Source organism: Musa acuminata, chromosome BXJ2-9 (assembly GCF_036884655.1).
Source record: "Musa acuminata AAA Group cultivar baxijiao chromosome BXJ2-9, Cavendish_Baxijiao_AAA, whole genome shotgun sequence".
NCBI lineage: Eukaryota > Viridiplantae > Streptophyta > Magnoliopsida > Zingiberales > Musaceae > Musa > Musa acuminata.
The window spans coordinates 45,395,444-45,465,861 of record NC_088346.1 but is presented as its reverse complement, the minus strand read 5'-3'; the positions used below and the strand labels follow the sequence as shown (position 1 = coordinate 45,465,861).

At 39.0% G+C, this 70,418-nt stretch overlaps 8 protein-coding genes across 10 annotated transcripts; all 8 read left to right on the top strand.

Moving 5' to 3' along the window:
* Positions 1–1,958: 1,958 nt before the first annotated feature.
* On the top strand, positions 1,959–6,336 carry LOC135623617 (reactive Intermediate Deaminase A, chloroplastic-like). The gene is made up of 6 exons (XM_065126773.1): positions 1,959–2,231; positions 3,305–3,420; positions 3,534–3,578; positions 5,162–5,235; positions 5,319–5,368; positions 6,051–6,336. The coding sequence occupies exons 1-6, from the start codon at positions 2,033–2,035 to the stop codon at positions 6,143–6,145; spliced, it is 579 nt and encodes a 192-aa protein (XP_064982845.1). The 5' UTR covers positions 1,959–2,032; the 3' UTR covers positions 6,146–6,336.
* A 3,734-nt stretch (positions 6,337–10,070) lies between these two features.
* LOC135623616 (RNA-binding protein L-like) lies at positions 10,071–18,025 on the top strand. Its single transcript, XM_065126772.1, has 7 exons — positions 10,071–10,664; positions 11,902–12,379; positions 16,237–16,292; positions 16,368–16,498; positions 16,595–16,691; positions 16,772–16,933; positions 17,731–18,025. Exons 1-7 carry the CDS (start codon positions 10,260–10,262, stop codon positions 17,731–17,733), a joined length of 1,332 nt encoding a protein of 443 aa, XP_064982844.1. The 5' UTR covers positions 10,071–10,259; the 3' UTR covers positions 17,734–18,025.
* Positions 18,026–18,538: 513 nt separating this feature from the next.
* LOC103998899 (purple acid phosphatase 18) lies at positions 18,539–31,654 on the top strand. The gene is given in 6 exon segments (XM_009420506.3): positions 18,539–18,751; positions 29,794–30,462; positions 30,739–30,927; positions 31,011–31,099; positions 31,200–31,374; positions 31,376–31,654. Coding segments are annotated over 6 exon segments (1,326 nt in total). The 5' UTR covers positions 18,539–18,592; the 3' UTR covers positions 31,421–31,654.
* A 4,590-nt stretch (positions 31,655–36,244) lies between these two features.
* Positions 36,245–38,480, top strand: LOC135623614 (probable serine/threonine-protein kinase PBL23). Its single transcript, XM_065126769.1, has 5 exons — positions 36,245–36,634; positions 36,881–37,062; positions 37,130–37,319; positions 37,394–37,785; positions 37,856–38,480. Exons 1-5 carry the CDS (start codon positions 36,382–36,384, stop codon positions 38,210–38,212), a joined length of 1,374 nt encoding a protein of 457 aa, XP_064982841.1. The 5' UTR covers positions 36,245–36,381; the 3' UTR covers positions 38,213–38,480.
* Positions 38,481–38,886: 406 nt separating this feature from the next.
* Positions 38,887–42,205, top strand: LOC135623615 (uncharacterized). Its single transcript, XM_065126770.1, has 2 exons — positions 38,887–39,530; positions 41,443–42,205. Exons 1-2 carry the CDS (start codon positions 38,925–38,927, stop codon positions 41,800–41,802), a joined length of 966 nt encoding a protein of 321 aa, XP_064982842.1. The 5' UTR covers positions 38,887–38,924; the 3' UTR covers positions 41,803–42,205.
* Positions 42,206–43,949: 1,744 nt separating this feature from the next.
* On the top strand, positions 43,950–47,617 carry LOC135623932 (uncharacterized). Of its 2 annotated transcripts, none has more exons than XM_065127396.1 (2): positions 43,950–44,026; positions 45,857–47,617. In XM_065127396.1, the coding sequence occupies exon 2, from the start codon at positions 45,966–45,968 to the stop codon at positions 46,431–46,433; it is 468 nt and encodes a 155-aa protein (XP_064983468.1). In that variant the 5' UTR covers positions 43,950–44,026; positions 45,857–45,965; the 3' UTR covers positions 46,434–47,617. The 2 variants fall into 2 exon arrangements, with proteins under 2 accessions (XP_064983468.1, XP_064983469.1); XM_065127397.1 differs by lacking the exon at positions 43,950–44,026 and adding an exon at positions 44,052–44,196.
* A 2,300-nt stretch (positions 47,618–49,917) lies between these two features.
* Positions 49,918–52,067, top strand: LOC135623612 (large ribosomal subunit protein eL42-like). 2 transcript variants are annotated; one of them, XM_065126767.1, is made up of 5 exons: positions 49,978–50,004; positions 51,038–51,119; positions 51,221–51,400; positions 51,682–51,756; positions 51,838–52,067. In XM_065126767.1, the coding sequence occupies exons 2-5, from the start codon at positions 51,093–51,095 to the stop codon at positions 51,895–51,897; spliced, it is 342 nt and encodes a 113-aa protein (XP_064982839.1). In that variant the 5' UTR covers positions 49,978–50,004; positions 51,038–51,092; the 3' UTR covers positions 51,898–52,067. The 2 variants fall into 2 exon arrangements, with proteins under 2 accessions (XP_064982840.1, XP_064982839.1); XM_065126768.1 differs by lacking the exon at positions 51,038–51,119 and having other exon boundaries at positions 49,918–50,004.
* A 4,465-nt stretch (positions 52,068–56,532) lies between these two features.
* LOC135622083 (disease resistance protein RPV1-like) lies at positions 56,533–58,791 on the top strand. Its single transcript, XM_065123722.1, has one exon. It carries the CDS (start codon positions 56,533–56,535, stop codon positions 58,789–58,791), a length of 2,259 nt encoding a protein of 752 aa, XP_064979794.1.
* Positions 58,792–70,418: the final 11,627 nt, after the last annotated feature.

The following is a 70,418-nucleotide window of genomic DNA, read 5'->3' as shown; positions in this document are numbered from 1 at the left end:
GTCCAGAGGATCATCGGAAGTTCATCGAAAGATCGTCGTAAGCTCGCTGAAAGATCATGTCAGAAGATTGGATGTCGAGTCGAAGGATCGATCGACGTATCGACAAAAGGCTTCATTCCATGTATTTAGGCATCAGACCAAAAAGAGCGGATATTATGCCATGGATATGGGAGTTGCAAAGTCAACTGGCCGATTGGGCAATAAGCCATAAGAGAGGACGATGCGCCGAAGAATCAGACGGAGTGTCGAGGGACCAATGATATGCCGGACAACATGATTAATGCTTAGTATTAATTATCTAGATCGAAGTATGTTTTATATGTGCATGATTAACTACGATAGCAAGGCATGAAGCAAAATGAAGTCACGGAGTTAAAGACGCGATTTCGTTGGGAGTTCGAGAGTTCGTCGGAAGTCCGAATGTTCGTCGGAAGTTTTGGCGGAACCAATCGAGAAGTCTCGGAGCTTGCTAGAGAAGCTCATCGAAACTCGCCAAGAAGATCATCATGTCCAAGAGCTTACCAGGAGTCCGCCGGAACATTACCGAGAACACTAGGGTTTATTAAAGTGACCCCCCTAATGAGAAGGGGCCAGGACCCCTTTTGCACCTAAACTATCGGAGGATAGGGTATAGACCTCGATCAACTAGTGACCAATGGATTGAGAAGAACTAAAGAGGAAGAGATATCCTAACCTAAGGTGCAATATCCAGACGATGGATGACCTAAGGATTGACTCATCTTTCAAAGTTAGAGTCAAGGAGGAAACTTCCAAAATGTTAGGGCTCAAGCAATGGAATGAGCCTCACTATACAAGCCAAGAGAGGTCTATAGACAAGGGATGACCTCTCTCCTCCCACGATTGGCACAAATCTCCCTCTCTCCCTCACTATTGAGGTGCTAATCGAGGAAGATATAAGGAATAAATGATCTTTCTCTTCTTCGGTGCTATGACACAAATCAAGAAGGATGTGAAGAAGAAACGCTCTCTCTCCTCCTATTACAAATACCAATTGAGGAAAGTAGACTCTCCCCTCCTACGATGGAACCATCCTCTGTGATTAAGTCAAGCGTCTCCTCAAGATTTCACCGAAGAGATGTATGAGTTGAGAAGACCTGACCCACACTAAAAGATCCACTATGATGGAGGTTTGGGCTGAATAGCACCCGAGGCATGTGAGTCGAGAAAAATCAAACATGTGCCAAGTGAAATCCATTATGACGAAGGTATAAGGCCAAATACGCCTAAGATACATGAGTCAGGAAGACCCAACTTATGTGAAGAGAAATCTGTTATAGTAGAGGCTCGGGTTAAATTGCGCTTAAGGTGCGTGAGTCGAGAAAAATCTACTATGATAGAAGCACAAGGTCATATACGCCTTAGATATGTCAGTCAAGAAAATCTGACCCATATAAAGAAAAATCTACTAGGCTCAAAGCCAAATATGTCTGAAATGTATATATCTTCTCGTATCTATAATTTCATTGTAAGTTCTTAAATTTTCATGAGAGTCCACGAGAGTACAAAAGTACAATAACTAAAATCTAATTTTCGATAAAGTCCACGGTATACCAAAAAATTCAAGTGTACAATTTATTTTAGGAGAAACGTATGACATCTATAATTATTTTAAGTGGATTTAAAATATTTATTGTTATTTATTATATTTATAATCGAGTTTCCTGTTTATATTTGCATATGAATTAAATTTGAAGCGATTATACGTTTTATTTTCTGACACATTAAATTTGTTCCATCATCTTTTTAGTTCTTAGTAACTTTTCATTCGTACCATAATTTTTTCTAACATTTTATTTTATTTTTTAATTTTAAGTTTTATAATTTTAATTTTATTTTTATTTATATGTGACGAGTGATACCGTTCGAATGTATTAATTGTGGGCCCCGGAAATGCAACCAATGTCAAACTCTCATCTTGAGTATGGTATCTCGGCTGAGACAGGTGAGCCGGACCCCGAGGCCGGACTAACCCTAGTTGTGTTGGAATGGTGCGGGATTGGAGAGGACGGAGATGGCGTTTAGCGTTGTAAGGTCCGCTGGATCGCCGGTGATCGACTTCCGGGGGCTGCGTGCCCGTGCGAGTACGCCGATCGCCGCAGGGCTATGCTGCGCCTCTGTCGCCGTCTCCCGCCTCTGGTCCTGTCCCCCGTCCAAGCCCTTCTTCGCCTCCATCTCCGCTTCTGCCTCCACCTCGCCCGCCGCTGCCGCCGGTTAGTGTCCTCTCCGTCTCTTCTTACCCCCATTTCATTTCTCTCGTAGTCTTTTCTTGCTATTTTTGCACATGCATTGATGTTTTTTAGCATACTTGGATCTCAGTCGCCCATTTTGACATAAAAAATGGTATCTTGATAGTAATAGTTCATATGGGATGATTGTATGTTTCGATTTGTGATCGTTCACTGACATCTCTAAATGGGGAAACGTACTAAGACCAACTCAAATATGTTAAAGTGGAAATATGGACCAGAGGTGCTTTATATGTTACTTTGAGTTGACATCCGACCTTAGACCATCTTCATGCACAACAATATATTTTCTAAAACCACTGTGGGCTCCAAATGTTAAATTTAGTTAATCTAGCTACTTCACCTGGTAAAAATAGGTTCTTGCTGGCTACTTTATCTAGTAAATTTGAGTTCTTGCCTTCATTACTAATCATAGTGAACTTAGTTTTTTTTTCTTTTTGTTCTTTCCCTTCTATTTCCTTTATGTGCTATTTTATCTTCTGGAGTAGTCTCATGACATTAGAAATTTGGTGGTATCTGTACATTCAGCTAAGAAAAGGTCTAATCCATAATTTTTTTCGTTAATTGAATATAAAAGTAAATATCATCATGGATGTAATGATTCTGAAATCTCATGTGGCAAAAATTGTTTTTGGAATCAAGATGTTCATTTTTTTTGTTTTCAACCAAATTTTTGACAAGAAATATCCAAGGAAACATATTTCAGTGCAACCTTCCAGTAATGTCAAATGAATCTGAAAATAATGCTATAAGTGAGAAAACAAGAATCAAATGTTGTGTTTTGTTTGTCATTTTGAACCTCGTCACATCACAAGTACTTATGTTCTAAAACCAAGAGAAATAATTCATATATTCTGCATGATTAGTTCATTGTTCCATTAATCATGCCAGATATTTTTCTTGCATGTTGTTGACATGAAATTTTCTATTACATTAGCAACATCTTTATTTTCTTTTCAGCACTCTGTAATTATTCATGTGAACTTGGTGTGATTAATTTTGGGAAGTACTAAAGATGATTTAATTCTTTATATTAGTTAAAAAGGAAGCTGTTCAGACAGAAAATGCACCTGCAGCATTGGGACCATATTCTCAAGCTATCAAAGCCAACAACCTTGTTTTTGTTTCTGGTGTTCTTGGTCTTGTTCCTGAGGTTTGCTATAATTACTATTTGTTAACCCTCAGTTCTTGTTCATATTGGCTCACATGCAACATTTCTTCCTTGGTACTTATTCCTGTCATAATCATTTGCCCCTCTTTTTGCAGACAGGAAAGTTTGTTTCTGAGCACATTGAGGAGCAAACAGAACAGGTAATTTAATTTATGATGAAGTAACAATTTGGTGTTTACTAGCAGCAACTTTTTGTTAAAATAGAGAAAGCTGTTGATATCTTTTGTGCAATGTTGGATACATTCTCCTATTATCATGCGACAGTAAATTGTGGTTTTGTATAAACTACACTTAGTTTTTTCATATCTGGTTGGGGGCATATTTCTAATTAAAATTTTTTTTTTGATTCTTTGGTTATGAATTTGATATGTATTTGGAATTTCTATCTGAGGATAGATGATATAAGCATCCTACATATGGTATATTAAGATGTGTCGACGGTAGAAGAGTCCTTATGTATTTTGACATACCTAAAATGTGTCGGAAAGTATCCTACAAATGTGAGAATCTGATACAGACACAAGCATTTTAAAGTGTCTGTGCTTCATTGCTTTATGATGAAACACTCAAGTATCAATCTATTTCATCTGAATTTTTCTTTCCATAATGGCATTTATTCCACTTGTTGACATCTTATAGTAGTTAAGTAATTTACTTAGCAGACTTTTGTCCGATTGAATCTTTCTTGTCATTATTGTAAAACAGATTTGTTTGTTTGATCCTCACATGCCCTTAGTTTGGCCTCCTTCAATTCATTTTTCTTTTTTTCTCAATTTTTTTTGGAGATCTTTATATCCTAAAAAAATATTTCTATTAGCTTAATCAAGTGGATAAGTTTTACGTTGGAGTTTTCTTAATTCGAATATGATTTACTGACATTCAATCCTGCTTATCACTTTATGAATATGGTAGACTGCTGAGCTATGCAGCTTATCTTTGTGTTCGTTGATCATATATCATCTTGGTCATATTATATAATTCTAAAATGGGGTGTTAAGTGCAGGTATTTTTATGTTAATTTTCAAGAGGAGAAAAAGCCTTTCACACTTGTCATTTGACAGATTGTTTTTCTCAGACTTCTATCATGTTTTAGAGTTAGACATGAATAGAAATATATAGATTGTCAATTATCATTTTCCAATTTCATTCTTAATAATGAGCAGATAAAGATGGTTAGATAATGAGAAGAAAATTTTAGTTGAGATTGCAGCTTAATTGAATTTTCACCTGAAAATTATTTCCTTTAGATGTTGATGTCTCTGCTTGATGGTTAGGGAGAAGAAAATTTTAGTTGAGATTGCTGCTTAATTGAATTTTCACCTGAAAATTATTTCCTTTAGATGTTGATGTCTCTGCTTAATGGATGGTGAAAATACTTTCTGATACTCTGAAGGCCTATGGCTGGTTACATAATCATTTATACCATTCATATATCATGATGTGACTTTTGCATTCTATACCTGGTATCTCAATTGTGGATCTTCTTTGTAAGCAAACTGTTCCATCTTTTCTTATTTTGGAAAAATATCTTTGGAACTTGACTGGCATTTTGGTTGATTGCTGTATATAAATGTACTGCATTCTACTAAACCTACTTTATCTGAATTCTGAAAAAAAAAATAAGACAAGTCATTTTCTGCAGATTATGGTATGCTTTTGTGGTTCCACTTAAAACAGTTTCATCTCCTATCTTCTGTGCTTTTAAATGTCTATCAAATTGCAGGTTCTAAAGAACATGGGGGAGATACTGAAAGCAAGCGGTGCCACCTATGCTTCTGTTGTCAAGACAACTATCATGTCTGAAATGGATTCTTTTTATCAACTTGATTGATGAAAGTTTGTGATATCATCTTTTGATCCTGTAATCTTTGTACTTGCAGGTTAGCAGACCTACAGGATTTCAAGAAAGTAAATGAGATATATGCAAAATGTGAGTTTCTGATGGCCTATAGCTGTCTTTTGCATGGATTATTTTTCATTAAATTCATGGGACTTTGTTCCAGATTTATTATTTTGTACTCCATTTCAATTTGTTCTGCATGATCTGTTATCCACAAATTATCATGATAAAATCACAATTTTCGGTTGGCATTGGATTAAGTAAAGAATCTCCTTTTTTGCTAAACCATCTGATTCCTTTCACAATAGTTATTCCTGTTTATGCTAGTGAAGTCTTGAAGTGGTTGCAATAGCATTTCTGCTAGTATCATGCTAACCATTATCACTTTACTTTTTTTTTTGACAATCATATATTACTTTGCCGGTTTAGCATGTTTCATCAATACATATGTATATTGGAAGATTATGATGCCATCACCAGTAAGTTATTGTACATCTTCCATGTTCTTGAACAAATCCTACACTAAGTTGTTTCAAGCTATTATGATGCCATCACCAGTAAATTATTGAACATCTGCTGAAAAAGGCAAATAAGGTTTAAAAATGTATTTCCCTGGTTATGATAAAAACACAGTAGATATTCTTCTCTATCTTTTCCTTTTCTTGCTTGTATAATGTCATGAGGCAACGATGTATTGCATATTTTGCTCTTATTCATATTCTTTCTTTTGGACAGAGAAACTTGTTCAATCTTATATTCCATTCTCTTGCAGATTTTCCATCTCCTGCACCGTCACGTTCCACTTACCAAGTAGCAGCATTGCCGATGAATGCTAGGATTGAGATCGAGTGTATTGCTGCCCTCTAATGCTGCCTGGAAATTATGTTTTCCTGATCCAACTCTAATACGGTCTAGGGAATCACGCCCAGTTTAAGTCCTTGTTATGATGTTTCAGAACAGTTTGCTGCTTCTAATTAGTGAGGATTGTTGGGACTGTTCTTTGATAAAGTCAAACTTTTACTTTCAAGCCAACCCAAAAACCTATCTCAATTTCAGTATCATCCTTTTCTGGATGCTTACATATTAAGTTGGTGTATCTTTTGAGAAGCATACAATATTTGTGGAAGTGATCATTTAGTTTGTTAAATCAGCCTGTTGGTGTTTTGTTTACTTTAGGCTGTTGAACTGACCATCATTAAGAAAGACACACTGGTGATTGTTTCAGCATGGAAGAAGATGTTAAGCCTGATTGCCAGGAGTAGTCAATCATGATGTGTTTGGCATGGAAGAATGCCCTTAAGGGACACCTCAATTGCACCAAGGAAATTGTCGTGTTCTTCTGTGAGCACCCTAGAATGTGCTCTAAAAGCTTATCCTTCAACATGTCATGTTAATTTGATTCATTTGTTTCTGTTGCCTCCAACATGCTGTGTTTCAACCATTATCACTCTCTGTGTGGCCATTTTTTAGGGCCATGGTGTAAACTTTAAAGAGATGTAGGTTTAGCTAGAATGGTTTAGGAGAGACACCCCAACAATGTCAAGAAAACAAGAGGAGGGTGTTTGGTGTGATGATGGTGTCAGAGTGGATTCAAAATTACTCAGATGCTGACTTGTGGTGTAAGTGGCGTAATCAGCATGCAATCTTACAACCTTCATCATTCAGACATGTAATAAAGATTATGACAGATTGGTGCTGCTTATTATACTGTATTCTCCCTTAGTCTTCTGCCGACCTTTGGTGGCCAAAATTTGGAAGCAAATGCTTGATGTTTCCATTTGCTAGAAGAACTATGCCTTCAGCCTCTCTCTCTCTCACATCCTTTGATACTTCCATTTACATACTTGCATGTCTCTAATAGCTGCAGCTGTATTTGAGATTTTGGTCTCCTGTGTGATGACTGTCATTTGCTTTGTTGCTGAACAATGCTTGGTTTCAGGCTTCCAAGACTCTTAACATATTGTCATTGATCCTTGAAAACGATGATTTAAACCCAAATCTCCAAATTAAGCACTGTGATTATGCTCCTTAATTTCACATGATCTTGCAGAAAATGCTTATCAGTCTTCTTATCCGTTAATCTTCTTCATATCCCCTCCCTTCTTGTGTAGTTATGATCATGAAATATGTTATCAAAGAATATCTTAGTACTCTTTCTTTTCTCTTCTTTCTCATGATTATTGATCTTTGTTTCTCGTTCTGCTGCATAATTTATCGGTTTTCCGTTGAAGTCCATGTAAAAATGACTTGTATACAGTTCGATATAATGGAAAAAAAAATCTGAAAAATATAACTTCATTGCTCAAATTTGTGGACCCATGAAAAGAAGTGGCTGAAAGTACATACACAAAAAAATAAAACAAAAAAAAAGACTAAATGGTTGAAAAGAAAGATTGTGCACCTGGAAATTAATGGTATCCTTCATGTCTTTGGCTTATATTATTTTTTTTAGAGATTTGTTCCATTTTGGATCCTCTAACTTTGCTTATTACTTCTATTTCTTACAATATATGTTCTGTTTTCCCTTCTATAATGTAGCTTGTGACTTCTCAGAGAAAGCTTAGTTCATAGTCTTCTTCACCATCAACTTGGACTACTGATTCATGAATCCTTATCAACCACATGAACTCTTCTATTATGAAAACTGCTACTTCAGTCACACACACCACATAAAACCTCTTCAGATAAGTGCTGCATGAATTATTATTCTTAGTTTCCTGTTGCAGATTCATGCATGAGAAAAAGCCAATCATCAAATAAACAACAACTTATCCCCAGTCACAGCCTCAACTCCTACAACTACCAAGAAATAAGTTGCCAACTGTGCTGCATCAGCCTGCTCCACTGAGTTACTACAAGAACACTAGTGGAAATAATGAACTATGCATTATTGAGTATATGTTAATGTATGTTATGACCTTCCCTAAGTTGGCATGCCAGTCTGTGAATAATTAGTATAATACTGAGCTGACTCTTTGACACTGTGAGGTTGTCAAAAACAATGTCATCCTCCCCTCGCAAACATGCATGCAGTGTAGGCATGTCTCAGGGAGTGTTGCGCCAACCCAAAAATCTATATCCTATTCAAAACTTGGTTGACTTCATGTAGATTAACTGACGCATACTTGCATGCCTTGTCCTTCACATCAATTTTCTTTTGGAAAATTGCATCACACCATTTACATTTTTCCCATCTCTATCTTTCTTGTCTTGGTTGGTTCATCATGTCTCAGCTACTTGAGCTGAAGATGACGAGCTTTGTGGTTGTCTATATATAACTCCATAAGTGCAGAAGCTTGTTCACAATTATAGTCCTCATAATCTTCCCTCTGCAGTTCTCTCCTCAAATGGGATTCCTGAGGACACTCCAGTCTTATTCGAGGATCGATAACGAAGACCCCGAAGAAAGGCGACACCTGAAAGCGAGGTTCCTGATATGCAAGGTATTGGAAGAAGCCGAGAGTGAACAGAGGAAGAGATCATCTTCTAAGCTCAAGGTGTGCAGATTGAAGCGAAGGATTGGACTCAGGCTGAAGAGGTTGAGAGTCTTCATCTCCAGAGCTAGGCTGTGTGTACACCGGCAGGTCATGAGGCAATTTAGGCTCTTCGTGTGACCAATTAGACACTCACTTGACAACTACTTCGTTGCTGTAATAAGGAAATGTTCTTTGATGCAATGAAATGCTACAAGAATCTCAGGTTTGCAGCTTCAATGTGCATTCGTCCTCTTCTTTGGAAATGATGTTCGAGAGTAACTTTAGAATCAGATCATAAGCTGCTTGAATCGATTCTGTCATAAAAAACTGAAATCATCAAATGAACTTACCACATCATCAAGCATGCTGCCTCTTGTTTTTCTGTGCTCTTGAAATCTGCCAAACCCTCCATCACCTTGGGATGTTTTCTCTTCCAGTGAAACTAAAAAGAGATGCACTGATAACCCAACAAAGCAGTACAAGAAACAGATGCATACTGCAATGGACATAAAACAGCATGCTATTCTCCATTGGAGCAGAAGGAACAAATTAGATTCCAAGTCTTATTAACAGTGCTTCTCTGAATTAAACTGAGAGACGACTGTTTCTCGAGGTTTGTAATTAAGACTGCATGTAATGCTTCTGTTCTGCTTGTATTTTGTGTTCTATGATGACAGCTTACTCTCAAGCCTCCATGTCAGTGTGCAAGCAGGAGCTCCAAACAAATCATGCAGGAGAAGAAACAAGAAGCAAGTTGTAGGTTAGAAGAAGATTCACAGGACTATCACTGAGTCATCTTGATGAAAATTAACATCAACCAACAAATCTGAAACATAATGCAAACTTAATTGAGACCTTATCAGCAGCAGAAACCCACTACAGCATGCTGTTTAAGAACTACTGTGATCACTTGCAAACTTGTAATAATTGATTCTTGACTGGAAGTTGACTTATTTGGAGATGGATTGGATTAGGATTTGAGATGAATTGGTCACAAGCTCGATTAAAGGATCTCTGAATGACATTGAAGTGGGTCAGATGAAACTCTATGCATCAATCTTCGAGCAAAGAGGCCCAGCCCATGATGACATGGAATGTAGCATACGGACCATTTATGCGGACACGCGCATGGGTGTACTTCTTCTCTTGGTCTCGGAAACGCTCTTCTTACCCGTCGTTTCTACCTTCTTTCGCGTGTCGTCACGGTTAGAAGTGGGCCCCAAATTTTGACCCAATCGTGAGACTGGTAATAGTCGCAGACAAGTATTCCTATCTTGTTTGTATGTATACATCTCACCTCGCCGCTTCTCACGGGCTCTCTTTTGGTCCTCTCTCCACTTCTCTCTTACCCCATCCCTCTCCTTTTTAGCCCCCAATCTCTCCCCTTTTCCTAGGGTTAGGGCTTATCCAAGTTGGTTCGATCGTCTTGGATCGCCACTTATCCTTGTATCTCTCGATCTCAGCGTCGGAGTTTGATTATTTTTGACGCTCTTTTTGCTTCCAAGATGATGCAGCCTGCCGGCGGGATGGTGCAACCCCCTCCGATGGTGCCGCCCCCCCAGATGGACCAGCAGCAGCAGCCGCAGCAGTGGATGATGATGCCGCCGCCTCCTCCCCCGCAGCAGCAGTACTACCAGGCCGCCCCGGCGCCGCCGATGTGGAACCAGCAGCCTTCCCAGGTGCCCCCGCCGGTCCCCCAGGCCGTGCCGCAGCCTCAGCCGCAGTACCAGGCTCCGGCGCAGGTGCCACCTCCCCAGATGCAGTACCAGGCGGCACCTGCGCCTGCCCCGGCCCAGGCTATGGTGCCACAGCCGGCGTCGGCTGATGAGATCCGCACGCTCTGGGTCGGTGACTTGCAGTACTGGATGGACGAGAACTATCTCTACAGCTGCTTTGTTCACACTGGAGAGGTCTATCTCTTTTCCTATTAAATAAGATTATGTTTTTTTCTTGATTCTGTGTTTCTATAGTTTCAGTTGGTAGCTCCTAATTTGGTATTCGGAGTTAGTCACCAGTTCGATGGCATGTTTGATTCATTGCCTGTACAAAAGGAAGGGTGAACAAGTTCCTTCCTGATGCTGATATAGCATCCATTATTCAATTTATGTTTGTTTCGAAGTAATAAAATTCTAAATTGTAGAAAACTAAGATCAGGTTTACAAAGGTTAAGAGCGGAAACTTACAAAGCGTGGGCTATGAATCAGAGTTCCTTATTCTGGTTGAAAATGGGATACCTGAGGCCAGTGACTAGATCATCATGTTGCTTGGGGTTTGCAAGACTTTTGATGGTTTACATATACAGTCAGGTTTAAGAAATAAAGGTTTTTTTTTCTTTAGCATGAGTAGTTTGTTAATTCGGCTATTGGTTTTCATGATCAGAACTTATTGTTTATTTCAAAGCCGCTTATGTTTCTTGAGTTGTCCATTCTTGAGAGCAAAATGTTCCAAATGTAATCGCTTGTTTATTCCTTTTGCAATGAGTAAATTGTTGATCTTGTAAATTATAGTTGCTTTCGACCAGTTACTAACTAGAGCACTAAGTGGATGCAAGTACTGGAATAGCTTTATATATTTACAAAACACTGACACCAGTGCCCCAAAGATGCATCAGTAGCTAGTTCAAATTTAAAGTATCAAAAGTAGAAAGAACATGGAAATCCAAATTATGAACTTAGGGATCTGTATAACATATCGTGAGTTTGCATTAGCCTCAAGCCTACATTCTAGAAGCTTAGGCTTCATATGTGACTCATGCTCATGTGCAGTAGCTATGAGCACAGTTAACCCTGTGCATAGTTTCTTTAGAGTAAGGTTTGATGTAATATATTCGAAGTGGTACCACAATCCACTTTAATTATCAGACTGTTTCCTTGTTAAATTTTAATATAAAATAATGTGATTAAATCAGCGACCCTTTCCATTCTCAGGCAGCTCATATATTTTTCCTCTGATACTTCTGGAAACATTAGAGCTCAACTATATAGTTGTTGTAATGTTTCGCTCCTTCAAGTTTGTAGTATTTTTGTTTACTTGCTGAGTTAGGTACTCTTACATGCCTCTAGATCTCATCTTTTCTGTATTGATGTGACACTGTTGGTACCTACTTAGTGTGTTGGTCTTTTCTCATTTATATAACTAATGATGCAGGTTCTTTCGGTTAAAATTATCCGCAATAAGCTGAATGGGCAATCGGAAGGTTATGGTTTTATTGAATTTGTATCTCGTGCCGCCGCAGATCGAGTTCTTCAAACTTTTAATGGTCAAGTGATGCCTAACACTGAACAAGCTTTCAGACTGAATTGGGCAAGTTGTGGAGCCGGTGAGAAACGTGGTGATGGTGCCGATTATACAATTTTTGTTGGGGATTTGGCTGCAGATGTCACTGACTATTTGTTGCAAGAGACATTCAAAAACCACTACCCATCAGTTAAGGGTGCCAAAGTTGTTACTGATAGATTGACTGGGCGTTCCAAAGGCTATGGCTTTGTTAAATTTGGGGATCTAAATGAACAAACAAGAGCCATGACTGAAATGAACGGACTTTACTGTTCAACGAGACCCATGCGGATTGGAGCAGCGGCCAATAAGAAGACTTTGGGTGCGCAACAGCAGTATCCTGCGAATGGTATGTGTCTTGATAATATTCCTGTAATTTTAATATTATGTTTGCTCATTTTATCAACTGTTTGTACGAAGTTCTGCAGGTATCATATTAACTAAATTGTCTGATGATTCATATTGTATTTTTAGTTATATCAGCTGATTGCTTAGTATTTTAGTGGAATCAGATAAATTTTATCCTCAGTTTTTCTAATTTCCCAGTTGTAGTCCTGGAGACAAGGGCATTGCTTTCCTTGATGTACAAAGTCATTTCCTTCCAGTACTTTCCTTTGTGAAATTGGCCTCATTTAAACATAGTTTTCAGTGAAGAACACTTATAAAAACTCGTGTTGTCTCAAAGCAGGATTCCATGCTATCTTCATTTAGGGCTTGGAATTGAATTCAGCAGAGATGCATATCACCTATAGTGGTGGCCCAATTTAGGTCAGTGTTTTGATTATGTAATAATTTGGTTAGTCCTTTTTCTGTGGCATTGTTTGCTACATTTTTCTTCCATTTAATTTACACAAGCTATCTTTAATCTCACTTTTCAATCTCCTAATTGCCTCTTTATTATAGTTCCTTCAGTTTCTTGCATCTGTCACCTTTCATTCAAGTCATATTACCATCAATTTTTTATTCTCTTTGTAATTTGGCTGGAGCCTTTATTCAGTTACTACAAGCATCTTGTAGATCAAGCTTTTTGTTTCAGTTTATATTCTTTCCGTTGAACCGTATACGAATCTATTCTGATACTATCTTCATGTTTTATTATAGATATTCATATTCCCTTCTATTTTTGTTGTAAGCAGAACAGCAGTCCTCTTTAATTTTTCCCTCTTCAAGGTGCCAAAATTTATGATTCTGGTCATCATTCAACTGCCCTGATGGTCTCCTTAGTTCTATCTGGGTTAGGCGACTCTAGTTTCTTTATCATGCTACTGGTTGTTATTTGTTGAGATCAATTCCTCTTTCAAAATGCCATATGTTGATGTTTTCAACTCAAGGTTAGCTTGGTGAATAATATTTATTTTGATAAATGTTTTATGGAGTTAATATCTTGAGTGGGCATTGCTGGTGTTCGTTGAAGCTATCTTGGATTCTTATCTTACTATTGGAGTTTGAGTTCTTAAGCAGCTGCCTTTCACTTTGTAGCGGTGGTTTGCATTGACAAAATGTTTACTATATTTGGTGAGAACTATTTCTTAATGTTGGTGGATTCCCAGAATAGTAGTTCGACAATGAGCTCAATACTGTTCTATTCCTCACTAAACTTCATTGTTCATATTTTCCATTGTCTGTCTTCTGTGTTTTTTCCACTGAAGTAACTAATATCCAATTATGTTATATGTTGTCTTCCCTTTTTCTTTTATATCTCATCAAGAAAATCCTCCTCTGGTTCTTTACGTTATCTCTTTTATATCTCAATCCATTTGCTTTGTGTACTTTAATAATGATTATTAATAATATATCTCAAGCATATCTCTTTGATTCCTTTTGACAAATGAGATCTTCTTGGTTTTCTCATCTGAAGCTTATCTTGCTGAAATTAGATCTTGAAGACTAAATAGATTTGTTTTCTTTAACATCTTATTTAACCTAGATCTTCACTGATGTCATGCTGCTTCTGGGGTATATGAATATAATGACATCAATTTACCCATGGAAATCATTTCCAGGATTGCCAGATCTTTATCAAACTAATGGTTAAGGATCCTATGTATGTGGCTCTCTCTCAAGATGTAGAAGAGAGAATTAGGATACTGCATGATATTAATTTGTGTGGAGACTATCCAAATTCCTTTTCTTGCAAAGGTAATGGGTTATTTAATTATGATATTCTTCCATACATAATGTAAAAGGGTGAATCCTGTTTGCTTAGTTCTTTCCTCATTTTATAGAAGAGAGAACTAGTGTATTGCTTGCTATTGATTTGCATGTGGCATTGAGACCAAATGCTTCTTTCTTTCTCCTCTCTTCCATTCCAATGGGACAAATACTAATGTATTTCTATGTAGGTTTTAATGTTAGCAGAATAAGCTCAAACTTTGATGTGATTGTCAAAAACACACAGAACTGCTAACATAAAATTCAATATTTCATCTGTGGGTGTAATAAAACTACAATTTTAACATATTCATTCTTTCGAATTAACCTTTGTACTTCTTTCAATCAGGTGCAAATTTTTGGTTTTTTAGTCTTAGTCTTAACTTATTTGTTTTAATTTTCACTTTGTTGCTTTTGCAGATATGCAACTTATAGTGCATGTATAAATGTGTTTTGGCCTTGGACGAATGCATGTATTTCAACAGCAACATCAAAACCATAATGTCCTAACTATTTGGAATCTACTACTTGATGTATCTTTATTTGTCCATTAGCCTTTTCATGCCCAAGTGTTTCTTTTGTTTACAGCATTTGATATATTTTAGTTGATTCTTATATGTACATGGTTCAAATAAGATTAATATGTTGCATTATCCTTTATTTTTGGGTTTTGTCAGTCCAATTCCTGGACAAGCTTGTTAGCTGGTTTGGATAACTTAAATTTTGTTTTTCGGTGGTCATTGATTTGAATTTCTTAAACTAGTTGCTTTAAGAAACATTTGGTCTCCCCACTGATAAAACCAGTGACAAATTTTGGTGTAAGCCAACAACAGAAAGTTGCACATATGCCTATGTTCTATTGATGTGTAGTCATGATATCTGAAAATAGATTCAGACATGTCTGTGCATGATTATATGATTACTGATATTCCATTGAGATTTAGTGGACACATTGGGATTGGTCAAGCTAGGTATTTGGAGGAAATATGGATTGGCTTGGTTTCTATGATAGGATTGCTCTATTCAACATGGTCCTTGATGTTTAAATCATGGAAATGATTTGCTCTGGAGCCATGATTAACTAGTGGACACATTGGGATTGGTCAAGCTAGGTATTTGGAGGAAATATGGATTGGCTTGGTTTCTATGATAGGATTGCTCTATTCAACATGGTCCTTGATGTTTAAATCATGGAAATGATTTGCTCTGGAGCCATGATTAACTCTGATTATGCACTAGGCTTCTCATATGTGGAATTGCATTTTGCTCATATGCAGTGGATAATGAAGTTGTGATAGGACATGTTAATGACTGTTCAAATGATTGCACATGCCAGTTAAGAAAGTTTTGTCTGACATTAAAGAGTGCTATTCAGTTTCTTTTGAATCATTTTCTTTTACTCTGTATTAGCAATGCCTGAGCTTTCAAATCAGTTCCAGCACTGTTTGCAATTTGGAGGTTGTGCTAATATTTGTATAGAAGTTTCTCCAAAATAGACCATGCAAGATAATTTATTGAAAAGTACTTGTCTTATGTTATTGCTTATTGGATTTTTAATTTATAAAATGGATTTCGGCCAATAATGCAAATTGCCTTTAAAAAACGACACTGAGGTTTAGGTGAACAGGGATTGAGCCAGAATTTGGGATGATTTAGATTGGATTAGATTAGTTGATTGTATCAGTTGTTGTCAGGCTGGCATTGACCAATTTTGTGATTCCTGATGTCCCATCTGATTCTGGCTTGACTGATCCTGTCTTTCAGGGTTTCTTTTTGTGATTTTCTTGGTTCAGATTAGCTGATCCAGATTAGTAGATGCTGAGTGCTGATCCTCAAGAGGATCATAAGAAGATCAATAAACAAGTTTTATAATGTGACAAACAAGACTTTCATATGGGATCACATATAAATTTCAAAAAAAGGATAAAATTGCTTGTGGCATATTGTAAGTCGTCTTTGATAGGTTAGCTTTGCATTAGTTTTTTGTGTTCATTCTTAATATAGTGCTTTTTAAGACTCGTCACTCCAAGAATTTATCTACGTTGTCATTTGCAGCTTCCTACCAGACTACACAGGGTGCTGAGTCTGAGAATGATCCAAATAATACCACTGTGGGTACTTTGTTAAGCTTTTTGTATAGGGGCAGTGATGCCACTACGATTCTGAAATATCCTGTCTGGTTGCAGATATTTGTTGGTGGGCTGGATCCAAATGTTACAGATGATAATTTGCGGCAAGTTTTTGGCCCATATGGAGAAATAGTTTATGTAAAGATACCTGTAGGCAAGCGTTGTGGGTTTGTGCAATTTGCTAACAGGTTAGCTCATAATTGGAAAATACCTCATCAAAGTGGCACTGTTAGATTGAAGAATTCTTTTACATTTATATATTCTTTTCAAATGATTTTTCTCAGGGCCAATGCCGAGGAGGCTTTAAGGACATTAAATGGGACCTCATTGGGTGGACAAAACATCCGGCTCTCATGGGGTCGCAGCCCTACAAATAAACAGGTTGAATATGCTCACCTTCTTAAAAGAAATTATTTCTCCTGTTTTATTGCTAAAGACAAAAATAAAATCTTTTTTATCAGCCACAGCAGGATCCCAACCAGTGGAACGGGGGCTACTATGGTTACACCCAAAGCTATGATGCCTATGGATATGCCCCTCCTCAAGATCCTAATATGTATGCTTATGCAGCATATCCAGGATATGGTAACTATCAGCAGCAGCAGCCACAGCAGCCACCCCAGGTAAGGGCTGTTGGTGATGTTAATTAAATTTGGTTTTTTTTTTCTTTATGATGCAATTTGACATCAGGAATGCCTTTTAGTACATCTTGTTGAATTATTTTGGAAATGTTTTATTGCACAATTTAGACAGTAGCTTGAACTTCAGTCTGGCAAGTCAACTTTGAATTTATTAGTTAGCTCATTCAGAAGTTTGTAACAATTACCTGTTTCCATTTTGCTTGTCAATTTTCAGGTGCATGGTATTTGATATATGGGACTCTGTAATTGTGGTTCTTGCATTGAAATTAAGTTTAGTGTCAGCTCTCTCTGTGGTTTATTCCTCAGATTCAAATTTCTGTGTGAATCTGTAAGCCAATTTGGATAATTTATTGTGGAAATGTGCTGTTTCTTAAGATTAAATCATAAACTGAGGACTAAAACTATCCAAAGAATTTAAGAAAATAGAAAACCGAGACAAACTTCTGGTACAGTTTTTATTGCAGTTTGACTAAACCAGTTTAAACTAAATTCTGTTCAACCATCGGATCTCATTAGATCAAAAATATCAAATTATCGTCTTAAAGTTGCCACAGGACAAAGTCCAGAGACTTGGCTTATGGGCTGTGACAGCACCCGGTGTCATTGGATGAAGGCCAACCGAAAAAAAGAAAACTATATTTAGATGGAATGTGGGCTTGACATATGCTCTTTTGTATATGATCACACCGTTCTAAATTTACTCTTTATCTTTTTATTTCGTATCTTTCCTCATTGTGTTTTCAAGTGGAAAAATAATATGTCAATGTATCTGTGTGCAGTGATTTTGCAGACTTGAGAAGGTGCATGGCCAAATGCAAATGGTTGCTTCTGAACATGAAGCTCAATCTGTGCATCCGCTGGAAAAGGTTGTCATCACGGAGATATCGGGCTTGATCATGCATTGTAGCTTTCTCTAGTGTAATTCCTCTCTTTGGTGCTGAGTGAAACTTGGAAGAGTTGAAGTTAGTTGTTGGAGTCATGTTACTTTGTCCAAGTCTGGATTGCTTCTTGGTCATTCCAGTTTCTAACGTCATGTTGACTCTCTGGTGTGACATCGGGGAGTCATCTTTGTTCTGCTTGATGTTTGGTTACTTTGTTTGATGAGCTTGTGGAACTCTTAAGTAACTTACGAGTCATCTCTCCCACAGGCATGTTTTGTCTTCTTATATTTTTGTGAAGGTTCAAATTTGCTCCTCGAGGATATGATTAGGGGAATAATAAACCATGGACTTACGAGCTTCTTGAATACAATGTTTCCTACAAAAGGCAAAAAATATTAAAACATAAATAAATCAATCCTTAATGCTTCTTAAATTTAAAGTAAAAATAATTAAAAAATGTATATTTTAAGTTTAGAAACATCGAGCAGATGTAGTGGACACCTCAGAGTGAGTGCTTCCGAGTGTTACGTGGCCAGTGGTGTGTGGGCGTGTACGCTGTACACGTAATTATAGCATTCGAAAGACCAGAATGGACTTGTCTGAAATGCACCTGCACATCACGTGCCTCGATTCGAATAATGTGAGGCAGAAAGGACGAGTCCATCGCTCCAAAAAAAAAAATGATATTTACACGTTATACTGCCACCCATAGTGTGAGCCGGTGATAGAGACAAAAGTAGGGAAAAAGGAGGAACGGCAGATGGGACGGGAAGTGACGGAGGCGGCGATTCTTTTCTTCTTCCTCTGCCTCTCTTCTCCGGTGACTGGAGACGGGAGCGGAGAGGGCTACGTCCGGCCTTTGCCTAGGCAGACCCTAAGCCTTCCGTGGAGGCCCAAGCGTTCATCCGATCCCCAACAGGTGATCATTTCGGCCATTGGTTCCAAAGTAGACTGTTATCTCTCTCTCTCTCTCTCTCTCTCTCTCTCCATTTACTGGTTGATCTTTGAGAGTGTGATCTTTAGCAGTTTGGATCTGCTATCGGCCTCCTTTTCTGTCTTCCCCGATCAGGTTTCTTGCTGAAGGTTCTGTTTTTATTTCCTTTTTGATGTTCAAGTGTTGTAAAAGTAAATTTTGGTTCTTGCACTATTAAGGCTTTGAGTGATACGATAGCAGAAGGAAATTGATTGTTGGAACTGGTCAGGGAGTCAAAAGATCGAGTCTTTTCTCTTCATTCATAGGATTGGGATGCCCAAAGGGTAGGTGGAGTGTGGGAGGGAAACATATCCAAGAGCTACGTAAGAAGTCAAAGATTGGTGAACGGTGCAAATTGAGTTTGCAAGGACACGGTCTGTTTATTTGTGCGTGCGTGATTGCTAGGAAAGACAACCCACCCCCCACACCTTTTTTGTTCTTTCTTTTTTTGGTAACTCCAGGGTGGAGGGAATTCTCGGTGATGGGGTTTGGCTAGCCTTGATTGTTTAAATAGAAACTAGCAAATGTATAGCTAATAACGTTGTATCTTTTTGTTATTCAGTTGACTCCCCAAGTTCAGTAAAGCTGCATTGAATTCTACTAAATGGAAGAATTTTTGATTTTTTTCTAACGTCTAATTAAACATGTCTTGGTAGGTCTTGCCTTGCTCATATAAATTTGTAATGTAAGTTGGGTGACTGTATGAGAGCATTCAATTTTGTCTTGGATGCCTGTTCTATTCTTGTGTATGTTTTCATCTTCAACGTGTATTAAATGTTAAGCAATACAAAATACTAGTCTATCAGGTTTCTCCAACCTGGTCATATAATAGGATCGCCATCTTATTTGCATGACATACCAATTTATAAAAATGATGTGTGGCCTTCTATTTAATTAAGATAGATGGACTGTGGATGCATAGTGATCTAAAGTTGATTAGATATTGACATAATCTGGCAAGTATTATTCTTGCAAGAACTTTAATCTACATAGTGTCTTATATTTGTTAGTCTCAACTTCTAGAAATCCTAGTTTCAGCTTTTTCAACTATTTCCAATGTGAGTTTGTGGTTGGCAAAAGTGTTAGATAAAATGCTTCAACAATGAAAATAATTAAAACTATTGCATACAATATACATTATCCTGAGAATAACTGTGCTGTTTGAATAAAAAAGGTATCATCAATGATGTTTGCCAGTTTTAGGATGTAAACACAAAGAACATAAAAAAGTTAGAAAATTTTTAAGTATAAGATCCAGTGTTTTCAATGGACACTGATCCCATCAAAATTTGATGGAATTTCATGATGGGTATGGTAAAAACAACCTGAATTTAGTTGACTGTCTCCTGCTCAACAGTATTATTTTAGTATGGAAAAAGTAAATCAAGCAACACTTGATGTATAACTGAGGGCAACCCAGATAACAACTTAAGAATCTAATAACCAATCCAATGTCCATATGACATTTGATGCATATTAAGGAAAGCCATTACAACTTTTGAATCTGACATCCAGTATCCCTTGGATATGGATTCGAGTACACTTGTAGGTCTCTATTATTGGCTTTTGGGTTTAACTGTTGATCTTGTATGTTTACTGGACTTTAATCTTAATCCAAGATAGGTTTGATACTAGTTCAATTTGATGACACCTTAAAATAGCTTTGTGGAACTAGTGATTTAAAAAGTGCTAGGCGCCAATGTTCAAAAACGCCTGAGGCGCTCGCTCGAGCGAAGCGAGACACTAAAATATAAAAATATATAATATAATTAATAAATATAATTATTTAAAATTTTAAATAAAAATATACTATTAAAGTAAGAAAATCTAAGATACAAAATCAAAATAATATATTATTAATCTAATAAATACAAATACTATTATTAGTATACTCTTAATAGTATACAGAAGGAGAAGGAAGAGTGTAAGCGGGTGCTGACTGAGAAAAGAGGAAGTGGCAGCGGGAGCGGGAGTGTAAGGAGGCAGTGGCAGCGGGAGCGGGAGCAACGACAGCGGCAGCGGCGAGCAATGGGAGCGGGAGCGGCAACGAGCAGGGTTAGGGTTGGGCAGTGACAGTTGATATCGATTTTAGTTGGTTCGATTGAACCAACTAAAGCACCAAGACCGAACCAGTCCTAAAATCCTGGTTCAGTCGCCTGGTTTAACTTAGGCGCTCGCCCGAAGCGCCCAGCGCCTGGGCTCGGGCGAGCGCCCAGGCGGCGCCTCTTTGAAGCGCATCGCCTGGAAGTGAAGCGAGGCACTCGGGCCTCGCCTCGCCTCGCTCGAGCGCCTAGGCGAGCGCCCGAGCGCCTTTTTAAATCACTGTGTGGAACTATCCGAGCAACATTTGTTGAACAGAAATACACAAGTTGAGATGACATCAGTGATTGAAAAAGGCGCTCGGGCGAGGCGAGGCGAGGCCCGAGCGCCTCGCTAATGTCCCAGGCGGCGTGCTTCAAACATGCGCTCGCCCGAGCGCCTCGCTAATGTCCCAGGCGGCGCGCTTCGGGTGAGCGCCTGGGTAAACCAAGACCGAACCAGGATTTTAGGTCTGGTTCGGTTGTTAGTTGGTTCAATCGAACCAACTAAACCGATATAACCCTTACCCAACCCTAACCCGCAGCCGTTGCCGCTTCCGATCCCGATCCCGATCTCGCTGCTCGTCGCTCCTGCTCCCGCTGTCGCTGCTCGCGCCTTCCGCGAGCCCTCCCGCGAGCCTTCTCGCGACTCCCGCGAGCCCTCCCGCTGCTCGCACCTCCCGCTGCCTTTCCCTATCCCGCTGTTGCTGCCACCGCTGCCACCACTCGTCGTTGCTTCCTCGTTTCTTCGTCACAGTATACTCTTAATATTAAGTTTATTTGAAATTTTAAATGATTAATTTTTAATACTGTTAAAAGATTAATAATATATTATTTTGATTTTAATGTTATTAATTTTTATTTATTTGAAATTATTGCTAGGTTTCAACATAAATGACAAGTGTAGAGAGCAACTCAATAGAGTCTCCAATGGTATAAAAAAAAGATCCTGCATGGAAGTATAATTATTTGAAGGATCCGAAAGATCATAATGCAGTGACTTGCATATTCTGCGATAAGACTACCAGAGGTGGTATTTTTCGTGCAAAACAATATCTAGTAGAAAATTTCAAGAATGCAGCAGCTTGCAAAAATTGTCTACCTGAGGTAAAAGAAGAGTTGCTGAGTTATATGAATGAAAAGAAGACACAAAAGAATGAATCTTACGGGAATTTACCAGAAGACAATGTTGAACATCTAAGGGAAGAAGAAGAAGATTATTCTATTAGTATTAACCCAAGTGAAAAAAGAGTATACGACAAAAAGGGAAAAGAAGTTATGAGTACTAAGAAAGGTAAAAAAGGACCGATGGATCTATATATGCTTCAAGGATCCCAGAAACAACAAGGGGAAGCATGAGGCTCAAAATTTAGACAAACAAATATAAGTGATGCTTGTGATAAAGAAATAGAAGGAAGAACAATTCAGCACATTGCTCGCTTCTTCTATCAGGCTGGTCTTCCCCTTAGTACAACTCGTTTAGACAGTTTTAAGGATATGATTGAAGCTATGGGAAGATATGGTGCAGGATTAAAACCTCCAAGTTATTATGAGATGCGAGTTTCATTGCTGCAAAAAGAGTTGAATTATACAAATTACTTACTAAAGGTTATAAAGAATAATGGGCAACACATGGTTGCTCTATTATGTTAGATGTTTGGACTGACAGGAGGAGCAGGAGTATAATTAATTTTATGGTTAATTGTTCTTTAGGGACTATCTTTGTGAAGTCAATAGATGTTTCATCTTTTGTAAATCTGAAGACAAGATATATGATTTACTTGACAACTTCGTGGAAGAAATTGGAGAACAAAATATCATTCAAATCATAACCGACAATGGAAGCAACTATGTTTTAGCTGGTAATATTCATATTTTGATTTTGTTAATTATTTTATCTTCAATTAAGTGTGTTAAACTCTTAAATCTTATCATTTTTGTTATCCTTTGTCTCAGGTAAATTTCTTGAATAAAAAAGACAACACTTGTATTGGACTCCATGTGCAGCATATTGTATTGATTTAATGTTGGAGGATATTGAAAAGATCTTAAAAATCAAGAAAACTTTAGAAAGAGCAATTTTTGTTGTTGGATTTCTTTATAATCACATTGGGGCTTTGAATATGATGAGAGAATTTACATGGAATAAATAATTAGTGAGACATGGTGTCACCCGATTTGCTACTTCATTCTTGACATTACAGAGCGTGCATCGTCAAAAACATATTCTGAGAAATATGTTTACCTCTGAGAAATGGGTGACAAACAAATGGACAAAAGAAGCAAAAGGCAAGAGGGCTGCTGATATCATCTTAATGTCATCCTTTTGGAATCATGTAGTTTATATATTAAAGGTAATGGGTCCTCTTGTTCGAGTCCTTCGGTTGGTAGATAATGAAAACAAGCCTGCAATGAGATATATTTATGAGGTTATGGATAGAGCAAATGAGATAATGAAAAGATCTTTTAATGAAAATGAAGAAAAATATGAGAAAATTTTTACAATCATTGACGAAAGATGGAATTGTCGACTTCATCGTCCCTTATATGTAGTAGGATATTATTTGAACCATTAATTCTTTTATAAGATTAAATCTGTTGGATTTGATGCAGAAGTTTTGGGTGGGTTATATCAGTGCGTTGCAAGATTACTTCCCAGCCTTAAGGTTCAAGATAAGATTATTCATGAATTATCTTTATATAAAAATACTGAAGGTCTTTTTGGAATTCCAATTGCCGTTCGATCCAGGATAACTACGTCTCCAGGTATTAATAATTTGATATAATTAATTTCATATATATTATGTTACTATGTTATTGCTAATAATAACATAAATTTTGCAACTGAATGGTGGAGTCTATTTGGAAATTTCATCCCGAACTTACAGAAATTTGCTATTAAAGTACTTAGTTTGACATGTAGTGCTTCGGGTTATGAGTGAAACTTGAGTGTCTTTGAGCATGTAAGTATTACTAAATATTTTTGTTTTAATTTATTTATTTATTTCGATATATGTATTAATATATTTTTAAATTATATGACATGAAAGATTCACTCGAAGAGAAGAAATCGGTTGGAACATCAACGATTGCACGATCTTGTTTACATAAAGTATAATCAAGCTTTGAAGACTCGTCATGATTTGAAAAATAGATTTGATTCAATCTCATTGCAAGATATTAATGATTCAAATGAGTGGTTAGTAGGAGAAATGAGTGCTAACTTGCAAGATGCTGAAGACGAGCTTGTATTTGAAGATGATCGATTGACATGGGGAGATGTGGCAAGAGCTTCAGGTGTTGAAGAATCAGTTATTTAAAAAGCGTTAGGCGCCAAAAGGTGCCAAGGTCCACAAACGCCCAAGGTGCTAGGTGCTCGCCCGAGCGAAGCGAGGCGCTAAATTATAAAAATATATAATATAATTATTTAAAATTTTAAATAAAAATATGCTATTAAATTTAAAAAATCTAAGATACAAAATCACAATGTCACATTAACAAAAAGTTTCAAAATTTAAAACAATAAAATTTTACATTAAAGTCATTTATCATAATCAATATTATCGTCATTTTCACACAAATCATCTTCATTGAATTCGTCTTCTTCCTCTTGTCCTTCGATTCCTTTCTCTTCATCAAGATATGTTTTATTCTCTATGTCTTCAATAATAACAGGAGCCGAGCTTGATGCTTTTGCACTCATTTTTCTCTTTGACATCTGTCTTGTATATGTTTGTAATTCTCCAGCACCTGAAGCTCTTGCCACATCTTCCAATGTCAATCTATCATCTTCAAATACAAGCTCGTCTTCAGCATCTTGCAAGTTAGCACCTATTTCTCCTACTAACCACTCATTTGAATCATCAATATCTTGCAATGAAATTGAATCAAATCTATTTTTCAAATCATGACGAGTCTTCAAAGCTTGATTATACTTTATGTAAACAAGATCGTGCAATCGTTAATGTTCTAACCGATTTCTTCTCTTCGAGTGAATCTGTCATGTCATATAATTTAAAAATATATTAATACATATATCTAAATAAATAAATTAATTAAAATAAAAATATTTAGTAATACTTACATTGCTCAAAGACACTCCAGTTTCGCTCACAACCCAAAGCACTACATGTCAAACTAAGTACTTTGATAGCAAATTTCTGTAAGTTCGGGGTGGAATTTCCAAATAGACTCCACCATTCAACTGCAAAATTTATGTTATTATTAGCAATAACATAGTAACATAATATATATGAAATTAATTATATCAAATTATTAATACCCGGAGACGTAGTTGTCCTGGATCGAACGGCAATTGGAATTCCAAAAAGACCTTCGGCATTTTTATATAAAGATAATTCATGAATAATCTTATCTTGAACCTCAAGACTGGGAACTAATCTTGCAACACACTAATATAACCCACCCAAAACTTCTGCATCAAATCCAACAGATTTAATCTTATAAAAAAATTCAGGATTCAAATAATATCCTACTGCATGTAAGGGACGATGAAGTTGACAATTTCATCTTTCGTCAATGATTATAAAAATTTTCTCATATTTTTCTTCATTTTCATTAAAAGATATTTTAATCGTCTCCTTTGCTTTATCCATAGCCTCATAAATATATCACATTGCAGGCTTATTTTCATTATCCACCAACCGAAGGACTCGAACAAGAGGGCCCATTACCTTTAATATATAAACTACATGATTCCAAAAGGATAGCATTAAGATGATATCAACAGCCCTCTTGCCTTTTGCTTCTTTTGCTCATTTACTTGTCACCCATTTCTCAGAGGTAAACATATTTCTCAGAGTATGTTTTTGACGATGCACGCTCTGTAATGTCAAGAATGAAGTAGCAAATCTGGTGACACCATGTCTCACTAATTCTTTATTCCCCGTAAATTCTCTCATCATATTCAAAGCCCCAATGTGATTATAAAGAAATCCAACAAAAATTGCCCTTTCTAATGTTTTCTTGATTTCTAAGATTTTTCCAATATCCTCCAACATTAAATCAATACAATGTGCTGCACATGGAGTCCAATACAAGTGTTGTCTTTTTTATTCAAGCAATTTACCTGAGACAAAGGATAACAAAAATGATAAGACTTAAGAGTTTAACATACTTAATTGAAGATAAAATAATTAACAAAATCAAAAGATGAATATTACCAGTTAAAACATAGTTGCTTCCATTGTCGGTTATGATTTGAACGATATTTTGTTCTCCAATTTCTTCCACGAAGTTGTCAAGTAAATCATATATCTTGTCTCCAGATTTTACAAAAGACGAAGCATCTATTGACTTCACAAACATAGTCCCTAAAGAACAATTAACCATAAAATTAATTATACTCCTGTGCCTCTTGTCAGTCCAAACATCTGACATAATAGAGCAACCATGTGTTGCCCATGATTCTTTATGACCCTTTAGTAAGTCATTTGTATAATTCAACTCTTTATGCAGCAATGAAACTCGCATCTCATAATAACTTGAGGTTTTAATCCTGCACCATATCTTCCAATAGCTTCAATCATATCCTTAAAACTGTCTAAACGAGTTGTACTAAGGGGAAGACCAGCCTGATAGAAGAAGCGAGCAATGTGCTGAATTGTTCTTCCTCTTATTTCTTTTTCACAAGCATCACTTATATTTGTTTGTCTCAATTTTGAGCCTCCTGCTTACCCTTATTGTTTCTGGGATCTTTGAAGCATATATAGTTCCATCGGTCCTTTTCTACCTTTCTTAGTACTCATAACTTCTTTTCCCTTTTTGTCGTATACTCTTTTTTCACTTGGGTTAATACTCGTAGAATAATCTTCTTCTTCATCCCTGAGATATTCAACATTGTCTTCTGGTAAATTCCAATAAGATTCATTCTTTTGTGTCTTCTTTTCATTCATATAATTCAGCAACTTTTCTTTTACCTCAGGTGGACATTTTTTGCAAGCTGCTGCATTCTTTAAATTTTCTACTAGATGTTGTTTTGCACGAAAAATACCACCTCTGGTAGTCTTATCGCTGAATATGCAAGTCACTGCATTAGGATCTTTCGGATCATTCAAATAATTATACTTCCATGCAGGATCCTTTTTTGATACCATTGGAGACTCTATTGAGTCGCTCTCTACACTTGCCATTTATGTTGAAACCTAACAATAATTTCAAATAAATAAAAATTAACAACATTAAAATCAAAATAATATATTATTAATCTATTAACAGAAAATTAATCATTTAAAAATTTAAATAAACTTAATATTAAGAGTATACTGAACTTGATGGAGAAACGAGGAAGCAGTGGCGAGTGGCGGCGGCAGCGACAACAGCGACGGCGAGCAGCGGCAGCGGGAAAGGGAGCGGAAGGCGCGAGCAGTGGGAGGGCTCACGGGAGGCAAGAGCAGCGGGAAGGCTCGCGGGAGGGCTCGCAGGAGGTGAGAGGGCTCGCGGGAGGCGCGAGCAGCGGGAGGGCTCGCAGGAGACGCGAGCAGCGAGAGGGCTCGCGGGAGGCGCGAGCAGCGGGAGGGCTCGCAGGAGGCGCGAGCAGCGAGAGGGCTCGCGGGAGGCGCGAGCAGCGGGAAGGCTCGCAGGAGGTCTTGCGGGAGGCGCGAGCAGCGACAGCGGCAGCGAGCGACGAGATCGCGAACGGGATCGAGAGCGGCAGCGGTAGCAGGTTAGTGTTGGGTTAGGGTTAGGGTTAGGGTTGAGGTTATATCGGTTTAGTTGGTTCGATTGAACCAACTAACAACCGAACCAGGACCGAACCAGACCTAAAATTCTAGTTCGGCCGCCTTGGTTTACCCAGGCGCTCGCCCGAAGCGCCCAGGCGGCGCCTGTTTGAAGCGCGCCGCCTGGGACATTAGCGAGGCGCTCGGGCCTCGCCTCGCCTCGCCCGAGCGCCTAGGCGAGCGCCCGAGCGCCTTTTGTAATCACTGTGGAGAATTACAAACATATACAAGACAGATGTCAAAGAGAAAAATGAGTGCAAAAGCATCAGGCTCGGCTCCTGCTATTGTTGAAGACATAGAGAATGAAACATATCTTGATGAAAAGGAAGGAATCGAAGGGCAAGAGAAAGAAGACGAATTCAATGAAGATGATTTGTGTGAAAATGACGATAATATTGATTATGATGAATGACTTTGATGTAAAATTTTATTGTTTTGAATTTTGAAACTTTTTATTAATGTGACATTGTGATTTTGTATCTTAGATTTTTTTAATTTAATAGCATATTTTTATTTAAAATTTTAAATAATTATATTTATTAATTATATTATATATTTTTATATTTTAGCGTCTCGTTTCGCTTGGGCGAGCGCCTCAGGCGTTTTTGGACCTTGGCGCCTTTTGGCGCCTAGCGTTTTTTAAATCACTGGATGACATAAGTAGATTATATGGTCATGCTGTATCCAAATTGCTTATAAATTGCAATGTCTCAATTTGATATTAGACCATAGAAATTAATAAAGAAATCTCTTCTGTGAACACAGTAATCTATCACTTATGTATAATTTGTCCACGAGTGCTAAAGGTACTCCACTGTTGCTAAATTTATGAACGACACACAGAGTAAAATCTCTTTCCACAGAAATCACCAACATTTGAACACTAAAATTTTGACATCAATGCAGTAAGTTTCAGCTAAAAGAGAGCTGAGTTTGTGCATAAGAGTAGCATTCAAATCTTAAAATATTGGTAGTTCCTTATCCTTCCTCGGTAGCAAGTTTTTACCTTGAACACCAAGATAGTGCAGAGCAATACTCTTTGTTTCTGCCATGTAATTGCAAAAGAGGCTAAGGATTGGCTACCTTTTAATACTTTATCTTTAAATGGTCTTGTAAGACAATTCATGGTTTGGTTCACCTTCAACTCATACCTTCAAATACTGAAAGCTTCAGCTTTGCATTGTTAACTAGAGCTTGAGTGTGTTCTTTTAACGAACTCTTGTTCTTTAATAAGTAATTCATAAGTTGAACTTAGTTTAACCAGAAAATTACATCTCCACTATGTTTTGGTCATGTAAATTAACTATCATAGCAAGCTTCTAGATCTAGGGTTTATGTGGTTGGTTTGTAGCCCAAGTGCATGATTGAACACAATGCTATACCAAAGATAGAAAGCACTGAAGTGTGATGCCCATCTGAATACAAGGTCGTAAAGCTTCAACTTACCATGACTTAATTCCAGTAATGTCGAAATCCTAATTATCATCTGATATTTGAGGTTGAAGATGCTACTTGTCCATATATTAACAGGTGGGGTTTTGGAAAATTCGTGTCACCGGTCACTAAAGCAATTTAGTGCAATTGACTTAACATATTGTACTATTAACTGAATTAGTTTAAGTGCATTAAAAAGGGAAATGTCGAAATCCTAATTATCTTCTGATATTTGAGGTTGAAGATGCTACTTGTCCATATATTAACAGGTGGGGTTTTGAAAAATTCATGTTACCGATCACTAAAGCAATTTAGTGCAATTGACTTAACATATTGTACTATTAACTGAATTAGTTTAAGTGCATTAAAAAGGGACATAGTAAAGACTCAAAGTTGAGTAATTGACCGCCTGGTACATGACGGTTGCTTGTGAAGAAAAAGAATCTTTAAAGGAAGATCTCTTGTGGGGCATACTTGCTCCTTGAATTTTTAATTAATATTCTATCACTAGCTTGATAGTTTTTAAAGAACCAGAATAACTCAATTTGTAGAGTATTGAATGAAGTATAGTAGTGAGTGACTTTTGGAGGTATATAACTGTGTTGTATATCAGGAGGTGATTCTATATTAGCAACATCTTCCTTTGAATCAATTGTGTCTCATTTAATACAAAAGATGAACTTTATGGCTTTTCTGTGTAAAAGGACTTCACTAGTATCCAATTTGTCTTTTGCAGGTTCACATTTCTTTGGCAGGGGCAGAACACATGCGAATAACATGGATTACGGGTGATGCATCTTCTCCCTCAATAGTTGAGTATGGAACTTTACCAGGAATGTACACTTCATCATCTCGCGGAGAGTGTGCATCCTACAAATATTTACTCTATTCTTCAGGGAAGATAAATCATGTTGTTATTGGACCCCTTCAAAGTAATACAGTCTACTTCTACCGATGTGGGGGACAAGGTCCAGAGTTCCAGCTTAAGACCCCACCTTCACAATTTCCAATAGCATTTGCTGTAGTTGGTGATCTTGGTCAAACAGGTTGGACGAAATCAACTCTAGAACACATTAACCAGTGTAAATATGATGTGCATCTTCTCCCTGGGGATCTTTCCTATGCTGATTACCATCAGCACTTGTGGGATTCTTTTGGTGCACTGGTGCAGCCTCTTGCTAGCACTAGACCATGGATGGTAACAGAAGGGAACCATGAGAAGGAGAGTATACTATTTTTCAAATCTGGATTTCAAGCATACAATGCAAGGTGGAAGATGCCATATGAAGAGAGTGGTTCTACATCCAATCTGTATTACTCATTTGAAGTTGCAGGTGTTCACATTATCATGCTAGGTTCTTATACAGATTATGATGAGAATTCAGATCAATATGCTTGGTTAAAGGTTGGTCTGTTTCTTCTCTCTCCAACTAAATTATATTGTTTATTTTCCGACAGACGAGAGACATTTGCTCATCTTTGGATGGATATTAATATTTGTGCACAGATGTACACAAATATGAATTCTTTTGCCTGTACAAAATTGGCCGTTGCTTTTTTCCATTAGTAATATTCATTCATGTTTTTACGTTTTAATAGTTCCTATATTTCATCAATTAATAGCTCAAGCAGATTCATTTTCTGATCCATGTGGTGTATTTTTTTTTGCTTGAAATTATAGGATGATCTCACTAGGGTAGACCGGGAAAGGACACCTTGGCTGATAGTTCTATCACATGTACCATGGTATAACAGCAATTCGGCTCATCAAGGTGAAGGAAAAAGCATGATGGCTGCAATGGAGTCATTGCTTTATGCTGCTGGTGTCGATATTTTTATTGCTGGCCACGTGCATGCTTATGAAAGAACAGTAAGCTTGCAGTTCTTGACATACTTTATGTTATATATACTATAACTTAGCATGGTACATTTGATTCTTTATGCAAACCTTAGACTCGTGTCCACAATGGTGGGTTTGATCCTTGTGGCCTTATGCACATAACCATTGGAGACGGAGGTAACAGGGAAGGTTTGGCTCAAAGGTATGCTTATATTTTTGAATCATGTCACTTGAGCTTGTTTTAGACATTACCTGTCTTCTCCAAATGCGTATCTACATTATTTTTGGGTCCAAATTGGCAGATTTTATAACCCAAAGCCAGAGTGGTCAGTCTTCAGGGAAGCAAGCTTTGGTCATGGAGAACTGAAGATTGTGAATTCGACACATGCATTTTGGAGTTGGCACAGGAATGATGATGACGAGTCAGTAAAATCAGATGAGGCCTGGATCAACTCGTTAGCTAGTATTGGATGTGTTAGATGAGAAGAAGCCCGAGTGCAGAAAATTTCTGATGGCACCTTAAAGGTTGTATTTGAAGCAATTCCAACCAAAAGGAATCTATCTTCAGATTGCTGATGTAAATATGTATCAATCATTACATGCCTATATGCTTAATCCTGTGAAGCATGATGCTTGCTGAAAACTACTGTCGACTTGTACATGTAAAAGGTTATAGCTTAACCATTCGAGTATAGAGGATTGATGTTCCAGAATCTCTTAAATGCTATTTAACATTGGCACACCACCTGTTATATTAGCCTTGCTCTGTCTGTGTCTGCCATTGCATCAATGTAATTCTTATAAATCTAAAATCATATTAGTTCAAATCAATGGATTTATTTTCGGTATATCTGGTTAATGCAAGGAAGGTATCAAGGTTTAGTCGCAAGGAGTGAGTGGACAACTTTTCTATAGATCATGTTGTGGAAAAGCTTTAGCAGCTGTTCTTACATCAAATAAGTTGGAAGTATGGTTGATACTTTGCTGCTGTTTTTTTTTCTCTTTTTTTTATGTTAATTTTAAGGTTAACCGAAAATTTGCAGATATTGTTCCCCAGATTAATAATGAAAATAGAAAATTGGAAATGAGCTGGACTAACTAATAGATTGCGTGCAATAGTCCAAAACCCAATCATAAATTTCGATGGCAACTGAAGCTTATCGCAAGGATAAAGCTCCTCATGACATGTGAAGTTTGATGTGGATTTGGGTGCATGCTTTGCAATCGACTTGCATAAAGATCGAGGTCGGATGACATGATTGCTCTAACACTTCAATCAACTGAACTTATCGTGGTGACATGATTGCTCTAACACTTCAATCAACATGCAACCACATTGGGCAGTGGAAGCCCATTTGGCCTGACTTAATTTGGCTATGATATATCAGACAGATCTTAATTTGTCTACATTGGGTAATAAAATCTAAGAGATTTGCTTATGTCGGGTAGATTAGGTACCCATTTGCCAATCGACTTGTAGATTTCCTGATCTACCCATGTAGTGCATATCTTAATATACCCACATCAGGTAATAATAAACATCAGACACTTCAAAAGCTCTGATTCGTGAAAGACGCATCGTACGCTTCAGTTGCCTTTTGTCTATGATGGATACATCACAAATGAGCAAAACTAACTAATAGATTACCTGCATTAGTCCAAAACCTAATCATAAATTTTCATGGCAACCAAAGCTTCATTATAAGGATAAAGCTCCTTGATAGGAAATTTACCGACAGTTAGATATGCAATCACCATGTGTAATCCAAATTATTCTCTTTCCACCTACGTGTACAAACATTTGAAGCTGACAAATATAAACTTTCTTCTTATTAGTATAATAAGGAAGACAATCCGAAACTCTATCTTTCTTTACGATAACGAAGATAATTCTAAATTCTTTTCTTTTCCTTTACGATAAGGAAGGACATTATAAATTTCCTTTAAAGTATACAAACATATTCTAAAAAAAGGAAAAGAACTCTCTCCTTTCTCGAACTACTCGAGCCAATATTTTTGGGCCTCGGATTATTAAGTGTCGAAGGAATTGAGTCAAAAACCTCTTTTGACCTTGGTCGGAGCATAATACTTTTATTTGGGGAGCGCGATACTCTTACCTCAAAGCTATCTCAGAGCCACTTCAAACAATCTTGGACTAACCAAGATATCAATAATATTTTTTCCTAATAGTTTGATGCTAGAAAGAGGGTCTGATATTATGGGAATATCCACCTACCAACCCTCTTAACGAGAAGACCTTATTTCCAACTCATAATACTCATTTAGGAAGACAACTACCGTTCTTCCCATATGTGGATATGTCCACCTCGACATAGATGCCGACGAGGCACTAGCATCTATTCAACAACCCAAACCCCTCATCCCTAGGGATGAACTCGACCCATTTGCTCGTTCTTACCGAGGTGTTCTTTAACCTCATCCATTAGGTGTAAACACTTATAAGCATGTTGTTAGTTGTTTCCTCACTCTTGTTTTAGTTAGCCCAACAAACGATGTCGTCATCTTAATCATGAACAATGCCTCAACTACCACCGACATCGATTACCTATCGGAATCCCCCCAACCAATGTGATGCCAACATTTTAGAATCACTTGAGATCCATTACGGTGGATGAGAGACATGAAATCCATTATGGTGGAAAGAAGGTTTGAAACTTGCCATGATGGGAAGACCCGAGATCTACTACGATGCAAAAGAAACATGAAATTTACCATAATGAAAAGAAGATTTGAAGCCTACAATAGCGGGAAGACTCAGATCTACTACGACGAAGAAGGGACATGAAATCTGCCATGGCGAAATGACCCGAGATCCGTTATGGTAAAGGGACGAAAAATCCGACATGACAAAAAGAATATTTAAAATTTACTATAGGGGAAGACCCGAGATCCAATATAGTGGAGAAGAAACATAAAATACGCCATGGTGAAAATATGATTTGAAGCTCGTCATAAGGGAAGACTCAAGATCTACTATGGCAAAGGCACAATGCTAAATGCATATGAGATGTGTAAGTCGGGAAAACTTAACACACGTCAAAATAAATCTACTATAACAGAGATGTAAGGCCAAATGTGTCCGAGATATGTAAGTCAAGAAAACTCAATCAATCTTGAAATAAATCCACTATGATGGAAGTACAATGCTAAATGTGCCCAAGACACGTAAGTCGGAAAAACCCGATTGACACTAAAATAAATCTGCTACGACGGAGGTGCAAGTTCGAATATACCCGAGACATGTAAGTTAATAAAACCTGATTGACACTTAAATAAATTCACTTTGGTCCGAATGCACTCAAGATGCATGAGTCAGGAAAACCCGATAGGTGTCAAAATAAATCTATCATAAGAAAGGGGTAAGGCCAAATGCACTTAGGCCAAATGCACTTGAGATGAGTAAGTCGAGAAAACCTGATTAGCATCGAAATAAATTTGATACGATGGAGGCATAAGGTTGAGTGTGCCCGAGACGCATGAGTTGAGAAAACCTAATCGACACCAAAATAAATTTACTATAACAAAGGTGCAAGGTCGAATGCACCTGAGATGTGTGAATTGGGAAATCTAACCGGTCCATTATGTAGAGGCACACGTCAAATGTATCCGAGGTATGCGAGTGGACAAACCTGGTCATCACTAAGGAAAAACCACCGTGACCAAAGTATAAGCATAATGATCTCGAGACATTTGAATCGGGAAAACTTGACCCATAAAATGGAGATCCTTGAATATTTCCATGACAAAAAAAATCGAATAATGTGCTTCAAATCCCTCTTGCAAGAGTCCCGAAGTATATCTTCAGGAGGGGACAAATGATAGAGAATTTAATAATAGTTCACACGTAGTCATCATGTGTCATCGAGTCATCATCCAGCCGCCTATGTATACAAAGATTCAAAGTAGAAAAATCCAAATTTACTTCTCATTCATTATGGTTAGGAATACAATTATAAACTTTCTTCGAGGTAATCCTAAATTCTCTTATCTTTATAAGGATGGTAATCCTAAACTCTCATCTCTTTCTTTATGACAAAGAAGGACATCACAAACTTTCTCCCCCTCCTTCAATATATAAAAACATATCCTAAATAGGAGGAAAAGAAAAAAAAGACTCTCCTTTCTTGAAGCCCACATTTGAAGATCTCGAATTACTAACTTGAGTGTTGGAAATATTAAATCGAGAAATTTCACTAGACCTTGGTCTTCGTATAGGTATAGGTGGCACCTCGAGAGCATAATACTTCCACCTTAGAGTCATCTCGGAGTTACCTCAAAGCCACCTCGGATCCACTTCGGAGTTATCTCAAATCTACCTTGAAGTCATCTCGGAGATACTTTGAATCCTACGTACATGCATTTGGATCATTTTGGGCTAACGAACCCATCAACGATATTTTTCCCTAACACTTGAAAATAGTTGTTTGATAATAGAATAATTCTTTCTAGACAAGATAATTAACTCATTAATTAACTCGATAAATTTTAATCATTAAATTTGGATAAATTTGACTCCAAATAAAAATCCAAATCCCCATCATGAACTTTCTCACCATGTTAACGTTCAACTTCTCATTTGCTACTTAAACACCAAGTTAAAAGACCATAAAAGTAGATCGAGAAGAAGCAGCTGTTCATTAAATTGTTTATCTTTCTTCTTCTAATTCAGTAAATTATTTTTTCTTCTCACGTGGCAGGCAACATGCATGGCATTGCATTGCATGATCGTATGTATGTCAACTGCAGTAGTTGCTTTGGTTGGCATTCAGGATGGAAGATAGAGCTGCATTACATGCTATGTTACATTCTGGCACGTTCCAGAAAGTGCTTCACATGATGTTTGAATTAACCTTTGGTCAAATGTTAGCGGACACCAATTATAAATAATATGATGAGCCGTAGCCAATAAAAGAAAAAAAAAATATATTTTTCAATCTAAAAAACATCTTCAGAGATTTAGAAAGCCATTCATGGAAGGAGTGTTGATCGATCGATTGATTGATTGATAGACTTAGTATTACGATCCAGCGTGATAAGATAATTGATCCGAAATCAAATCTAATATGAAGACCTCATGTTACAACCAAACCCAATGAGATAAATGATTAGCCTAAACCTTGATATAATCAATAATCAAATCCTAGTAATGTGATGGTCTCATCGCTCCACCTGTACACGTACCAGCATTCCCAGCCGAAGTCGCAGCCCAGCTCGATGGTCAAAACACAGAGGAGGGATGACCCAAATTTAGCTCCGGTCTTCTCTCCAACAATCCTCTCAACAACTACTGTTTCCATCTTCCGGGGGGGCGTGGGGGAGGGAGGGAGAGAGAGAGAGAGAGAGAGAGAGAGAGAGGCAAGAGAACAAGGGAAGAGAAATGATGAAGATGGTGGGGGAATCTTATTGAACACCAATAATTCCCTTCATCACTTCTCATCGGTTCGAGGAACAGTTGCGTGCTTGATGGGGTTGATAAGTTACACCACAAAGAAGAGCAAAGGAGTGATCGATTGCTTGTGTTGCACCAAATCGGCCAACGAGGAGGACGCAGCAAAGGCCGAGGAAAGCAGAAGGAAGCAGAAGCCTCCGTCGGACGAGAACAAGAAGAAGACGTGGAGGAAGAGGAAGTGGAAGAGGTGGTGGAGGAAGAAGCAGCAGCAGCAGAAGAAAGCGAATCATCTCGCCTCGCTTGTCAGCACCATGTCCTTCCGATCTGGTATGTCTTCTCCTCGTTTCCATTGTCGATTTCCTTGATCAAACCATGTTTTCTTCTCCTTGATTGTCTAGTCGATGATTAGAAGACAAAAGATTAGAAATGTGTTTTTACTTTCTCTTGGAATTTCTTTGAGATGCTATAATGAAGAACTCCGATTGCATGTCTTGAAGTCAGGAACAGAGTACTTGTTGGATGAATTCTCTCTCTCTCTGTCTCTCTCTCTCTCTCTCTCTCTCTTTCTGGCAGATAGTGGCAAGCATAGGAAAGCAGTTGAGGAGATCCTATGCATCGGCAGCGACAACATCGCAGCTCATGTGTACACCTTCCGTGAACTGGCAGCGGCAACCCAAAACTTCAATTCGGAGAACCTACTGGGTGAAGGTGGATTCGGGAGAGTGTACAAAGGCGAACTGAAGGACACCAATGAAGTATAACACATCACCTCCGATCCTCCTTACATCTCCGAGCGATTCTAATGAGCTCCCCTTGCGACAGATCGTCGCAGTCAAGCAGCTTGACAGAAATGGATTCCAGGGCAACCGTGAATTCCTTGTCGAGGTCCTCATGCTGAGTCTCCTGCATCATCCCAATCTTGTCAAGCTGCTCGGCTACTGCGCCGATGGCGATCAAAGGATCCTGGTCTACGAGTACATGCCACTGGGCTCACTGGAGGACCATCTTCTAGGTTCACTCCTCATCGTTCTTCCACTTGTTCTTCCTTTCCATTCTTGACCATCATCCGTTCGACGAGACTTGCAGATGTATCAGCGGATGCGAAGCCACTGGAGTGGCACACAAGGATGAAAATTGCAGCTGGTGCAGCCAAAGGTCTTCAGTACCTGCACGAAACTGCAAACCCTCCGGTGATCTACAGAGACTTCAAGGCATCAAACATACTTATCGACGAAGACTACAACGCCAAGTTATCGGATTTTGGCCTTGCCAAGATTGGTCCGGTCGGAGACAAGAATCACGTATCCACCAGGGTGATGGGCACCTACGGCTACTGCGCTCCAGAGTATGCATTAACAGGCCAGCTGACAAAGATGTCGGACGTGTACAGCTTCGGGGTCGTCTTCTTGGAGATGGTCACCGGAAGGAGAGCCATCGACACCACGAAACCGACACCCGAACAACACCTAGTTCACTGGGTACGTCCGTCTACCAGTCTTCTTCTTGGAGAGCTTATGGACGCTGACATCTTTGCACTGGAATGTGCAGGCAGAGCCTCTCTTCAAGGACAAGAGCAAGTTTGTGGCCATGGCTGACCCATTGCTTGAGGGGAAGTACCCCATGAAGGGCCTTTACCAAGCTCTCGCTGTCGCTGCAATGTGCCTCCAGGAAGAAGCCAGCATACGGCCGCTCATCAGCGACGTGGTGGTTGCTCTCGAGCACCTGGCCGATCCGAAGAACGACGACATCGATCGAGCTGAACAATCTGCACCAATTTCCAGCTCCGAAGTAGCGCAAGAGACTGCAGGGGAGGGCAACAAGGAGGTATTGGATTCAACCAGTGACCAGGAAAGCTATTCCTTCTCGAGCAGGGAGAAGGAACTGAATGAACTTGACGTGGTTTAGCACCGCAACGCAAGAACAAGATGGAATGGTGTGGAATTTGATGCGAACTGTTTACCTTATTTGCTGGATTGGGAGGCTTCGAAGGCCTACTTGTATTAATTCCATGAGACATGAAGGGTAGAACTAGGATTATGCACTGCATTATAGTTGTCTGAACATGTTGTGCATCTTTGTGTGCTGCAGCATATCCGGTGACAAAGGTGAAGTGTTTGCCACAAAGGGATTGCCTTCGCAGTGTTCTTCATCTGGAAATGGTGCAGTAATAATATATTTACTGTTCACATATCATCAACCGATTGTTCTGCAGTTGTTTTTAAGATCAAAAAATAATTCCAATCACCAAAATAAAAATGAACCGACCACTCCTTTTAAGTCTCCTTCGAACTTCCATGGTTTCTTGCTCAGACGACTACACGCTGTTCATCTGTGTACAAGACGCACACGCGATCTCCCGTTCGGTGTCTCTATTATACACCGTGTCTCGGCGTAGAGTCTCTCGCACACAATACACTCGCTTATGCATGATATCTTTGTATATGGGAATAAGACGGTAACTCCGCCTCGTCTTGCGCTCGACACGGAGGAATCTCCTCTTCCCTTCTGTTCTATACACTGTGTCTTATTGTATAAGAATTATACGCGATATTCTTCTTCCGGCGTTCGCATCAGTCTCGGTTGCTCGCTCGCTCGCTCGCTTCTGCGTCCCAAGACAATGGCGAACGCGTGGAAGAGGGAGAAGCCCTCGCCTCTCCGCTCCCCAAGAACCCTAGTCTCGATCCTCCTCCCCATCTCATTCCTCCTCTTCCTCTTCCTCTTCCTCTTCCTCTTCTACCCGATCTCCAAATCCAGCCCCAATCGCGCCCGCGAGACCCTTTTCCTATCCCCATCTGGGATCCGGCCCTTCGACTGCCGCGCCTGCCCGCAGGCGTCGCCGGTGTTCGCGAACCTCGTGGAGGGCGTCAAGCACCCCTTCCTCTACTCCCTCGCCGACTTCGGTGCCCTCCCGGAAAAGCCCCACAAGAACATTGCCCGCATGCTCAAGGGGAAACCCTTCCGTCGCCCAGACATCTCGTCGACGGTACAGGAGTTCCTCGAGGGGAAGGACAAGGACGGTGGGGTGGTGGTGGACGTGGGGGCGAATGTGGGGATGGCGACCTTCGCGGCGGCGGCGATGGGGTTCAGGGTGGTCGCGTTCGAGCCGGTGTTTGAGAATCTGCAAAGGATCTGCGACGGCGTGTTCTTGAATCGGGCAGGGGATCGGGTGACGGTTTATGCCGCGGCTGCCTCAGATCGGATCGGAAACATTACATTCCACAAGGTAATATATTCTTCTTCGTCTTCAATTTTCTAGCATTCAATTCTGGAGGTGTTTTCATGTGCATGTAATCCCTTTGAAGTGACTGAATAGTGACTCTATACGTGATTTTAATTTTTTTACAGAATTAGAAGCTGCTTGTAAAATATTCTTGTTCTATGACAAACTCATCATAAAATCAACATTGTCAAATGCTTTTCATGAAAAATGATGCCAAATTTGATATAATTTATAGTTTGTGTATCGGTTTGACATCTCAAACGAACACAGGCTTTTTGTAGTTGCACTATACCAATTAAATTGCTATGAGTAGACTGCTCTCATAAACTACTATTGATGGTTGCATATTACAATCAGGCAAACTAGTTTGGTTTAGCAGATTCTTAGATCACCACATAAATGAAACTCATACCATATTCTGTATTAAAATAGTTGTAAAATCTTTGATATCTGAATGAATTAAAATACATGTCAGTTTAGAGAAAAAATCTACTTAATATGTTCACTTTGAGGAGGCCTTTTTTGGAGTGTATTCATTATATAAATGACCACTAGTAGCACCTGTATGACCTGTGTGCAGTTTGTGTCTATCACTTTATCATCAATGATGTGTCAATCGTGGAGAGTCAGGTAATTCTGGGGGATATCATTAATTAATTATCCTCAGTACTTCAGGGAAGCAGAAAGTTGTCTTATAGGAGGGAGAGGATTGATAAATTATGCTGGCAATATTTATGTGGGAATTCACATTGCTATAAATGCTACTTTGTGTATTTTCACTAACCATAACGAAATCAGCATTTGTAAAGATTTAATTCTTGGAAATATCCATGCATAGGTAATTTGTTAAAGCGACTCATTCTTGAGGTAGACTTCTTTTATCATGTGGCTAGGTGCTTTTGGAATTCTAAGCAAGAAGATCTTGAATCCATATTGTAGATGGATATTTCAAAGGATATAGTTGCCACTACACTGAAGATTTTTAAACCCTTGAAATTTGTTTTCTGTTTATATGTTTTTGGATTATGTCTGTGGTACATAAAAATTATCTCAAAGTTATTTTCTGTTTTTGGATACAATTGACTCTAACATTTTAAGTTGAGTGGAAAAGTATCCAAATTTCCAATGATCCATAAGAGTTGCTTTTCTATTTATAAATTTAAGGCCCATTTAGTAGGTTACATGACATCTATGATATTCTAAGATCTTTCTTTTCTGTTTTTGCACCATATGATCCTTCTTCTTAGATTTGTTCCATCCTCTTAGCTCACAAACTTTGAAGAGGGTAATTATGTTGGTTGGAACAACCAGGACCAAAAAAACCTTAATTTGATGGGCTTTGGCACACCTGACTCCATCATGCTCTAGTACCTTCTTGAAGATATTGTTTCAAAAAATAACTTGTTCTTAAAACTTCAGGCAGGTGTTTGTACTCTTTGTAAATAAACATTGGTGCAAACAAGTTGTAGAAAATTGCTGTTAATTATGACATTATTTTCTCCATACTGGTGTTGCCGATGCAAAATTTTCCGGTCATGCATTTATGCTGAAAAAAGAAGTTTGAAACATGAAATCTGTGTAGGTCTCTCTTACCAGAAAACTTTTGAACTGGAAATTTTACCATCTGGAAAGATCTTATGTCTTCGATAAGTCTTCCCAGCAAGTCATATTAATCTCTCATTTAATTAAAGTAGCTAGCTATTTCGGTTTCTTACTAACTTTTGCAATTATAGCTGATTGTAATTAATTCAACCTGTTGCAAAAAAAAAAAAAAAAAAACAAAACGGCTCTTCTGATTTGCAAATCAGAATTGGGTGACTTTGAATTTGTAAAAGCCTTCTATTACTTTTAAAATGTCATTCCTGAAGATCACATACTAATTGAAATGCTTTTTATGCTCATCTTGATGATTCAGTTGGTTGGCCGCCTTGACAATAGTGCAATCTCTGCAACTGGTGCAAAGCTAGCATTCAAGTCTAATGAAGAGATTGCTGTGGAGGTGGCAACAGTCCCATTGGATGAAGTCATTCCTGACACAGAGCGAGTGCTACTAATTAAGATTGATGTCCAAGGCTGGGAGTATCATGTTCTTCGTGGTGCCTCCAAGCTGTTGTCAAGAAGAAAAGGTGAAGCGCCATACCTCATCTATGAAGAAGATGGGCGGTTGCTGCAGGCAAGCAACACTAGTGCAGATGAGATCAGGAAGTTCCTTGGCAGTATGGGTTATCACCACTGTACTCTGCATGGCACAGATGCTCACTGCACGAAAGATTAGTTAATGAATTGCTTGTGCCAGCCTCTAAATTTTCTTTAACTCAGGCACTGGACACATGGATCCGGAGTAAAGCCTATTGCAGCAACTGTGATGAAAATCGAAGTAATTATCTCCGAAAGGGCTGCCTTTAGAAACATGAAAGGAAACTATTTGTCTGATTGTAGACCGGAGTTTTAGAGTTGGGTCATCACGCTGATCCCATGTCATTGTCATCTTCTCTGTGACAGTTCTTTTCATATCACTCTCTCTCTTCCCTTTCTTCTTCTTCTGTTTCCTTTACTCTTCTGCTTTGTTTCCTTTGTTTCAGTTCTTTCTTGTTTTCTTTTCTTTTTATTGCTTAAAATTGTACTTTTGCAATTTGATCCTTCTCAATTTTATATTTACAACTAGGTCCTCTATGAAATTATGACCATTACAATAACTGCCACATCCATTTGTCGTATAATGTGTGATGTTTGTCAATGTGGATGAATTGACCTTTCAGGTGTACGAGTCTGCAGGTGTCTATAAATGCCTTCACCAAAATAAAATCAGGCAATCTGATTCCTGAATTTGTTAGATTGGTCTGATCTTTTCATGGTGATCATGTGTTAGCCTAGATTTTCAGATGCAGAGCTGACCTCTGGCAATTGAAATGGCCACATTCTTGTGCAGGACTCTGTCTTCTTGGTGTCTCCATCTGTATAAACTACACTGCACTTAGATGTGCATTCAAGTTTCTCTGGTGTAGCTTTGCTTTTGATAGAAGTTTCTACTCTATAGTTATGCTAGAAACACTTGAGATTTTGACATGGAAATCAATTGTCCAGAAGCTATGATTCATCCAGGAGACATGTATGTCGAAGCTACCTTCTTGTTTGTATTCCCTCAACTTGTAATCTCATGTATGGTTGTGTAGTTGCTGGCTCGTGTTGCCTTCTCTCCACTCTGTCGTCATAAAAACATCAACCGGTTTACTCAGATAAACCAATGCATATTTCAGTATCAACTTGGAGAATGTTCTTTGATGATCTGAACACACACTTGCTGCTTCTCTGCGTCTGGTCTTACTTCCATGATGCATTTTGACTGCACTTAATCCAATGCATCTCTACATGTTGGAAAAAAAGAAAACTTTTGAAAGATTAATACAGTGGTGGAACAGCTGCACTACCTTTTACTTGACTAATTGAAGGAGCATGTGCAATGCTGCCATGGCCATTTATTAAGGCAGGCTATGATGGATGACATTACAGGAGTGCAGGAAAACATGCAGGGTTGTCTTGACAAGAACAGTCAAGGGTCCCTACATGACAATTTTTCTCTTTATTCTTGTTTTTGTAATGGAATATCAACTATGACAATTTAATTTCATCACTCCAACTTCAATGCATGGTTATATAGATTTGGCAGCCAAAGCAAGAGTACATTTATGTGGTCCAGTGAGTAACAAAAGCATGATGATGCTGCTCAGGCTAGGCTGTCTCCTGCTTTAACCTTTTAGATGGCTTATTTTTATGCCAAAAAATTTACTCATATATTTGTTGATTGCAGTAGGCATAGATTAAAACAATCAGCAATCAAACTAGTCTCCATTTCCACTTTTTGATGACTGTTTCTTTTCTTTTCTTTCTTTTTTTTTCTTGACAAAAAAATTGTAATCAATGCTTTTGTTCATTGTAGTAGTCAAACTAGTCTTCATGTGGAGAACAGCTTTGAAACTAGAAGTGACTGGTTAGGTGACAATGCCATGGAAATGTCTTCATGAGAAAGCATGCATCTAAGAACTAAATACCATCATTCCCTTGTGAAATCAATTATTGAGAGATGGTCGGTCATCATGATGATCATAACATTAATTCTAACATACATGAGATCGAACATTGATCCAATTTAAAATTGGTATATGTTTCTTTTAATTCTTAGTAATATGAAACTATTTTTTTTATTTTTAATCTTCATCTCATGCAAATATTAATTATATATATCCTTAGTCGACAGGGAGGGAGACATGGTGGAACAATAAATTCTCATAAGATCCGGTGACAGCGACTGTCACCCCCCGATAGATTGCGTTTTCCGACCAACTCATTGAAAACAATTTATTGCACTGCTTTTTTCCTATTGTCTTTTGTTTTCTTTGCAGTAATGCTTATCTTCTGGTTGATCACTTCTGCTCCTTATAATATAGCTCGATATTGGTGTGGTGAGATAGGAGGAAAGACCCAGCAATCGATCCTCACTGGTACGCCTTCCTCGTCTTGTCGTTCCTTTCCTTGCGGATGTTCATAACTTTGGACTTGTTCTTGTTGGATTGCATGTTGTTTGATGATGGATTCGAAGTCTAGTAAGGGTTTGATGAATGAGATAGTGCTGTTAGGGCTTTGATGACTCTCGTTGTCAGTGTTATTCACTGTAAGCTACATTTTGGTTCGATCCCCTCAGTCTCTTTGATGTTCTATTTTTTGACCTTTTTTCTTTATCTGAATGCTGTATAGGATGGTTGATTTCAATTGATGAAGTTTGTAGCAAAGAATAAAATCTTTTTCCTTATACTTGTCCAAAGGAAAAGAAAAGTTCCTATGTATAATAATAATAGATGATTAAGATAATAAGATCATAAGTAGTTCTGCTGCTTGGTTTCTGTAGCAGTGGACAGAGTATTACTACGATATCATTGTATTTAGTTTGTTTTTTGGTCATTTCAGTATGTTTTCTTGTGAAGATTCATGGACCCTCTTAATTTTTAGCAGTATGCATTGTGACCCTCCTAGTTTGTCTTATCCTGGGAGTAACTGTGAATTGTGATCTAGAGTTAGACTAGTATCACCTGCACTAGAATCCTCTTGGTCTTAGCTTGCAGGCCTTTCTTGCTTACAAATCCGGGTTCAAAATTTTTTGAACTGCTATCCTTTTATCTTTATTAGCATGTGGAATAAGTTTATTAAGCATATAAAGAAGTATTAGCATTGTATCATGTAGAGCAGGAAGCTAAACTAGTAATATAAGGTTTAGGGGGAGTCACAGAAATGCTTTGCAAAAGTTGAAGTTTAAAGTCAGTTCATCCTTGGGGCCAAAAATTATATTATGCTTAAGCCGTGTAAATTGTTTTCTTTGACTTGATTCTTTCCATGATTTGGTGTGCTCCATAGGTTCTGCCACGGACTTTAAGATTTATGGTAGTCACTGGCCAAATAATGAACACTTAGCTAGTAGCCTAGTAGTACATTTTTTTTCAATATTGATGGTTGAATCTTTGATCCAAATTATGATGACCCAAAATATGGATGATGCTCATTGTCCACTCCATGGTTGATGTGAAACAAACACCGACAGTGCTTTTTTTTTTCTCGATTCTATTAGATTGCATGTTTTCCAAATGTCTGAAATTCTTTATAAAGTTCTTGTGCAAGAGGCTGTTGTCAAAGCTTTTCTTTTTTCCCTTTTTTGTCTATATTTTTTAATGTTTGCTTCATCTCAGTCAAATATTAGAACTTTCTGGGCAACATATATGGATTTGTGTCTTGAGCTGAAATCCACAATGTATATTCCTGATGCTTCAGATTTTATATCTTGCTAAATTTTTTTTTATGTTGTGAAAAGTCGAGCAAGAGCTCAAAGCAGAATATTTTAATTATCATATTGGCAAAAGAGGAATGAAATAATGAATATGTTAAATTCTATAATGAAAAATTGTCAAGGCCGTATCCATGTGGAAAATAATTGGTCGAATTCATGTTATTATGCTTTGCCTTTGATCATTGTTCTGTTGTCCAGTATCTAGGGATTGATAAGTACAGAAAAGGGCAATGTGATCATGAGATATTTCAAGTAACTGTGACCATGACTCATTCATTTTTCTTTGATGTTAGAGTTTACAAGATCTGAATTCATTTCATTCATGAAATCTGCATCAAAATATGAATTAATCCTTCCTTTGTGTTTACCATGGCTAGTTTTTATTTGTAATGCTGCACATTATGCATTACTAGAGAAACCAAAATCTCTTGATGCTCCCTGTTTTTAGTGTAATGAATTAATCCTGTTTATTTTGCTTTCCATGAAACTTTATCAGAATTTGTTGCCAGCAACCTACTGGAACAAGCATCAGATATAAATTTAGTGCAATTTTCTATCAAAACCAAGCTTTCCAGGGATAAAAGATCCCTTTTTCACAACATAACATGCCTCGGGCAGCCGATGCTATCCATGATGATGGAGGCTCTGTCAAGATCGGTGCCACTGGCACAATTGGCACCCTGATGACTCGAGAATTAGAATCCCCAAAGCATTCAGAACAAACTTCTTCCACTCGAAGAAAACAGCATACAGTTCCTGTCTCCATACCCTGTGGTGCTAATCCTAGGAGAGCATTGCAAAGGAGAAACCAAACAAATGAACATGGCAGTATCCGAAGAAGTAGCGGTGGTAGCAATTCTGAGCAAGCACATTGTTCAAATCATGCACGACGAAATGGACACCGAGCTCCAATGCTAAGATCCGATGATAATCCTATAAACCGAAATATGGACACCGATAGGATTGGAAAGAAAGCTTACACTGTGGAAATAGTAGATCTAAAATGCAGCAATCCCATGAGCAGCCAGCTCAAGAAGCTCGGCTTCTCCAAGCTTTCTGTTTCCACCTCCTAGTCCTCAGACAGCTTCTTTCCATCAGTCCTCAAGTTCCTGTAGCCAATTCTAGCAATCCTCTCAATAAGGCTTGTGTCAGTGGCATCCGTTGCAGAACAGATACTGGGAAGGAATCCTCCACTGGTTGCTGCTGCTGCTGCTGCTGCTGCTGCCTTCTTTTTCTTCTTGTGAGCTGCTCTACTTGGGCATGGCTTTTGCTTACAGTTTCCGCTGGTGGAAGCCACATCCGTGTTCACTTTGTGCTCTTTCTGGTTGGACACTTCACGGCCGTCTAGATCTAGCCTCCTGAGATACTCTATCTCCTGCAAGATCAATGATGCTATTGTCCCTTGAGCACCAACCTCCACCGGTGATGGTGCCGCAGCCATTGCTTTGAGGAAAGATTGGGTGGTCTTGGTGCTTGGTTTTATGGAATTATGTGGAGGATGATGGCAGAGTAGCTACCATGGATTTGCTTTCTTGTGCTTTCCTGTCACGACTGCTTGTTAGGAAAAGAACAGGTGAGATTGGCACTTGATGGTGTCATTTTCTGCTGGTATCCTCAACTGCAATGTAGAGAATCGCTTATCTAAGCTTGCTGTCAGTTCTTTTACTCGACATTTAGGGAGTATATTACATGCTGAAACAGCATGGCATTGATTTGTTTCACTGCCTTTGGATCCCTTCATTCTGACTGTTTGCATGAGATAGATTTGTCTACATGTAGAAGAGGATGTGGCACTTTTGTATCTGTTATCTGCTGCTGTGTCAGAATCAACTGTGACTCTATTATAAATCTTCATGGAAATTGATTGAGATGCTGTTGGTGATGTATAAGAACTTAGTGCTTGATGTAAAGCTTAACAAAATCTTGGTACAAACAGTGAGAATGTGACAAGTTGGCCCACCTTTGGAGGTGATTGGATTCCTCCAAAGATTTGTTATCATCTTCTTGCTTTCTCAATCCATTCATCTGTTTACTGTCGAATGCACTTTGTGGAAGACTTTAACATAGACCTGGTTGACCTGGACATACTGAACATGATCAACTACAGAGATGAGGAGTACTGTCTAAATTCTGATAGTTCTGTTTAGATGTATTGCAACATCTGATACAAATTCATGATCTGATACAATTTTGTGTCCAACTCTAGTGTTTGGGTTAGGTCTGATACAAATTCAACTGTTCTTGGATGTACAACTAAGACCATGATTGGATCTATTGGCAACTTCTCTTTTCTTTTTATTTGTCTTTTTTGTCTTCTGCAAAAATTACATATGACCAATAGAAGGAAAATTGAAGTTTGGAAATAGACCAATGACTCATGTTGATATATTGCAGATTTCCTGCATTATCAATTGAGAACAAGAGACAAACAAATCTCAAGCCTATCTTTTAGGTTTTCAACTACCTTAAATTCTGATCAACCCTAGATGAGTCTGCTAAACTGTTCTTGCTTCAGATCATGATGTCCTAAGCAAAGCACTTAACTTGGTCATTAATGCTATGATTGCCACAAAGATAGCATGGTCAATAGGCTGAAATCCAAGAAGGTTACAAGTCAATTAAGTTCTTATTTGAATTGATGCTTTTATCTCCTTGTGGACATTCTCAAATACTCCCCTACATTTTTTATTGAATGAAATAGGAGGATACTGATCTAGTGGTCTACCATGAAGAAACATGTTCATAATAACTACACAAACATGACTCATGATCATAATATTTGACTAGTTTCTCACTTTTTCCATTCATGAAGTGTGAAGAAAAAGAAATCTGCAGGAAGGCTTAATCCCATGTAGTTTTGTAGTCGTTGACTTGTATTGAAGTCAAACAAGTTGTATCTTATTTTTTATTTGATGATGCTGGATATATCCAATCCCCAGTTTCATCCCAAGCTTTGTCAGATATCACACAATCCTCCTAAATTACTCTATTCATTTGGTGGCAAAATCCTACTAAATTACTCAGTTTTGTGAGACCAGCACTCTATTTCTTTTTCTAATAAAATGATTTGCTGCAGACTTCTCTGTAAAAAATGATCATTTATATTTTTTATTTTGCACCCAAAAACATCAGTGCCAATGTCAACATACATCATATCAGCAATGACTTGAAGGATCACAATTGCTCAAGGAGTTCTTTGGTCATTTGGCGTTGACCATATAATCTCTCATATAATTAGTCAACCATCTCATGACTAGAAGTTATCATTGAAACTCACTGGATGATTACAAGTTCAATAATGATATCGAAACAAAAACATTGATTGTCTTCGTCGAGTTGGAACCTTGATCGCTGTTCTTGATGAATTCTAATGACCATCTTGCAGTAGGAACGAGCTGGTAATTTGTGTTGTCTCATCCAGGCCAGAGCATACGCAAGAGAGATGAACGCAACGCTGTTCTTCTCGAGTGCCAGACACAGCATTAATGTGAACAAGATCTTCAAATTTGTCGCGGCTAAGCTCTTCAACTTGCCATGGGAAGCAGAGAGAAATCTGACCATAGGAGAACCAATCATTGATTTCGAAGTTCTTTTTTACTGGTTTTTAGCTTTCTTTTCACTGCGAGTGCAAGATTGCACATAGTAGCAAGCTGAAAAAGAATGGATGATGATCCTTGACATCTGAGACTACCAGTTGGGATCGCGCTTGGAATCTCCAATGTCAAGAATAGCAGGTCAAACAACAGAGATTGATAGATTATCTATAGACGAAAAATGTCTTGATGCAAAGATTTCAAAAGTATTAAAGCTAAGAAATAGAACATAATGATATAATGAAGATGTTGTGGTTGAACAGGACACTCGGGACTCATTTCATGAGGATATAGCTTCTTTTCTTGCATCAGGAATGCAGCAGAAAGAAGAAGAAAAGAGAAGTTTCCGGCACCGTTTTAAGCAATGATCGATGAACTCTTTGTATAACCAAATGTTCACTCCGATCATGGTTGAAACCAAGAAAACTTGCAATCAGAGTGCTGAAAAGTGTTGCAGTTGGAGAAGAAGATCAACATTCAATGAATTATTCAATCAAGTGCAAAATCTCCACAAGACAATGGTGAATTATCATAGCATTTCTTCTATTCTATGCAATCGTTCATCGCTGCCTTCAACTCGTCATCTCCTTGTCGCTGCATAATCTTTCCCAACCATTTACTCTTATCGTTTCTGCTTCCATGGCTTCCTTCATGTTGGCACTCAACACAACTCACTCCCATCTGCAGTCAACAGCTTCATTTGTTGTGTTCATTTGTTTTCAGAATCCAAGAGAAGCCACTGACGTGTTCGCCGATCTAAAGCTTGCAACTTGATGTTCTATTCCATCCAATCGAGCTCTGAATCATCTTCAACTCCACCCCGACCATTAAGGCAGAGGAGCAAGTTCGGTATTTACTTCAAACCTGAAGTTTACTATTCGGAGCCTCTTCTTATTATTCATAATTATAAATAAAAAATTATAAATAGTAATATCTATCGAACCCTAACCCTAACTTACCGTCCTGGCATATAAAAGGGCCTCGAATGGGTGCGTCAGCGTTTCTTCCTACGCTTCGGAGGCGGCCACCCTAACGCTAACCTGCAGCCATGGTAATGCGGTCGAACTCTTTCTGCTCGATTCTTGTCCTTGTTTCGAAATATTTGATTTCTTGGATCTGTCGGATTTAAGATTGGGCTTTTAATGGTTCAGTGTCCGCATCAACTACATTTTTTGCTGTGCAAGTATGAGGTTAGAGAGATGTGGATGCCTATGTTTGCTTTCCGCCGCTTAGGCATTCTGGATGAAATAAAGGGCATTCTTTAAGATCCTTTGTTGAACTTTGCAGGGCTAATTGTTTCATGTGTTTAGAACTCTATGTTGTCGCAGTTTTGGAATGCATATCTAATTTGGTTCAAATTCAAAATTACCTATTTTGATATATCTTCTAATCGATTGAAGTCGTTTTTCTAATTTTCTGAGATCTCACTACTGTGGATGAAGTCGTCGCTCAAAGGTATTCTGAGTGCGAAATCCCTCTCTTGTTCTTTTGCTTTTTCGTGTACCTCAATTGATCTTGGAGAATACCAATTTAAGTAGAGTCAAAATTGAGCCTATTAAGTCATTTTCGGCTCACTCGTAATGGGTTCTATATGATTGTTTCCTTTCCCTTTGGGAACCCAAGATCGACCGTGATTCTTCTTTTATCTCATGCCCCTATCTTGAGATGCGTGTCAGGGTAGAGTGAGAAAAGAGTTTAGAACTAGTGTTGAGGTTGGAAATTTCCATGGTTCTTTGTTAGTGTAACTTGTGTTCCAGAGTTTTACCTTCCTGGTGTAACAGCCTGCATGCTGCATAACCATAATCGTCGTGAGAGCCTCTGAATTAGAAATGCATTGTTTTTCATCCAGGTAACATTGTAGGTGTTTGAACTTCTTTTTAGGTGTAGCATTGTGTATATTTTTGGTTTGTGCTATAGATTTGGGGTCTTTTGGATCTGAAGTTTGACTTGATAATATGTCCGTATTGAATGGTTAGTGGTTTTCATATGTGATGAAGAGTTTCATGGTATGGGCACTGTATTTGAGTTATTATAAGATGATTGTGGTTGGAGTTCTCCTAACTTATGGTTTATCTCAAATATAGGTGGTCATTGAACTTCAAGTAGATTTTTGGGTGTTATCATTAGCTGACGCCATTAATGGATGGGATGAGATCAACATTTCTTGTAGCAAAACTTTTCATTTCCTAGCTTTATTTGATTTTTTTCATTTGTTTTAATTCCGTGATGTTGGATGTTGGACTTTTACCATTAATGTTATCATACAGGTGAACGTGCCAAAGACCAAGAAAACGTTCTGTAAGAACAAGGCTTGTAGGAAGCACACGCTTCACAAGGTTACACAGTACAAGAAGGGTAAGGATAGCCTTTCTGTTCAAGGGAAGCGCCGCTATGACAGGAAGCAGTCTGGTTATGGTGGACAGACGAAGCCTGTTTTCCACAAGAAGGTACTACTGTCTGTTCTATGGTGATTAATTGAAATATAATTCTACTGATGCGTGAATTGATATTAGCTACCATTGCAGATCTCCTTGTTGCTCAATTTGCAATAAAAAAATAGTTTTTATGTTTTGACTTATCCAAATTAAACTGCACATGATTACTAGATTTCTGAGACACTCTATTTCAAAGTACTTGCAATGTATTTTAATGACACTTTAGCTATCTATATTACTGCCATCTGAAAGTTTGTGTAGGTGTATTAAAAGTCATTGTATTTCTCTGCCAGGCAAAAACTACCAAGAAAATCGTGTTGAAGCTTCAATGCCAAAGTTGCAAGCATTATTCGCAGCATCCGATAAAGGTACCAACTGTGATCTTCCACTGCTTCTTTCCTTTTATGAATTTTTATTTGTAACAACTATCATTTTCATTACCTTCACAGAGATGCAAGCACTTTGAGATTGGTGGAGACAAGAAGGGGAAGGGGACCTCTCTCTTCTAATTTGTCTTTGTTGACATTTCAGCATTACATTTTTATGTGTTCATGTGAAATGGTAGCTTGTTCTATGCTGATTTTAGTTTAAACTACTGGAATATCAATGTTGGTTAATTTTGCATGTGGTTTAAAATGGATATGCAATATTCATGAAGTTTATTTGTGTATCGAGTGAATTCTTTCTTGTTTTGTATGTGGTCAAATATTTGTTTGAATTAATCCAATTTGATAGCCTTTTCTTAAAGTCATAACATCAGATTGTTATTATGAGTGCTACTTTTATAAGACTAACCATATAGACAAAGCTAGTAGATCACTCCTAGGTTGTAGGTAGCCAGATCAAATCGGGCTTGGTCTCGATTCCAAATCCAAACATGGAGGAATGAACTCAAGAAATTATTTACCTTCACAAATTTGATGGTTTCGCTGTAGGATTTTCTGCCAGGCCATTAGCTATACATGATGGCATTGATATGCCTCATCTGATTAATTGCATTACAGGATTTTTTTTCACGTTACCCTGCATTTTCTTGTTTTGTATGATTTATGCAATCACCAAGCTACATTGAGGAATAGTCTGTCAACTATACAGACGTTTGTCCTCTTGACTGTGCGAGTCGGCTTGGCCTGTCTTCAAGCTTTGTGGCTTCATCAATCCAGTTGCTTCATCAATCCAGTCGCAACTCAATCCGCCTCAAGGTACGCTGGCTGATCGTGCTAGGTTTTCGTGTCCTCGTGCTTGGAGACTTGTACATTATGATATGCTTGTATCATGAAAAATCATCAGCAATAATGAATCTACGTGGTTTCATGTTAATTATCGATAAGATATTAGCATATATTTGACCTCCATGTACAAGTGTCATATAGTGTTGTTAGGGAAAATAGGTCGTTGACGTCTTGGTCGGTTTTACGTGGTTTGAATTCGTTTGTGTAGGATTGTTAGAAGTGTTTTCGAGGCGGAAGCACTTTTCCTAAGGTATTGAAGGTTTCTTGATCCGATTCTTTTAATGTTCAAGTTAATAATTAAATGTATATGAGTATGAACGTGAGTAGTGAGAGAAGTTCTCTCTCTTTCTTTTTGTTAAAGGTGAGTTTTATACCTAGTCGTAAGGAGTACAAGGAAATTTGTGATTATCTTTCTTTCTTTTTGTTAAAGGCGAGTTTTATACCTAGTCGTAAGGAGTACAAGGAAATTTGTGATTGTTTTTCTTATAGATGGCGAGAATGATGGTAAGAAAATTTATGATTTTATTTTTTCTCGATTAATAGCATCCATTAATGAGTAATCATTCTACACATCACTTCCAGATGACTGGGGTTGTATATCCTTTTATTTATGAGAAGAAAAGTAATCACAAGCTTTCTTCTTACTATTTAGGGATATCGTTGATGTATTAGTCAACTCGATGTGGTCCTGACCTGTGTGCATATGATTATTCAAAGTATCTTCGAGGTGGAAACGTTGTACTCTCCATGTGTTTCTTGTATGAAGATCGAGATCCTCGAGGTGGAAACGTTGTGCTCTCCATGTGTTTCCTGTATGAAGATTGAGATTGAGAGAGGTTTTTGACTCGTTCCTCCGATACTCAATTTAGTAATATGAGATATATGATTATGGATGAGTAGTCAAGAAAAGTTTTTTTTCCTTTGTGTTAAAGGTGAGCTTTTATATCTAGTCGTAAAGAGCAGAAACTTACGATTGTCTTTCTCTTCGTAAATAGTGAGAGCATGCGATTGTCTCTCTTCATAAATAGTGAGAAGGAAGCTTGAGGTTATCTTTCACGTCATTAATTATGAGAAGGAATATTCTTATCCTCTCTTATTGGGTGCCATGTGGAAGTGATGTGTCGAATGATTATATATCGTATCATTGTCCCCCCACCCCCAAAGTATGCTTTAGGGCTCTTTTGAGAGGGACTTGAATAGCGATGTTTAATTCATCTGACACATGAGTGTTTAGGATTTCCTCTTACGGGTTGGGTTTTCCTAACGTGTGCGTCTTGAGCACATTTTACATTGTGTCTTTGTTGTGGCATATTTTTCTTCACGTGGATTGGGTTTTCTCGACTCGTGTGTCTCGGACACATTTGGCTTTGCACTTTTGCCGTAGCAGATTTCTCTTTACGTAGGTCGAGTTTTCTCTATTAATGCATCTTGAGTGTATTTGGCCTTGCGCCTCTATCATAGCAAATTTTCTTTCATGCATATTGGGTTTGGCTCACACCTCTCGGGTGCATTTGACCCTTTATCTTCGGCGTGACGGATTTATCTTGACGTGGGTCGGGTGTACCGAATCATATGCTTTGGGTACATTTGGCCCTATGCCTCCGTCGTGAGGGATATATATTAGCACAAATCAAGTTTCCCAACACACGCCTCCGTTGTGGCGAATAGACCTTGGTACAGGTTGAGTTTTTTTGACTCACACGCCTCGAGCATATTTGACCCTTCATCTACATCATGACAAATTTACTTTGGTATGGGTTGAGTTTCTTGACTCGCACATCTCAAGCACATTTAGCCTTGTGCCTCCGTTGTAGTAGATTTACCTTGGTGCGGGTCAGAATTTTCAACTCACACTCCTTAAGTACATCTAGCCCTACAAAGGTAAATCCGTCACAATGTCAAATATGCCCGAGGCTTATGAGTCAGGAAACCCAACCGATGCCAAGGTATATCCACCACAACGAGGGCACAGAGCCAAATATGCTATAGGCGTGTGAATTGAAAAACCCAACCAGCACTAAGATATATCTATCACAACGGAGGCAAAGGCTCAAATGTACATGAGGCATGTGAGTCGGAAAACTTAACCTGTGCCAAGGTAAATCTGCCAAGGCGGAGGCATAGGGCCAAATGTGCCCAAGGCGTATGAGTCGGAGAACCCACCTACATCAAGGTAAATCCACCACGACGGAGGCATAGAACTAGGTGTGCTCGAGGCATGTAAGTTGTGAAACCCGACCCACGCTACGATAAATCTGTCATAGTAGAAGCATAAGGCCAAATGTATTCGATGTGTGTGAGTCGGAAAACTCGATCCGCACCAAGGTAAATCCATCACAATAATGGTGCAAGGCCAAATATGCCTGAGGCGTATGAATCAGGAAACCAGACCCACGACATAGTTTATCTACCATGATGGAGGCATAGGGTTAAATGTGCTTAAGGCATATGAGTCAGGAAACTCAACCCGAGCTAAGGTATATTTACCACAACGGAGGTGCATGGCCAAATGTTCCTAGGGCGTGTGAGTTGGGAAACCCAACCAACGCCAAATTAAATTTTTCATGGCAAAGTCGTAGGGCCAAATGCACCCGATACGCGTGAGTCGAGAAAACCTTATTCACGTGAAGAAAAATCTCCTATGGCACAAGCGTAAAACCAAATTCACTCGAGATGCGTGAGTCGAGAAATCTCGACCCATGTGAAGGGAAATCCGTTATATGAGTGACGCAAAATCAAATGTACCTAAAACATATGAGTTGAAAAAATCCGACTTGTGTGAAAAAAAATTCTGTCATTGTATAGGCACAAGGTAAAGTGTGCCCATGATGCGTGTATCGAGAAAACTCGACCTACAAGAGAAAATCTTGGACGCTCATGTGTTGGATAAATTCAACATCACATTTCACATCCCTCTCGAAGGAGTCTCAAAGCACGCCTTCGGGGCAGGATAATGATAGGAGATATAAAGTAATTATTTGACATATCACTATGGTGCCCAATAAGGGAGGATAAGATGATGCGTCATTCTTGTCATTTATGATGAGAAAGACAATCACAAGCTTTTTTTTCTCATCATTAACGATGAAAAAGATAATCATAGATTTTTTTTTATCATTTATGAAGAGAAGAATAATCACACATTTTCTTAATGCTTTTTATGACTAAATATAAATGTTCGCCTTTAACGTAGAGAAAGAGAGAGGACTTCTCTCGACTATTGGCATTCATACTCGTATATCTCGAATTACTAACTTGAACATACGAGTGATTAAGTCAGGAAATCTTTTCCAACTTCGATCTTTGGTGCAACCAGCATTTTGGGAGAATAATATTTCCATCTCGAAGATACTTCGAATAATTTTATTTATATATAGATACTATATTTTTATCAAACAAAGTGTAAAGGTAGGTTGACGGTCTTATGGATGCCATGGTTGTTATCGATACTCCTTCGTATGGTGTGTTGCTTTGCAATGACGTATTGAAGAAGATGTGCTGCTTCCGGTAGGTGGAGTAATGTGCAACTTAAACTTTCTCTTTATTTTCTTTTTCTTTTTCTTTTTTTTTCTTTGTCCATGTTTTTTTTTTCTCTTTTGCTTTTTGTGTGTTTGTTCCTTTTATTTCTTTTCCTTTTCAATTTTTAATATTCATATATATATATATATATATATATATATATATATATATATGTGTGTTAAATCTAAGCTATTGTTATTATTAAAATCTCTTTCTCTTTTTTTATTCTCCCCTCTTTCTCTTTTCTCTTTATTCTCTCTATTTTTTTTATATTCCTTTTCTCTTCCTTATGCCTTACGTAGATTATGCCGATGCAGCTATATGAGTCGCAGACGTAACACGAAGCCACCATAACCCCAACCTTCTCCTGTGCCTCATTTCTTGCTTCCGACCATGTTCCCCTGCGGCGGATCCAGCGTCGAAGTAGTGTCTCGGTTGCTGAAGCGTTTGGAAGAAACCAAAGGCCTCCTCGTCCCCGATCCGAAGGGTGCTTCTTCCCAGGTTGTTGTTACGAAGATCGACGATATCAAGAAAAAAATGGAGGAGCTGAGAAAAGAGTTGCGGGAATCCAAGGGCAAAGAAGACGCCGCCATAAATAAATTTGCACTCGTCGCCAGGCAAGTCGACGAGCTGTTGCGGTCGGCAAAGAAGACGTTGGATCCCTCGGAAACAGAGAGCCGACTCAAGTCGAAGCTCGACGAAATCATGAAAAACATCAATTTCAAAATCGAGGAATTAAAGGCGAAGCCAATGGATTCGTCGGGTGAACAGGAATCCAAGGCTGAGGAGAAGGAGGAGGAGGAGGATTTCCCGCTGGAGCGGCAGATCCAAGAGAGCTCCGCTTGGGCGCACCTATTGCTTGTGGTCGACAGCTTCGAAACTCAGCTGAAGCTTTGCCTCTTCTGCCTCACCATCTTCCCGGCGAACGCTGTCCTCAAGAAGAGGCTGCTGATCCACTGGTGGATGGGAGAGGGAATAGTGAAGAGTTCTGAGGAAGGGAAGAAATGCTTCGACCAACTCGTCTCCAAGGGCCTGATCATAACCATTAAGAAGAAGAACTGTGACAAGGTGCACCACTTCAGTATACAGTCGTGGATTCGCAGGCTGTTGATCACCGTCGCCAAGAGCAATGCCTTCCTCGAATTCGACCAGGACGGCCGCCCCAGCAACGACTACTCCAGGAGTCGCCGTGCGTGCTTGCGCCTCGAACAAAACCCCATCGGCGACGATGGAGAACGTCGACTGCTCACCGTCTACAACGTCTACAAGCGCTGCGTCGAATTCGAACCCACATGGCTAGTCAACAAGGGCGAGATGACCACAATGCAGCTGGGGCGGTGGAAGGACTCGGACCAGAAGCACCATATCGAGGTCAAGAACGACGAGTTCTTGAAGGGGATCGAACACTGCAAGAGCTTGCGGTACATGAGCCTAAGAGGCGTATCGAGGGTGGAAACGCTTCCCGAGTCCATCGGCAAGCTCACCAAGCTGATGGTGTTGGACCTCCGGGCGTGCCACAATCTGGAGAAGCTGCCGGAGGAGATCGGGTCCGCCAAGAAGCTGCAGTACCTGGACGTGTCGGACTGCTTCCTGCTCGACAAGATGCCCAAGAGCATCGCCAACCTCTCCGATCTGGAAGTGCTCAAGGGGTTTTTACTGATCAGTGAGCCTGATGACAAACATGTTTGTCATCTCCATGAGTTGGCCAAGCTGGCCAAGTTGAGGAAGCTCAGCATCAACATAGGCAGTCGGATCGCAGAAACGGAGCTGGAGAAGGTGGGCGAGTTGAAGACGCTCACCACCCTTATCATAACATGGGCAGTGGTTACAACGAAGAAGGAAGACTCTCATTCCACCAGAGGTGCTGAGGCGCCCTCACAGGAGAAGAAACAACAAGGGACTGGTAAGGACTCAGTCGAAGATCTCCCACCGAAGTCCAAACAATCATCTGATGCCGCTACTGCTGCTGCTGATGCCGATGCTCATGATGATGGTGAAGATGATGTCATCGAAAAGCGTCAGCTGCCACATCCACCGGAGCAGAAACCATCAACATCCGATGTCCCGTACAAGAACGCCGATCCAAGGATCAAAGACGTTACTTTTGGTACTGATGCCACTACGAAGAAAGTTCAACCAATATCCGACCATGAGGCTCGCCCGACCACCGACAGACAAGCTTCGGGAGTGAAGTTACTGACGAAGAAAGAAACCATGAAGACTGTAGCGGATGGTTCCCTTGATCCCGCTAAGGTTACCCTTCCTGCTACGATAGAGAAGCTGGACCTCCGGTGCTTCACCGAGGAGGAGTTCCCGCAGTGGATTGGTCCCAGCAAATTACAAAAGCTGAAGAAACTGTACCTGAGGGGAGGGATGCTCCGAAGTCTCGGAGACGGCCGGGGGTGGAAGGTGGAGGTGCTGCGCCTGAGGTTCCTCAATTATCTGGATCATCCCAGCTGGGAGAAGCTGACAACTTCGTTCCCAGGGCTCCGAGTCGTGGAGAAATTCAACTGCGGGGAAAAAAGTTCATCGCGCAAGGAATTAAGTTCGTGGCCTTGCAACGGAAATGGGCTTTGGTCCAAGGAGGATGCCGAAAAGAGTGCTGAGGATGAGCCCAAAGCCATTAACTCGCCGCCACCGGAGACCGATTGATCAGTTGTGAGTGTGTGTGCGCTGGGAATTCAACGTTTCCTTTGAGCTATTAATAATGTATCAACTGCTTTAATTTCTGCTTTGGTCGCCTTTTCTTTTTCTTTTTTTTCTTTTCTTCGGTTGACAATTGAGTTTGGGTGGAAGTTCGCATTGTGTGTGTGTGAGAGGGTGAAACTTACTCGGAGATCGTTGTACATCTATTTTTTATTTTCAAAAATATATATATATATATTACTTAACAAAATATTCATAATAAAAATTAATAAAAAATAAATTTAGGATTATAAAAAGTTATCGTTGCTTTAATAACTGTTCATCGGTCCCATCGTAATTAAGTTAACTTTGAGAAATGATGATCTAGTTTATCTTTCTTATTTAACCTCGTGAACCCAAGATAGTTTAGTTTAGTTTCCTTTCCCTTTGGGAACCCAAGATTGAATGTGGTTTAAAATGGATATGCAATATTCATGAAGTTTATTTGTGTATCGAGTGAATTCTTTCTTGTTTTGTATGAGGTCAAATATTTGTTTGAATTAATCCAATTTGATAGCCTTTTCTTAAAGTCATAACATCATATTGTTATTATAAGTGCTACTTTTATAAGACTAACCATATTGACAAAGCTAGTAGATCACTCCTAGGTTGTAGGTAGCCAGATCAAATCGGCTTGGTCGTACGTCGATTCCAAATCCAAACATGGAGGAATGAACATATATTAGCATGGAGGAATGAACTCAAGAAATTATTTACCTTCACAAATTTGATGGTTTCGCTGTAGGATTTGCTGCCAGGCCATTAGCTATACATGATGGCATTGATATGCCTCATCTGATTAATTGCATTACAGGATTTTTTTCACGTTACCCTGCATTTTCTTGTTTTGTATGATTTATGCAATCACCAAGCTACATTGAGGAATAGTCTGTCAACTATACAGACGTTTGTCCTCTTGACTGTGCGAGTCGGCTTGGCCTGTCTTCAAGCTTTGTGGCTTCATCAATCCAGTCGCAACTCAATCGGCCTCAAGGTACGCTGGCTGATCGTGCTAGGTTTTCATGTCCTCGTGCTTGGAGACTTGTACATTATGATATGCATGTATCATGAAAAATCATCAGCAATAATGAATCTACATGGTTTCATGTTAATTATCGATAAGATATTAGCATATATTTGACCTCCATAGCGATAAGTACAAGTGTCACATAGTGTTGTTAGAGAAAAAAGGTTGTTGACGTCTTGGTCAGCTTTACGTGGTTTGAATTCGTTTGTGTAGGATTGTTAGAAGTGTTTTCGAGGCGGAAACACACTTTTCCTGAGGTATCACTTACATTGAAGATCGAGGTCCGAAGGTTTCTTGATCCGATTTTTTTAATATTCAAGTTTATAATTAAATGTATATGAGCATTAACGTGAGTAGTGACCTTTCTTTTTGTTAAAGGTGAGTTTTATACGTAGCCGTAAGGAGTACAAGGAAATTTGTGATTGTCTTTCTTTCTTTTTATTAAAGGCGAGTTTTATACCTAGTCGTAAGGAGTACAAGGAAATTTGTGATTGTCTTTCTTATAGATGATGAGAATGAAGCTTGTGGTAAGAAAATTTACGATTATATTTCTCCTCGATTAATAGCATCTATACTTATAAATGACTGGATATATTAATGAGTAATCATCCGACACGTCACTTCTAGATGACAGGGGTTGTATATCCTTTTATTTATGAGAAGAAAGGTAATCACAAGCTTTCTTCTTGCTATTTAGGGATTTTGTTGATGTATTAGTCAACTCGATTTGGTCCCGACCTGTGTGCCCTATATGAAGATCGAGATTAAGAGAGGTTTTTGACTCGTCCCTCCGACACTTAATAATATGAGATATATGAGTATGAATGTGAGTAGTCAAGAGAAGTTTTTTTTTTCTGTGTTAAAGGTGAGCTTTTATACCTAATCGTAAAGAACACTAATTAAATTTATAATTTTCTTTCTCTTCATAAATGGTGAGAATATACGATTGTCTCTCTTCATAAATGGTGAGAATGAAGCTTAAGGTTATCTTTCACAAGAATGAATATTGTGATTGTCTTTCTTATCATAAATGACAAGAAATAAGCTTGATCTTATCCTCTCTTATTGGGTGTCATGTGGAAGTGATGTGTCCAATGATTAGCCGTTAGTATATAGTATATATCATAGTATTGTCCCCCCACCCCCAAGGTATGCTTTAGGGCTCTTTTGAGACGGACTTGAAGTGCGATGTTTAATTCATCCGACACGTGAGTGTTTAGGATTTCCTCTCACGGGTTGGGTTTTCCCAATGCATACGTCTTGAGCACATTTTACCTTGTGTCTTCGTTGTAGTGGATTTTTCTTCACATGTTCAGGTTTTCTCGACTCGTACGTCTTGGACACATTTGGCTTTGCGCTTTTGTCATAGCAGATTTCTCTTTACGCGGGTTGAGTTTTCTTTATTAACGCATCTCGAGTGTATTTGGCCTTGCATCTCTATCATAGTAAATTTTCTTTCATGTAAGTTGGGTTTTCTTGACTCGCCTCTCGGGTGTATTTGACCCTTCATCTTCGGCATGACAGATTTATCTTAGTGTGGGTCAGGTTTCCTGACTCACAGGCTTTGAGCACATTTGGCCCTATGCCTTCGTCGTGATGGATATATATTAGTACGAGTCGAGTTTCCCAACACACACGCCTTGGTCACATTTGGCCCTAGGCCTCCGTTATGGCGGATATACGTTGGCATTGGTTGAGTTTTTCGACCCACATGCCTCAAGCACATTTGGCCCTCCACCTCCACCATGACAAATTTACCTTGGTACGGGTCGGGTTTCTTGACTCACACATCTCAAGCACATTTGGCCCTGTGCCTCCATCGTGGTAGATTTAACTTGGTGCGGGTCAGATTTTTCAACTCACACTCCTTGGGTACATCTAGCCCTGCCAAAGTAAATCCGTCACAATGTACGCATAAGGTCAAATATGCTCGAGGCTTATGAGTCAGGATATATCTTCCACAACGGAGGTAAAGGCTCAAATGTACACTAGGCATATGAGTCGGGAAACCTGACCTATGTCAAGGTAAATCTGTTAAGGCGGAGGCATAGGGCCAAATGTGCCCAAGGCGTATGAGTCAGAGAACCCACCTACACCAAGGTAAATCCACCACGATAGAGGCGTAGAACCAGATGTGCTCGAGGCGTGTGAGTTGTGAAACCCGACCCACGCTACGATAAATCTGCCACAATGGAAGCATTAGGCCAAATATATTCGAGATGTATGAGTCAGAAAACCTGATCTGTACTAAGGTAAACCCATCACAATGGAGGTGTAGGGCCAAATATACTTGAGGCGTATGAGTCAGGAAACCCAACTCATACCATGGTATATCTACCATGGTGGAGGCATATGGTTAAATGTGCTTGAGGTATGTGAGTCAAGAAACTCGACCCATTCTAAGGTATATTTACCACAACGGAGGTGCATAACCAAATATTCCCAAGGCTTGTGAGTTGGGAAACCCAACCAACGTCAAGTTAAATTTCCCATAGCAGAGTTGTCGGGCCAAATGCACCCGACATGTGAGTCGAGAAAACCTGACATACGTGAAGAAAAATCTCGTACGACATAGGCATAAAACCAAATGCACTCGAGATATGAGTCGAGAAATCTCGACCCATGTAAAGGAAAATCCGCTATATAAGAGGCGCAAAACCAAATGTACCCAAAACATATGAGTCGGAAAAACCTAACCTATATGAAAAAAACTCTGTCATAGTAGAGGCACAAGGTAAAGTGTGCCCGTGATGCGTGTGTCGGGAAAACTCGACCTGCAAGAGGAAATCTTGGACGCTCATGTGTCGGATAAATTCAACATCACACTTCGAATCCTTCTCAAAGCAGCCTCAAAGCACGCCTTCAGGGCAGGACAATGTTAGGAGATATACTGACAAGTAATTATTCGACACATCACTATCGTGATGGGGATATAAAGAGGAATAACCTTTGTATAGGAACAAATACTAGAAGACCATAATACGCAGCGGAATAAAATGGAAACACAATCAAACAAAACACCAAGATATACGTGGAAAACCCATTCAATGTGAAGGGTAAAAACCACGGGGCAAACTAGAGATAATCCACTATGAGAATAATGAATATACAAATCTCAATCTCTTGCCCAAAACCCCAGCAACAACTATAAGAGAATAACTAGGATACAAGGATCACGTCACTGCCCACAATATCTAAAACCTTCTCAAGTAATCACAGCAAGAGTCTACTGTAGATTTGATCTAACCTGAGATGAGAACACTGCTAGATGATTGAGAACAGTCTCTTTGCGTTGTCCTTATCTTCTTCCCTTTCTTTCTCTTCCTTTTCTGCCTTGTTCTCATTCTTCTCTTTGGAAACTCGTGGCCCTAAAGATCTGCCTCATTGCTGCCTTTTTATAGCATTTTTCTGCTTCTAAAACGCAGCCACCACACCCCTCTAATCTTAATTAGGGTTAGGTTAAGAGGGGGTGTGGGCTGCCCTAGCCCACATGGGCTGAATATGGGCTATCAGCCCAACAACCTCCCCCTTCAGCCCATAAGGGAGGCTGTCCCATGACTCCTCAATGTGAAGTCATGCCGACCAACTGTCGACATATCTCCTGTCTTTCTTTTGGTAAGGTCTTCGTCAACATGTCTGCTCCGTTATCATCTGTATGAATTTTCTGAAGCTGCAACTGCTTCTCTTCAAATACATTTCGAATCCAGTGGTATCTGACATCTATATGCTTTGACTTGGAATGAAACATTGGGTTCTTACACAAATGGATGGCACTCTAGCTGTCACAATGCACAACATAATTTTCCTGTTTTGGCCCCAATTCTTGTAAGAATTCTTTCATCCATAACATTTCTTTGCATACCTCTGTAGCAGCAATATATTCTGCTTCTGTGGTGGAGAGAGCAATACACCTTTATAACCTGGATTGTCATGACACAACTCCCCCTGCAAAAGTAAGTACATAACCTGAAGTAGACTTCCTCGTATCTATATCTTTTGCCATATCTACATCTGTGTAACCTGTTAACACAGGTGGTCCACCTCCAAAGCTTAAACAAACCTTAGAGCTCCCTCTGAGATATCTAAAAATCCACTTCACTACTGCCCAGTGCTCTTTGCCTGGATTTGCAAAAAATCTGCTAGTAACACCCACTGCATATGCGATGTCCGGCCTCGTACATACCATTGCATGCATTAAACTTCCAACTGCTGAAGCATAAGGAACCTTTTGCATTTTCTCCTTCTCCTCATCACTTGACGGACTCTTTCTTCTCAACTCCTCATTCAACAAACTGTTTGTTACTTGACTCATAGTGACAATACCATCTGGTGCAGAATTACTAAGGGAAACCACTAGTGTCTCCCAACTTTCTGGTAATGAACTGAGAAGTAACAATGCCGGCAACTCATCATCAAGAGACATTTTCATAGAGGATAACTGGTTAGTAATACTCTACATTTCATTCAAATGCTCAGCAATAGAAGCACCCTCTCTATATTTTAGGTTCACAAGTTTTCTGATCAAAAAAGCTTTGTTGCCAGCTGTTTTTCTTTCATAGAGACTTTCCAATTTTTTCCAAAGAGAATATGTAGAAATTTCAGTAGAAACATGGTGAAAGACACTATCATCAAGCCACTGTCTAATAAACTCAATTGTTTTTCGATCTAACCTCTTACACTCATCATCTGTCATAGTTGTAGGTTTTGCACTATCCCCCTGCAAAGGTCCATACAAATCTTTGCAATACAAGAGATCTTCCATTCTTGGTTTCCATTGTTAGGATCGAGAGCACTAAGAGGGGGGGGGGGGGGTGAATTAGTGCAGCGGAAATCTTACAGCGATTAAAAACCAAAAGCTGCGTTCGTTCAAAAACTATTATGATGCAAAAGCAAATTCTCAGTTTGTATCTAAGTGCAGTTTCCGTCTAAGCGCAGATTGCGTCTAAGCGCAGTTTTGCGTCTAAGCGCAGTTTACGTCTAAACTCAGATTTACGTCTAAACGCTGTTTTACGTCTAAACGCAGATTTACGTCTAAACGCAGATTTACGTCTAAACGCAGATTTACGTCTAAACGTAGTTTTACGTCTAAACGCAGATTTACGTCTAAACTCAGATTTACGTCTTAAACTCAGATTTACGTCTAAACGCAGATTTACGTCTAAACGCAGTTTTACGTCTAGACGCAGATTTACGTCTAAACTTTGAAACTTGTTTGTATACTCGCAGAAGGCAGTATGCAGTTGAAATCAAGACGTAAACGTGAACTGAGATCTGATGATTGAGCGAGGAAAGCCGATTTATGTCTGAATGCAGTTTTACGTCTAAATGCTGAAACTCGTTCGTAAAATCGTAGAGGAAAGTTTGCAGTTATCAATAGGATCAAAATGTAAGTGTAAACTGCAAAGAAGCTCGTTCGTAAAAGCACAGAAGACAGTTCTGCAGAATCAAACGTAAACGTAAACAGTAATGTATGAAAATACGAATTTACGTCTGAATGCAGATTCGGAAGAACAGCACTTAGAACTTGTTCGTGAAAGCGCAGAGAGCAGTAGTAATGAAGGAGGTTTGCAGTAATGATAAAGTGCTCGAGAATAAACGCAAACCAGAGATTTAGAGTGGTTCGGTCAGCCTTGACCTACTCCACTTTTGGCTTCCTCCACCGACGAGGTTGCCGACGTCAACTAGGTGCCTTCCTTCAATGGGCGAAGGCTAAACTGCCCTTTTACAATTTCTCTCCTTTTGACAGGCTCGGGAGACAACCTTTACAGACCTTTCTCTCCTCACTTTACAACTGAAAACTTGAAGAACAGAAGGAGGAGACTTAAAGGCTTTACAACACGTTTGAGCTCTTAGAATCACAGAAAAGATCAAGATTTCGGTGTATGTCTGTATCTTTTCAGTGCTGAATGGGTGGGGTATTTATAGGCCCCAACCCAATTCAAAATTCGAGCTCAAAACGATCAAATCGATCAAATCCCAGAATTCTGGGATCAGGCGGTTGCACCTCTTGACTGGAGAGGTGGCACCGCCTGGCAGAGCTCGAAGACTGAGCTCAGGCGATTGCTCCTCTCTGCCAGAGCTCGAAGACTGAGCTCGATGGTTGCATCACCTGGCAGAGCTCGAAGACTGAGCTTGGTGGTTGCACCGCCTGGCAGAGCTCGAAGTCTGAGCTCGGTGGTTGCATCACCTGGTAGAGCTCGAAACTGAGCTCAGGCTGATGCACCTCTCTGCCAAAGCTCGAAGACTGAGCTTGGTGGTTGCATCACCTGGCAGAGCTCGAGACTGAGCTCAGGCTGATGCACCTCTCTGCCAGAGCTCGAAGACTGAGCTCGGTGGTTGCATCGCCTGGCAGAGCTCGAAACTTGAGCTCTGGCGGTGCTACCTCTTGACATAGGAGGTTGCACCGCCCAGTCTAGCTCGAAGACTGAGCTCTGGGCGGTTGCACCTCTCGGCTGGGGCGGTTGCACCTCCCAGCCTCGCAGCCCTAGCGGTTGCACCTCCTGGCTGGGGCGGTTGCACCTCCCAACCCCACAGCCCTGGCGGTTGCACCTCCTGGTGCAATCAGGGTCCGAATGGTTCGCTCCATTCGGCCCAATTTGAATCTTTTCAGGGGCCCAATTGCCCCAAGATTAAGCTAATGGGATCACCTCCCATTTTCATGCTTAATCATCATGCTAACTACGATTAACTCTAAGACAACTTCTGCAGCTTTGCTCCGATGCGTCAATCGCTTCTTCCGGCGAGTTTCCGGCCAACTTCCGTCGATCATCCGATAACCCTCGGTGATCCTTCTGCGGACATCCGGCATACTCCTGGACTTTGCGACGATCCACTTGGCGAGTTCCGACGAGCTTCGCTTGGCAAGCTTCTGGACTTCTCGGATCTGTTCTCGCTGAACCTCCGACGACCGTCCGAACTTCCGTCGAACTCTCGAACTCCCAACGTGATCATGATCTTGACTCCGGCGCAACACCTGCTGCTTGTCTTACTCTCATCGTAGTTAATCCTGCACACTTATCTCAACACATAGATTAGATAACAAATGACAATTGACTTCATCATCAAAATCCGAGATTCAACAATCTCCCCCTTTTTGATGATGACAATCAATTGATAAAGGAGTTGTCCTTAACTCCCCCTATCTATATGCCATAGTTGAGATAAGTCAACCTTGAATTCAAGACCTAAGAATTCAAGTGACGTATTGATAAGTTAGATCAGTTAAACTTATCAATGCTCCCATCATGATGCCCATCATGATGTATCTCTTCAAAAATGATGTCAAGGCATGACATACATCATCAAGTTTGTATGATAGTGTTTGTAACTGTTCATCATGTAAACATATAAAGCTACGAAGGACTTTTTACATGATGCACACATTTGAGATTTTCTAGCAAGTTTGCATTTTCTTCACAATATAGAATATTAAATCAAGATATGATGCAAACTATAGCACATGTTCACATATCTCTTGGTGATGCAAGGATGGCATAACATTGTTTGTAGCATCACTCAGGTATTTGCAACTATGACATAGACATGATTATGGTAGTTCAGCTATGACATAGTGTTTATCAATTCATATGTTTCTCCCCCTTTGTCATCAACAAAAAGCATGATAGCATTATCAAGCATATAAAGGAAGTCATGACACATATATCTCTTTATTGTTTGTTGCTTGACGGAGGAAAGTCATTTTTCAAAGAGTTTTCATAAGAGTGTACAGGAACATCCCATACAAACCGAAAAATGAACTTCTTACATGCATTTGGTTAAAAATATTTGTCACATAATTTGCAACATGTTATTGAATCAAGCGTTGTCAAGGCATGTAATAGTAATAACATCCGAAAAATAATTTTAACTAGTTTAAGTATTCGGACAAATCAACATTCCTAATTCTCTTCTTATGTAATCAAATTGTTCTTCACATAGTGGTTTTGTAAAGATATCAGCTAGTTGATGTTTGGTATCAATAAACTCTATGGTTACATCATGATTAGTGACATGATCTCTTATAAAGTGATGTCTAATATCAATGTGTTTTGTTCTTGAGTGTTGTATAGGATTTTTAGTTAAGCATATTGCACTCGTGTTATCACATTTAATGGGAATATCTTTAAGATTCACTTTGTAATCTTCTAAAGTGTTTTTCATCCATACAACTTGTGCACAGCATGCACTTGCTGCAATGTATTCAGCTTCGGTTGTTGATAGGGCAACCGAGTTTTGTTTCTTAGATGACTAGGATACAAGGGCATGTCCTAAAAATTGACATGATCCTGATGTGCTTTTTCTGTCTAGTCTACAGCCAGCGAAGTCCGCATCAGCATAAGCTGTTAATTCAAAATTTTCTGATTTTGGGTACCATAATCCTAGATTGGTAGTTCCATTAAGATATCTGAGTATTCTTTTGACTGCTTTGAGATGAGATATCTTAGGGTCTGATTCAAATCTAGCACAAAGTCCTACACTGAACATGATGTCTGGTCTGGTGGCAGTGAGGTAAAGTAAACTTCCTATCATACCCCTATAGGTTTTCGGATCGAAGCTTTCTCCATTCTCATCAATTTCTAACTTAGTGGAGGTGCTCATAGGAGTGTCAATGGCTTTTGAATTATTCATTTTGAACTTCTTTAGCAAACTCACAGCATATTTGGTTTGACTAATAAAGATGCCATTGCTTAGTTGTTTGATTTGTAGGCCTAAGAAGAATGTTAACTCTCCCATTAGACTCATTTCGAATTCATGACTCATAGTTTTCGCAAAGGATTCACAAAGAGATTCATTTGTAGAACCAAAGATAATATCATCAACATAAATCTGAACAATGAGAAAATTATTTTCAAAATTCTTGATAAACAATGTAGTATCAACCTTGCCTTTTATGAAATTATTTTCAATGAGAAAAGAGCTAAGTCTCTCATACCAAGCCCTTGGGGCTTGTTTTAAACCATAGAGAGCCTTAGTTAATCTAAACACATGATTAGGGTAGCCATTGTTTTCAAATCCAGGAGGTTGTTCAACATAAACTTCTTCGGAAATGAAACCATTTAGAAAAGCACTTTTAACATCCATTTGAAATAACTTAAAATTATTGCAACTAGCGTAGGCAAGGAGCATCCTTATGGCTTCCAGTCAAGCCACAGGTGCGAAGGTTTCTTCGTAATCGATACCTTCTTCTTGGTTGAAACCTTTGGCCACTAATCTAGCCTTGTTTCTAACCACGATACCATTTTCATCTTGCTTGTTTCTAAAGACCCATTTAGTACCAATTACTAAATGGTCATTTGGCCTAGGAACAAGCGTCCACACCTCATTTCTCTCAAATTGATTTAATTCATCTTGCATTGCGATAATCCATGAATCATCTTTCATGGCTTCATCAACACATTTGGGTTCAATTTGGGAGAGAAAAGCGGCGTTGGCACAAAAGTTTTTAAAAGAAGATCATGTTTGAACCCCCTTTGATGTGTCTCCTAGGATTAGCTCCTTAGGATGAGCATCTATATACTTCCAATCCTTGGGTAAGGATGTTTTGGAAGTGGATGCATCCAAGTTGCTAGTTGGAGACGGGGTTTCGTTTAAATTCAAGGAATCAAAATTAACATCATCATCAAGATCATTTTTCTTAATTTCTGAAATCTCATTGAAAACAACATGGATGGATTCTTCAATAATTAAGGTTCTTTTATTGAAGATGCGAAAAGCTTTAGAAACCGAAGAATAACCAAGAAAGATTCCTTCATCAGATTTAGCATCGAATTTTCCTAAGTTATCCTTTTCATTCAAGATAAAACACTTACACCCAAAGACTTTAAAATATGAGACATTGGGTTTTTTGTTATTCCATAACTCATAAGGAGTTTTGGTGAGTAAGGGTCTTACTAGGACTCTATTTAAAATATAGCATGCAGTGTTTACAGCTTCGGCCCAAAAATATTTGGGTAGGCTATGTTCATTCAACATGGTTCTTGCCATTTCTTGTAAATTTTGATTTTTTCTTTCTACTACCCCATTTTGTTGAGGATTTCTTGGAGTAGAGAAGTTATGGTTGTATCCGTTGAGTTCACAGAATTCTTGGAAGTCATGGTTTTGAAATTCTCCACCATGATCACTTCTAATTGACGAAATCATAGATTCCTTCTCATTTTGAACAAGTTTACAAAACTTGGTAAAATATCTAAAGCATTCATTTTTTTGCTTTAAGAAGTAGGTCCATGTATATCTGCTGTAGTCATCTATAATGACAAAGGCGTATTTGCTACCTCCTAGACTCGATGTAGAGATTGGTCCGAACAAGTCCATATGGATCAATTGTAAGGGCCTAGAGGTGCTTATTTGATTCTTAGCTTTGAAGCTACCCCTAATTTGCTTACCTAATTGGCAAGCATCACATACATTATCTTTGATGAACTTGATATGAGGAATTCCTCTTACAAGTTCTCTAGATGATACTTGAGTGATTAGTTTCATGCTAGCATGACCTAATCTTCTATGTCATAGCCAAGCATCCTCATTCATAGCGGCAAAGCACATTTCATCACATAAGTCATTGATGTCA

Coding starts and splice junctions, on each gene's coding strand:
- LOC135623616 (XM_065126772.1), top strand. CDS start 10,260: ATGATGCAGCCTGCCGGCGGGATGGTGCAACCCCCTCCGATGGTGCCG. Junction 10,665..11,901: donor GCTTTGTTCACACTGGAGAG/GTCTATCTCTTT, acceptor CTAATGATGCAG/GTTCTTTCGGTTAAAATTAT. Junction 16,499..16,594: donor TTTGTGCAATTTGCTAACAG/GTTAGCTCATAA, acceptor GATTTTTCTCAG/GGCCAATGCCGAGGAGGCTT.
- LOC135622083 (XM_065123722.1), top strand. CDS start 56,533: ATGTTCCCCTGCGGCGGATCCAGCGTCGAAGTAGTGTCTCGGTTGCTG.
- LOC135623612 (XM_065126767.1), top strand. CDS start 51,093: ATGGATGGGATGAGATCAACATTTCTT. Junction 51,120..51,220: donor GGATGAGATCAACATTTCTT/GTAGCAAAACTT, acceptor GTTATCATACAG/GTGAACGTGCCAAAGACCAA. Junction 51,757..51,837: donor ATTCGCAGCATCCGATAAAG/GTACCAACTGTG, acceptor TTACCTTCACAG/AGATGCAAGCACTTTGAGAT.
- LOC135623614 (XM_065126769.1), top strand. CDS start 36,382: ATGGGGTTGATAAGTTACACCACAAAGAAGAGCAAAGGAGTGATCGAT. Junction 37,063..37,129: donor AACTGAAGGACACCAATGAA/GTATAACACATC, acceptor CCCTTGCGACAG/ATCGTCGCAGTCAAGCAGCT. Junction 37,786..37,855: donor AACAACACCTAGTTCACTGG/GTACGTCCGTCT, acceptor TGGAATGTGCAG/GCAGAGCCTCTCTTCAAGGA.
- LOC135623615 (XM_065126770.1), top strand. CDS start 38,925: ATGGCGAACGCGTGGAAGAGGGAGAAGCCCTCGCCTCTCCGCTCCCCA. Junction 39,531..41,442: donor GAAACATTACATTCCACAAG/GTAATATATTCT, acceptor TTGATGATTCAG/TTGGTTGGCCGCCTTGACAA.
- LOC135623617 (XM_065126773.1), top strand. CDS start 2,033: ATGGCGTTTAGCGTTGTAAGGTCCGCTGGATCGCCGGTGATCGACTTC. Junction 2,232..3,304: donor CTCGCCCGCCGCTGCCGCCG/GTTAGTGTCCTC, acceptor TCTTTATATTAG/TTAAAAAGGAAGCTGTTCAG. Junction 3,421..3,533: donor TTCTTGGTCTTGTTCCTGAG/GTTTGCTATAAT, acceptor CTCTTTTTGCAG/ACAGGAAAGTTTGTTTCTGA.
- LOC135623932 (XM_065127396.1), top strand. CDS start 45,966: ATGCCTCGGGCAGCCGATGCTATCCATGATGATGGAGGCTCTGTCAAG.